The sequence below is a fragment of the Spinacia oleracea genome, chromosome 6 (assembly GCF_020520425.1).
Source record: "Spinacia oleracea cultivar Varoflay chromosome 6, BTI_SOV_V1, whole genome shotgun sequence".
Taxonomy (NCBI): Eukaryota; Viridiplantae; Streptophyta; class Magnoliopsida; order Caryophyllales; family Amaranthaceae; genus Spinacia; species Spinacia oleracea.
In genome coordinates, this window is record NC_079492.1 from 90,078,910 (window position 1) to 90,150,998 (window position 72,089).

Genomic DNA, 72,089 nt, shown 5'->3' on the forward strand with positions numbered 1-72,089 from the left:
CGTTCAAAGTTAAAGTTATAGTTATGAATGAAAAAGTTAGAGATATTCCTGTAAAAGTTATGTAAATGTGTTGGTTTGGCTGAAAAATAGGTGTTTGAAAAAGTTACAGATATCAAAGTTAAAGTTGAGGTTTTTAGAGTAAAAGTTAAGTATTGAAATGTAAAGTTTAGAATATTTGCTTAGATTTTAAACATGATTTTAATAAAAGTTATAGTTTTAATAAAAGTTATAGTATTATGCGTAAAAGTTAGGGTTTAATAATAAAAAAATTTGCTGATTTTTGGTAATTGCAATAACAGAACCGGATCAAGATATTGTTGGAACACTAATGGGATACACTGCTGAAACAGTGGAGGAACTTCTAGGTTTCTACGAAAAACATGCTAGTGAGGTTGGGTTTTCCATAAGGAAAGGAAACACGAGATTCAAAGTTGGGACAAGAATCGTGCTTGAAAAGACATATGTTTGTTCAGCAGCAGGAGTAACAAACAATGGAAAGAACAAAAAGAAAAAAGTGCAAACAGTTGTTCCTGTGGTGCCCAAAAAAGAGAGAAAACCAAGGCAAGTTTCGATCACGAGAACTCAATGTAGGGCTTGCTTGAGAGTGAAAATGAATTCTGAAGGCAGATATGAGGTTGTTAATCATGTGATAATGCACAACCATGATTTAACTAGAAGTCAATGGCACTACTTGCATAGATCTGAAAGGCAAATAACGGAAGAGAAGAGGGAGGCAATTGAAACTATGCAAAAATCTGGTAATAGTTACATTTTGATAGTTAAACTTTTATGTTCTGTGTAAAAGTTATTGTTTTGATACTCATCCTTTTGTTACTGCAATCACCTTCTAAGATGAAAAAAGTTGGAAATATAAAAGTCACACTCATCTCAGTTAAAGTTAAGCTTTTTAAAGTAAAAGTTAGGTTAGAGTAGAATGAGAACTGTCTTTAACTTTAACAACAATTTCCTTAACTTTAACCTACATAACCACAACTTTAACACAAAAATTAACTATAAGGTGTTAAAGTTAAGTTAATGAAAATTAAAGTTTTAGAAGTTAAAGTTAAGCTTTTTAAAGTAAAAGTTAGGTTAGAGTAGAATGAAGACTGTTTTTGACTTTGACAACGATTTCCTTAACTTTAACCTAAATAACAACAACTTTAACACAGAAAATTAACTATAAGGTGTTAAACTTAACTTATTGACAATTAAAGTTTTAAAAGTTAAAGTTGGCCTTTTTGTACTAAAAGTCAGGTCTGAAGAAGTAAAAGTTGAGTAAAGTTAAACATTTTGCCGAAACTATTATTTTATTTACATTCTTTTATGCTCAACTGACAGGTCTGTCATCCACGGCTTCCTTTAACTACATGGCAATTGAAGCTGGAGGTGAAGAAAATTTGGGACACTCGAAGAAAGACCATCTAAATTACTGCACGAGGTTAAAAATGAAGCAAATAGAAGGTGGTGATGCACAAGCAGTAACTGACATAATGTATTTAGAGCTTGAAGGTGACCCAAACTTCTTTTTTAGATTTAGATTGGATGAAAAAGGTAAATTGAGGAGTTTGTTTTGGAGGGACTCTATGATGATGGAAGACTATGGAATTTTTGGAGATATAGTGGTTTTTGACACAACGTATAGAACAAACAGGTATAACCTAATTTGTGCTCCAATAGTTGGAATAAACAACCACTGGAACAATTGCATGTTTGGTTGTGCATTCATAGGAGATGAAAAGATTGAGTCTTTTGTGTGGCTTCTACAAACTTTCAAAAATTCAATGGGGGGAAAAAGTCCAATATCAATCTTTACAGATCAAGATGCAGCAATGAACAATGCCATCAATCAGGTAAAAATCCAAGATTTATCCTTTTCAGAGTCCTTAACTTTAACTTCATATTCCTCAACTTTAAGTTCATAGTCCTTAACTTTAACTTCCAAATCTTTAACTTTAAGTTCAGAATCCTTAACCTTAAATTTAGAAATCTTAACTTTAATTTTAGAATCCTAAAGTTTAAATTTAGAATACTTAACCTTAACTTTAGGATCCTTAACTTTAACTTTAACTTTAAAATTCTTAACTTTAATTTCAATATTCTTAACTTTAACTTCAAAAATCTCAACTTTTAACATTGAGTTGTATATGCAGGTCTTTCCAGATTCAAGACACAGATTATGTGTATGGCATTTGCATCAGAATGCTATTACCAGATTTGGGGCATTGAAACGAGATCCAACTTTTAAGAAGACATTCAACTATTGCTTGTATAAGTGTGTCACAGTAGTTGAATTTGAAACCAATTGGAGATCAATGCTGCAACAATATGAGCTGATAGGGGAAGAGTGGTTTACAAATGTATACGATTTGAGAGAAAATTGGTGCCCTGCGCTAAGCAAAGACTTCTTTTCAGCTGGGATTTTGTCTTCACAACGAAGTGAAAGCACTAATCACGCCATCGGATTTAGAGCAAACAGAACAACCAGTTTAACTGATTTCTATAGATTGTTCAAAGGTACAATACAACGTTGGAGAAGTACAGAAAAGCAAGCTGAATTCTCTTGTAGTAAATCGGTTCCATCCTCGGCTTTACCACTATCTGGATTGCTGAAACATGCATCAGAAGTTTACACGTTGTCACTATTCAGAGACTTTGAGGAGGAATTTGGATATTCAATTGCAACAACAGCAAAATTAATTTGGAAACAAGGTAAATATCAGAATTTAAAGTTAGTCTTTTTACTGTAAAAGTTATGCCTTTTTTTAATAAAAGTTGATAAACTGAAATATAAAGTTTATTAACTTTTAATTCACCAGGGCTAACTTTTATACATATTTTCATAACTTTAAGTAAAAAGTTTAGGTTTTTTGTTTTAAAAGTTAAGATTTTGAAAAAGTTTAGGCATCTGAAGTTAAAGTTTAGAATTCTGAAGTTAAAGTTAGGTTTTTTGTTTTTAAAGTTATGTAACCTGAAAAATTAAGTTTCATAACTTTAAGTACACCAGGGCTAACTTTTATATTGATTTTCCTAACTTTAAAACATGGTACTACTAATGCAGAAAATACTGAGTTCTATGTTGTGTCCATTGATGAAGAACCTTGGTCTGCACAGAGAGTAACATACATCCACGAGAGCCAAACAGTATCATGTACGTGTGAAAACTTTGAAGCTTCAGGATGGTTGTGCTACCACTGCATTAGGATATTGCACCTTCATTCGGTTAACCGGATTCCAGAACAGTACATCAAAAAGAGGTGGACAAAATCTGCCAAGTCATCAGTTTGGAACAAATTAGAAAATGAAAAACCAGAAGAGGTGCAGTACACACCTTGGCGCCAAACCATGGCTAGGAAATACTACAACCTTATCTTGAAAAGCCAATCAAATGAGGAGACAAGAACCCTTATGGAGGATGGTTATGCCACTAGTGTGTCTCTGGTTGATGAACTTCTAGCGTCATTAAATGTTTCAAACACTGACGACGCTTCAACCACAGAAACAAGTGCAACAACAGCACCTGAAACAAGTGCAACAGCAGCACCTGAAACAAATGCAACAACAGCATATGAAACAAACTCAGCACCAGCAGGTAAAAGTTAATTGTTTTTTGGTTAAAGTTAAGCTATTCCCTGTTAAAGTTAAGTTAGAGATGATGAAAGTCTGTCTTAACTTTAGAATAAATTTCATAACTTTAACCTACAGAACTACAACTTTAAACCAAAAAAACTATAATGTGTGAAATAAAAACAGATTGGAACTCACATTTTCTTAAAAGGGAAAATATGTAAAAGTTACAATTTTATAATTAAAAGTTAGGGTTTTATATGTTAAAGTTTGGGTTTTATAAGTAAAAGTTATGATACAGTATGTTAAATGTTTGTAGGTGCTCATGTAACAACAACAAGTGATACAAGTGTACAACAAGCAACAAGTTCTGAACCTGCAACAAACACAGCAACTGAACCTCCTATGGTGTTGGATCCTGAACGTTGCACAACAAAAGGAAGGAACAAAAGACCACGAGGACCATTTGTCAAAAAGAAGAAGGGAAAAACTGCAGCGCCTCCAACAGCAGACTTTGGAACAATAACTCCAAATTTGAGATTATTTTGATTCTTTTAATGTTTTATATCAAAAATAGAATATAATTTTTTATTAAAGTTAAAGTTAAGGTTTATGAAGTTAAAGTTTAACATTCTGAAGTTAAAGTTTACTAGACTTGAGAACTTAGTAAAAGTTTCTTTACATTGAAAGTTTGAATATATACATTAAAATTTAGTGAAGTATAATATTTCTCTGAAGTGTATATATCTTTTAATCTGTCTTTTGTTCAAAAATGTAAAAGTTGGATTTATATATTAAAAGTCAGGCTAGATATAGTAAAAGTTGAGGTATATTTGCTTAACTTTTAGCATTAAATTAACAACTTCTAATATGTTACGTAACTTTTTCTAAACATCGCCAAAACCCATGTTACTTGGACTGACTTGGATACGTGTCCAAGTGTCTAAGATAAATTGTGATTTTTTTTTTTTGGATTTAAGTTGAAAATAAAGTTTCAAAGTGCATGGATACTTAACGTACAATAAAGAATTGAAGTAATATACCAAAAACCAATATTATACTTAAAGTTGAGAGTTTTGTACTTAAAGTTACCCTTTTTGTAATAAAAGTTAGATAAACTAATATTAAATTTTCTTAACTATTTCAATAACAGGGCTAACTCTAATTGTGATAATCTTAACTTTAAGCATTGAATCAACAACTTTAAATACATGTTTCAGAATCCTAAACTTTAACTTTAGAACCCTCAACTTTAACTCAATTATCCTAAACTTTAACTTTAGAACCCTCAACTTTAACTCAATTATCCAAAACTTTAACTACAGAATCCTAAACTTTAACTTTAGAACCCTCAACTTTAACTCAATTATCCTAAACTTTAAGCCTAAACTTATAACTTTAGATCCCTCGACTTTAACTCTAAAACCCTAACTTTAACTCTATAATCCTCAACTTTAACTTAATTATCCTAAACTTTAACAGCAGAATCCTAAACTTTAATTTTAGAACCTTCAACTTTAACTCTAAAACCCTAACTTTAACTCTATAATCCTCAACTTTAACTCAATTATCCTCAACTTTAACTCAGAATCCTAAATTTAACTTTGGATTCCTTAACTTTAACTTCAAATGCCTAAACTTTAACTTTAAAATCTTAAACTTTAAGTTCAGAAACCTTAATTATAACTTCAGACTCCAAAACTTCAACTTCAGATGCTTAAACTTTAACAACAGAATCCTAAACTTTAACTTAAGAACCCTCAACTTTAACTAAATTATCCTAAACTTTTACAGAAACTGAACATTACCAAAAACCAATATTATTCTTAAAGTTGATCTTAACTATAACAATAACAGGGCTAACTTTAATTATAATATTCTTAACTTTAACCATAGAATCAACAACTTTTAAAATACATGTTTCTATGTTCTACTGAACTGAAGGAAATAATGCCCTTGGTCCAAGTATGCATTCTATGATAAGTCTAATAAATGCGGTTCAGTATTAATTAACAAGTTAATAATTCAGTGAGATCAAGTGAGCTGAATGCCTAGCTAGAGGCCGCTTCAGTTCAAGTGGAATTAATGATATTAATCCACAGCTTACTCTTGACTGAACCCGTAGGGTCACACAAATAGTACGTAAACGGATCAAGTATTTAATGGCATTAAATACTCTATCTATGGATATTCGGAATCGACGGATCTTGTTTTCAGTGGGAGCTGAGATCGTCACAGGCAAGAAATGAATACTCCGGAAACGATGATATTACCGGAAACGGAAATATGGATCGTATTGGAAATATAAATATTATCCAAGTCGTAGATGTTGCCGGAAACGGAAACATGGTACGTATCGGAAAATATTATCGGAAATGGAAATATTACCAGAATCGGAAATATTGCCGGAAACGGAAATATTGTCAGAATCGGAAATATTACCGGAATCGGAAAATAATTCCGGAAACGGAAATATTAAATATTTGTTCGAAACGGAAATTAATTCCGGAATCGGAAATGTTAAATATTGTTCGTATCGGAAATGAATTCCGGAATCGGAAATATAATCGGAAGCGTATCGTACGAATAAGCATCGGACGAGGCCTGCCGGACGAGGGCCCAGCACGAAGCCAGGCCATCGCCCAGCAAGCCAAGCGCGCCACACAAACAGCCACGCCAGGCCCAGCGCAAGGCCAGGCCCAGCAGGCCGTGGCAGCGCGCACAGCGCGCGCAGCGCGCGCGGGTGCTTGCGTGGGCTTGTGGCTCGCGCAGGCCTCGCTGCGTGGGCTGCTGCTCGCACGCACGCATGGGCGGCCCATCGAGGCTGCCGTGTGTGTGTGCGTAAGTGTTTGTGTTCGTGCACGTTTCCTAAAACGTGCAGAGTTCGGTTAATGATTAAATTCCTAATTCTATTTGATAAATTAATTAAATTAGAGTTCTTGTAGGATTCTAGGTTTAATTAATTTGTATCTGAATAGGATTCCAATTCCCTTTCCATACCCCTATAAATATGTGGCCTGGGTTCACAATTTATAACGAGTTTTAAAAGTATTCAAAGTGAGTTTTTGAGAGAAAAATTCAGCCACACATCTTGCTCAAAAGTGCCGAAAATTCTAGTACCTTAAGGGCGATTCTAGTTGGTCAATCTTAAGGCGGATCCGGACGTGCTGTGGACTATCTACGGAGGGACGACACTTGGATTCCTAACGACTTGTTCTTGTTCGGTTCGGGCGCAGCTAGGGAAGGCACGCAACAAAGAGTATGCATCTAAATTATGCTATATGATTATGTGTAAATAATATGTAATCCTGGGTTAATGGTTGTTTCCGCATGATTTATGTAATATCATATGTATCATAACCTAACAGTGGTATCACGAGCCCCTTATTATTTTCATAATCTAAAATTGCATGAACATGGTTAAATATTACAAATTTGCAAGAATTAAAAGGGGTGATTAATTTTCGTAATTGTTAATTAATTGCAAATTGCGTTTATTTAATTATACGTACGCAGTTTTTCGGCAGTTTCTTCGTTACTCATCCAAATCGAGTGATTTTTGTGTCAATTTCGCATGTAAAAGGCATTCTAAAATTTTGACAAAATTAGTTTTTTCTGCCGAACCCAGAATTCTCAAATTCGAAGCCTAACTATGACTTTTCGAAGGTTTTAGTTTTTCAAATGCAAAATTTCGTAAATTTAAGATGTTAAATTAAATATTTGCGATTCTTGTTGATAAATCTTGAATTTTGATTGACCTACTGCATATGTTTAACAAGTTTGAATGCCTAGTCTTGTTAATTATGCAATCTAATTTGTAATTATGATTAATTTGTTGAAAATTAGAATAATTTAGAATTAATTTGATTTTCATAATTAATTATAATTTAATTAGAAACCTATGATTAAAAACCACCATAAAAATTGTAAATTTATGATAAATTTTAAATTTTTATGACCTAGACTTGAATCCATAACAATCGGAAATCAATTGGATAATAAATTTTCGATTTTTTCGCCCTAAAATTATGAAATTAATAATATTTATTAATTTGTCATTAATTTTATAAATTTTAAATTTTTTATGCGATTCGTTCATATAACTTGCACGCACAAAGCAATGGACGCTTCGTGTTACCCTTAAGGGGTGTTGTATAATGCGGGCATGCGACGACGAGCAAGGGAGCTCGTCGCCCGTGCGGCACGAATGCAATGAGCAAGGGCGTAGTGCACGAGCACAAGGCAGCAGCCCTGCCTTATGTCGTGGGCCACTAGCAATGGACGAATGGGCATGGGCGAAGGGCGAGCCAAGGCAGTCGCGTGTGGGCAGCAAGCGAGCTGCGCCACAACGCGCACTGCCTCGCGCAAGAGCGCGCAGCGAGCGCAAGCTCGCGTGCCACGAGCGCTGCGCCCAGCGTTGCTCGCGCGCACAGCGAGCGATGTCGCGCGCCCAGCGAGCGATGGCTCGCACGCACAGCGAGCGATGTCGCGCGCCCAGCGAGCGATGTCGCGCGCCCAGCGAGCGATGGCTCGCACGCACAGCGAGCGATGTCGCGCGCCCAGCGAGCGATGTCGCGCGCCCAGCGAGCGATGTCGCGCGCCCAGCGAGCGATGTCGCGCGCCCAGCGAGCGATGGCTCGCGCGCACTGCGAGCGATGGCTCGCGTGCGACGAGCGCTGGCGCGCGCGCAGCCTGCGATGGCTTGCGATGGAAATGCAGCAGCTATGCGACGAGCGCATGGGCTGCGCGCACATGGCCAGCGATGGCTGTGTGCGAGCGGCCCATGGACGTGCAATGCGTAGGGTGTTTGCGTTACGATTAGATCGTTTTGAATGTTTAATTTGAAAATTTCAGTTCACGTAATTTTAATTAATTTTAAAATTAATAATTTAAATTATTTTCTTGGATTTTAATTTTGAATATTGTAATTATAATAAATGTTATTTATTCTAATTATTTTACTAAAATTAAAATCATGAATTAATTTAAATAACGACTGAAATTAAATTAAACTTTTTGGATTCAATTATAAATTTATATGAGCTTTAAATTTTAATTAAATTTGTATGTTTCCGGTTAGACTAGAAATACATTTTTATGTTTAAAATTGGTAAAGCATATGAATTTATTGGTTTAAGTGGGAGCGCTTTTTAGTCATAAACTCTTGATTAGGTCTACAAACCCTTAAGGTTAAAACAACTTGATTAGAATTAATAAGGACTGAATAATTGGTAGATTATTGGTGCCCTTGATTAATTGCTGCAAATGTTTACGTGATGCATAATGTGTTTTACTAACCAGCTATGTGGCCCATTCATGATAATGAATGGGTGAATGGTATATATTGTATATGTACTGTTTTGCAGGTTATGAAGTGACTAGTATGGCCCAAATAGGATAGAAAATATGGTCTGCGTACCATTAATTTGAATGTAATTGGTCTGAAGTACCAAAGTTATTTTTCAATTCAAATATGGTCTGCGTACCATCAAATAGTTGTAATTAGTTATAGCTTATCCTATTTGAAGAAAATGGTGCCTCCCACGGAGATTTTCAAGACGGACTTTGAAGTTAAAGCTTCAAGATGAAGTCGGGCCATACTAGATCACAAATATCTTATGCATGTTTTAAGTTATTTATTGCTTTTAAATATGTCTTAAAATGCATGAGATCAAAAGCTTGATTATGTTGCATGATTAAGGATTTTAGTTCACTTAAAATCTAACCAACATAGTAAGAGCTTTAAGTTCCAAACTTAAAAATTGAGTTAAAAGGTGCCATGCCAAAATATACACTTGCTTGGATATCCTTTACATCAATCTAGTAATAGTTTTCGCTCAGCGAGGTGTTACTTATTGGTCCTAAAGGGGCAAGGTACACAAATAATTGTGAGTATATGTTAGTTTTGGTGAAACTCAACGATATAAGTAAGGAGTCCTTTTATGTCGTGGCAAAATCGATAGGTTTACCTAATAAGTTCTTAGACGTACCTATCAACCAAGAATAGTTTCTAGACTATTAGCAAAAGGCTTTTGCTTACCTAAGATGTTCTAGGATTAAGTCGACAAACTGTGCTTAGTTCTTCAATGATTTTAGGATCTTGGAATCATTTTATTCACACCTGCCGGAACACATAACTTGAATAAAATGCTTAATAAACATTGAATTATGCATGTATGCTAGAATCTAAGTTTATTAAGAGAAACTGTGAATGGTTATTTATTTGTTTATTCTTTTCAATTGTAGTTTTTAATATGGCAAACAACAATTCATTCAACATTCGATCAATTCTCGAAAAGGAGAAGTTGAACGGGAAAAACTTCCTTGACTGGCAAAGGAACTTGCAAATAGTTCTTATGCAGGAAGAAAAGGAGTATGTCCTAGATGAGGCGATGCCCGAAGCTGCAGGCGACGGGGTCACTCAGGCAGCCCTCAATCGTTGGATTGATGCCAACAAGGATGTGAAATGTCTAATGCTCGCCACCATGAGTGCGGATCTGCAGAAAACGTTCATCAACTCAGATGCTTTCACAATCATCAGTGAGTTGAAGAACATGTTCCAAGATCTGGCTCGAGTCGAAAGATTCGAAACTCATAGGCAAATTCTTGAGACCAAACTTAAGAAAGGCGAGCCCGTAAGTCCACATGTTCTCAAAATGATTGGACTCATTGAGAATATGAGTCGGCTGGATCAGCAATTTTCTCAGGAAATGGCTATAGACACCATCCTCCATTCTCTTCATAGCGGGTATGATCAGTTCAAACTGAACTACAGTATGAATAGTCTGGACAAAACGCTCACTGAGCTTCACGGTATGCTGAAGACCGCTGAAAAGACGCTCAAAAGTGATAAGCAGGATGTGCTTATGGTGCGTGGGGGCAAGTTCAAGAAATCTGGAAAGAAGAGGAATGCTAAGAAAGGTGGCAACAAGGCCAGCCCAACTAAGCAAACTGGCGCCAAATCTGCAAAGAGGAAGGTCAGTCAACCCACTTCTGAATCCGAATGCTTCTACTGCAAGAAGAAGGGGCATTGGAAGAGAGATTGCTTGAAGCTAAAGGAAGATCAGAAGAACGGAACAGTCGTTCCATCTTCAGGTATTTTCGTTATAGACTGTATACTTGCTAATTCAACTTCTTGGGTATTAGATACAGGTTGTGGCTCACACTTATGTTCCAATCCACAGGGACTAAGAAGAAGTAGAAAGTTAAGCAAGGGTGAAGTCGACCTACGAGTGGGAAATGGAGCACGGATTGCTGCATTAGCTGTAGGAACTTACTATTTGTCGTTGCCCTCCGGGCTAGTTTTGGAACTGGAAGAATGTTTCCATGTTCCAAGTCTTACTAAAAACATCATTTCAGTTTCTTGCTTAGATGCTAAGGGATTTTCCTTTTTAATAAAAGACAATAGTTGTTCGTTTTATTTTAAAGAGATGTTTTATGGATCTGCTAGATTAGTCAATGGACTTTATTTATTAGATCGCGACAAACAAGTATATAACATAAATACCAAAAAGGCCAAAAAGAATGATTCAGATCTCACCTATCTGTGGCATTGTCGATTAGGCCATATAAACTTGAAACGCTTAGAAAGACTTCAAATGGAAGGAATTCTAGAACCATTTGACTTAGAGGATTATGGTAAATGCGAATCATGTTTACTTGGCAAAATGACAAAGCAACCTTTCTCTAAAGTTGGAGAAAGAGCAAATGAACTACTGGGTTTAATCCATACAGATGTATGTGGACCAATGAGTACAAATGCTAGAGGTGGTTTCAGCTACTTTGTCACTTTCACTGATGACTTCAGTAGGTATGGTTATGTCTACCTAATGAAGCATAAGTCTGAATCCTTTGACAAATTCAAGGAATTTCAGAGTGAAGTAGAGAATCAATTAGGCAAGAAGATTAAAGCACTGCGGTCTGATAGAGGCGGTGAATATCTGAGCTATGAATTTGATGACCATCTGAAAGAATGTGGAATTCTATCAGAATTGACTCCTCCTGGAACACCACAATGGAACGGTGTGTCGGAACGGAGGAACAGAACCTTGCTAGACATGGTCAGGTCAATGATGGGTCAGGCCGAACTTCCATTAGAATTTTGGGGACATGCACTAAATACAGCTGCACTCACTATAAATAGAGCTCCGTCTAAAGCTGTCGAAAAGACTCCATACGAATTATGGTTTGGAAAGCCTCCAAATGTGTCTTTTCTTAAGATTTGGGGATGTGAAGTATACGTCAAACGATTAATTTCAGACAAACTTCATCCAAAATCTGACAAATGTATCCTTGTGGGCTATCCAAAGGAAACAAAGGGGTATTACTTCTACAATACATCTGAGAACAAAGTGTTTGTTGCTCGAGATGGTGTCTTTTTGGAGAAGGATCACATTTCCAAAATGACAAGTGGGAGAAAAGTAGACCTCGAAGAAATTCGAGTCGAACAACAAACTCTAGAGAATGCTCAAGATGACATTCAGGATGAAACTCAGAGATCTTTAGAAGAATCTGGTGAGAATCATGGTCAATCTAGAAATGTTACCCCGCGTAGATCGCAAAGATATAGATCTCAACCAGAAAGGTACTTAGGTATTTTGACGAACGAGAGCTATGACGTTCTATTACTTGAAAGTGATGAACCTGCGACTTACAAACAAGCTATGACGAGCCCTAGCTCCAAGCAGTGGCAAGAAGCCATGCAATCTGAATTAGACTCCATGTCTGAAAACCAAGTATGGGATTTGGTCGATTTGCCAGATGGCTATCAAGCCATTGGAAGCAAATGGGTTTTCAAACTGAAAAAGGACAAGGATGGGAAACTTGAAGTTTTCAAAGCTAGATTGGTTGCAAAAGGTTACAGGCAAGTCCACGGTGTGGATTACGATGAAACCTTTTCACCAGTTGCAATGCTAAAGTCTATTCGGATAATGTTAGCAATCGCTGCATATTACGATTACGAAATATGGCAGATGGATGTCAAAACTGCTTTCTTAAACGGCGTTTTAACAGAAACTGTGTTTATGACACAGCCTGAAGGTTTTGAGGATCCAAAGAATGCTAAAAAGGTATGCAAGCTAAAGAAGTCAATCTACGGATTGAAGCAGGCATCCAGGAGCTGGAATATACGTTTTGATGAAGCAGTCAGTGACTTTGGTTTCATCAAGAACGCAGACGAATCTTGTGTATACAAGAAGGTCAGTGGGAGGAAAATTGCTTTCCTAGTATTATATGTCGACGACATATTACTTATCGGAAATGACATTCCTATGTTGAACTCTGTCAAGATTTGGCTTGGGAAATGTTTTTCAATGAAGGATCTAGGAGAAGCACAGTACATATTGGGCATCAAGATTTATAGAGATAGATCTAAAAGGATGATTGGACTTAGTCAAAGCACTTATATCAATAAGGTGCTTGATAGGTTCAAGATGGCGGACTCCAAGCGAGGCTACCTACCCATGTCTCATGGAATGACTCTAAGCAAGACTCAGTGCCCAAAAACACTTGATGAGCGTAGACGAATGAATGGGATTCCATATACATCATTGATTGGTTCAATAATGTATGCTATGATATGTACACGCCCGGATGTTGCGTACGCACTCAGTGCTACCAGCAGATACCAGTCAGACCCAGGAGAGGCGCATTGGACTGCTGCCAAGAATATTCTGAAGTACCTGAAAAGGCACAAAGATGACTTCCTGGTCTATGGTGGAGATGATGAATTAATTGTTAAAGGCTATACGGACGCAAGTTTCCAAACCGACAAAGATGATTTTAGATCACAGTCTGGGTTTGTCTTCTGCCTCAACGGAGGAGCAGTAAGCTGGAAAAGTGCTAAGCAAAGCACCATTGCGGATTCTATAACTGAAGCGGAGTACATTGCTGCACATGAAGCAGCAAAGGAAGCTATATGGCTAAGGAAGTTCATAGGTGAACTCGGTGTAGTCCCCTCCATTAAAGGACCAATAGCCCTGTATTGTGATAATAACGGAGCTATTGCACAGGCAAAAGAGCCTAGACACCACCAGAGAGTCAAGCATGTACTTCGTAGATTTCACCTTCTACGAGAGTTCGTTGAAAGAAAAGAAGTCGAGATAAGCAAAATTGGAACTGATGACAACATATCAGATCCATTAACTAAACCTCTGCCGCAGGCGAAGCACAACTCGCACACTGCAGCTATGGGAATCAAGCATATTGGAGAATGGCTTTGATGTCTATGTTTAATGTTTTAAAGTTTTAGAGTTTAAATCTTTGTAAAACATTATTGGTTAATCATTCACAATAAATGAAAAGAATTCATTTTTCCATTTAATTTGTGGTTTATTAAATGATGAGTCCCTTCAATTTGACGATATATTCAAGATAGACTGTCAGGACCAGTCCTGTGACTAAGAAATGTCTATCAAGTGAACTTGAATGTCAAAGGTTGAAAATGGTCCCTAATCGAAGTTTTCTATAAAATTGGACGCATAGAAAACGTTAGACGATTAGAATGCAAGATGACTAGTAGTTCTGTTTCTTGAACTATGTGGACATGGCAATGTCATAATCATTTGCATAGATACTTACTTTGGGAAGACTAGTATCGGACAAGACCTATGAAACTTTACTGTAAGAGATGAAAGTCTGTCATAAGTAAATTTCATTAAATTATTAGACACTAAATCCTCAATACCTGAGTGATTTGAGATTACTTGTTTGAGAACTGGTTGCTTTGACGTTGACCAACCGTCGCACCGTAAAAGGAGGCTATAAAGGCAACGCTCAGGTAATCACCTATCAAACGAAGTCTAATCTCAAGATCGCAAGATTGGGATTGTCCTCCCATAAATCGGGATGAGATGCTTAAAAGTTGTACAAGGCCACTCGGAGAGCTAGAAACTGTGAAATGCATGGCCGTCCTCGAATGAATCATAGGCTATGATTATCTGTTTATTTGATCAGTTGAACTCTGAAACCGAGGAACACCTCTGGACATAATAAGGATGACAACTCTTACCTTATGTTCAAGAGCAAGCATCGAGCGACAAAGGAATTAGGAAAATGCACACTTGTCCCTAAGGACAAGTGGGAGACTGAAGGAAATAATGCCCTTGGTCCAAGTATGCATTCTATGATAAGTCTAATAAATGCGGTTCAGTATTAATTAACAAGTTAATAATTCAGTGAGATCAAGTGAGCTGAATGCCTAGCTAGAGGCCGCTTCAGTTCAAGTGGAATTAATGATATTAATCCACAGCTTACTCTTGACTGAACCCGTAGGGTCACACAAATAGTACGTAAACGGATCAAGTATTTAATGGCATTAAATACTCTATCTATGGATATTCGGAATCGACGGATCTTGTTTTCAGTGGGAGGTGAGATCGTCACAGGCAAGAAATGAATACTCTGGAAACGATGATATTACCGGAAACGGAAATATGGATCGTATCGGAAATATAAATATTATCCAAGTCGTAGATGTTGCCGGAAACGGAAACATGGTACGTATCGGAAAATATTATCGGAAATGGAAATATTACCAGAATCGGAAATATTGCCGGAAACGGAAATATTGTCAGAATCGGAAATATTACCGGAATCGGAAAATAATTCCGGAAACGGAAATATTAAATATTTGTTCGAAACGGAAATTAATTCCGGAATCGGAAATGTTAAATATTGTTCGTATCGGAAATGAATTCCGGAATCGGAAATTTAATCGGAAGCGTATCGTACGAATAAGCATCGGACGAGGCCTGCCGGACGAGGGCCCAGCACGAAGCCAGGCCATCGCCCAGCAAGCCAAGCGCGCCACACAAACAGCCACGCCAGGCCCAGCGCAAGGCCAGGCCCAGCAGGCCGTGGCAGCGCGCACAGCGCGCGCAGCGCGCGCGGGTGCTTGCGTGGGCTTGTGGCTCGCGCAGGCCTCGCTGCGTGGGCTGCTGCTCGCACGCACGCATGGGCGGCCCATCGAGGCTGCCGTGTGTGTGTGCGTAAGTGTTTGTGTTCGTGCACGTTTCCTAAAACGTGCAGAGTTCGGTTAATGATTAAATTCCTAATTCTATTTGATAAATTAATTAAATTAGAGTTCTTGTAGGATTCTAGGTTTAATTAATTTGTATCTGAATAGGATTCCAATTCCCTTTCCATACCCCTATAAATATGTGGCCTGGGTTCACAATTTATAACGAGTTTTAAAAGTATTCAAAGTGAGTTTTTGAGAGAAAAATTCAGCCACACATCTTGCTCAAAAGTGCCGAAAATTCTAGTACCTTAAGGGCGATTCTAGTTGGTCAATCTTAAGGCGGATTCGGACGTGCTGTGGACTATCTACGGAGGGACGACACTTGGAGTCCTAAAGACTTGTTCTTGTTCGGTTCGGGCGCAGCTAGGGAAGGCACGCAACAAAGAGTATGCATCTAAATTATGCTATATGATTATGTGTAAATAATATGTAATCCTGGGTTAATGGTTGTTTCCGCATGATTTATGTAATATCATATGTATCATAACCTAACATGAACATCACCAAAAACCAAAATTATATGCCATATATACACAAAAATGGCATTATACTCTAGAGAAATATTTTTGTGAAAATGTAAAAGTTAAGATTATTGTACTTAAAGTTTTGATGAACTTTAAAACTAATATTAAAATTTCATGCTGCAGGTTTCTTTGCCGTCCGTTTGGTAGGAGCTTGCTTCTTCTCTGGTGGTCCTACATTTTCGGGGGCAGATGTATCTGCTACATTCCTTTTAAGACGTTTTCTTGAAGTAAAAGTCTTCAACGGTTGTCTGTTGCCCTCTGCTGCATTATCATTCACATCTGCCACATTGTTATTCATCTCTGCCATATTACCCTCTGGTTTCTCGTTCTCATTGGCATTCTCCTGTGCAATTTTACCCTCTGGTTTCTTGTTCTCATTGGCATTCTCCTCTGCTTTCTTTTCAACTTCCTTCTCCTTTTTGGCAGCTTCTTTCTTCAACTTCCTATCGTCTGCCAATTTTTGCTTCCTCCTGGTTACCACATGTGGATAGACATCTACTCGTTTGGAATTGAAATCAGCAAGTTTATTGAGAACTTCTGCCCGTTTGTCATTCATGTCAGATAACACAAGTGTGGCATATATTTCGGCACGCAGAACAATCCTTTTACGGGGCTGTATTGTTTGAAAAAAAAAAGAATAACATTATCAACATCATTTTAAATTCCAAAATAAATAAGGCTAATAAAAGTTAAGCAAATTGCAGTAAAAGTTAGGAATTTTGACTTAAAAGTTATGATTCGAAAAAATTCTAACCTCTTTCAAATCAGGACAGCTACATTTGATTCCTTCAAATGTCAACATACTAATCATTGTATAAATTCCACAGTCAAGGTCAGAACCTTTTGCAGTCTTCCAATCAAACTCAACCTCCTCCATGGGGTACGTTCCAATATCACCTTCATGATTATTGCCTCTATCATCAAGGAAAGTACCCAGGAGATCACACTGAAAACAATATTAAACACATTTATTGGTTTGTAATAGAAAAAAGAAAGTTGAACCGGTAATTCAACATTCTTAAATTGACTAGAGGTAATTACCAGAACTGTTGAAAAATTTTCCAACTCAATGATTTGAGCTTCATCATACACAAGATTGTCCACGTGTTGCATCGTTTTGGTTTTCAAATTCAACACAAATAGGAAAAAGTGGTGTTCTCGAAAAAAAGGAACAAAAACCTACAAAAACAAAACATATTGTGATGTTAATAGATACACAAAAACTTAAACTAGTGAAAGTAAACTTTAACTTCAGAATCCTAAACTTTAACTTTGGATACCTTAACTTTAACTTCAAATGCCTAAACTTTAACTTTAAAATCTTAAACTTTAAGTTCAGATACCTTAATTATACCTTCAGACTCCAAAACTTTAATTTCAGGTCTAAACTTTAACAACAGAATGCTAAACTTTAACTTTAGAACCCTCAACTTTAACTCTAAAATCCTCAACTTTAACTCAATTATCATAAACTTTAACTTCAGAAACCTTAACTTTAAATTTAGAATCCTTAACTTTAACTTCAGAAAAATTTAATGTTAGAAGTTGAATTTTAGGATTCTAAACTTAAAGTTAAGGTTTCTGAAGTTAAAGTTAAGGATAATTCAGTTAAAGTTGAGAATTTTAGAACCCTCAACTTTAACTCTAAAATTCTCAACTTTAACTCAATTATGGTAAACTCTAACTTCAGAAACCTTAACTTTAACTTTAGATCCTAAACTTTAACTTCATAAAACTTGACTTTAAATTTAGAATCCTTAATTTAATTTTGAGGTGATGCCAAGTAATAACTGACCAGATCAACACAAGTGATGTCAAAGCCATTGTTGTGAATATCAATCCACTCTTTCCAACAAATTAGAAGCTGATCCATAGCAGCCTCGTTAGTTGAATCTTGCCAAAGAAGTTCCAAAATTTCCTACAAGGGAAAACAAACAAATTAGTACAACACAAACATTTCCTAAAAATACGTTAACTTTTACTAAACTACTACACAATTTAAGAAACTCACACTTTGGCGGACACCAAAACAGAATTTTGAAGGCGGTGAGGCATGCTGCATTTCATTTGCATTTATCATTAATGCCCAACACTCAATAATAGACAAATAGATCTCTTGATCTTCAGCAAGTGACAACATATCCTCTCTTTCAATCATATGTACGGTATCAAACCAGACCAAAGTTTCCCTAAAAAATAAAAAAAAGTTAAGATTTATTAAGTTAAAGTTAAACCTTTTGTACTTAAAGTTAGGACAATTAAAAGACTTACTCTGCCTTCACTACGACAGGATCATCCAGAAGGCAATAATCAGCAACTTCTTGATACAACTCGGGCAAACGTTTCATGTTCCTCTTGTAGAAACGCATGAAATGTCCGACAAGGAATGGTTCAGTGTTAACCTTTCCACATGGAATTCCAATTTTAGCCTTGCCATCAGTGAAAGAAGAGTGTATAATGGAATGATAACCGACAGTAGGCTCGTAAACTTTTAATTCTTTTGGAGCAGTTTCAGCACTTGCAAGAGGTTCAACACTTGGAAGAGGTTCAACAATTGGAAGAGGTACAACCAGTTGCTCAGATAAGCTTGGCTGTACATCAACCTCCAAAGTTGCGCCTGTAGTAGAATAAATGATTCCTTATCATTTAATGTGAAAAGGTTAAAGTTTTTTTAGATATTTCTAAGTTTTGAACATATAGTAAACTGAAATAGAGTAAAGTTGCACCTTGATTGGTCTGCTGAGCTGGATCAGTGGTAGCATCAACAATACGAGGTTCTTCACACTGTACAGCAGTCTTGTTAGCAGTTTCATTGACATTAATTTCATCAAGAACTCCTTGGATCTTTTTATTTGGACTATCATCTTGAGGTATAGCATTAGGTTTTCCATCACAATATATGTTCTCCAAACCTCCTGGCATAGACTGAACTGAAACTACCATCTCAGCCAATTCTTGCATCATGGCATAATACCTTGGATCCAAATCATCATCCGACAGCGATGGAGATGAACGTCGCCTCAGTGCTGGTACAGCTTCAAGTTGTTTCAAATGAAAATTTGAAACAATTTCCAAGTTCCTCTTCATTCTTAAAAACTCCGCATGCATTTCCTTCAAGATTCGGGAAAAGTTAGACTTTTTGAATTAAAAGTTAGACTTTTGAACTTAAAAGTTAGACTACTGAAACCTAAACTTTAACTTCAGAAACCATAACTTTAAATTTCGAATCCTTAACTTTAACTTTAAAATCCTAAACTTTCAAGTTCAGAATCCTTAACTTTAACTTTAATATCCTAAACTTTAAGTTCAGAATCCTTGAAACAATTTTAGAATTCTAAACTTTAAATTTAGGATCCTTAACATTAACTTCAAAATCCTCAACTTTAACATTAAAGTCCTTAACTTTAAATACATAATCCTTAACTTTAACTTTAGAATCCCTAACTTTAACTTCAAAATCCTCAACTTTAACATCAAAGTCCTTAACTTTAAATACATAATCCATAACTTTAACTTTAGAATCTTTACCTTTAACTTTAGAAACAAATCTCAAAACTACAATAAAAAATTTAATAAAAGAGAAATAACTATAAAAATGTTGAGAAGAAACTTACATCAGTTGAAATTGATTGAATTGCTGAATTTGACAATTGCCCATCAGGAATGACGAACCGTATATGGTTCTCATCATCGTTCACAGCATCATGCCTACCACAAATCTTGGCAAAACCTTCTTCAAAACCCAACTTCTGACAAACAGGGTAGGTCACTGTATTTAATAAACCACTGCCAAAGCAAGCTGAATCCTTTTCCAAAACAAGCCTTTCATGAATTTTAGTACCAGACCAATGCTTCATCAACGGAAGACTACAACTCTCTGCAATGCCTCTAAATTGAAGGCGATGAAAATAGACAACTTGTAAAACCCATAAACAACCACCAACGTTACCCTGGCAGCCTGAAGTTTTATGCTTCCTAATAGCCCGACAAAGTCTCTCATGGACATATCCACACCAATCAAGATTCTTTATTTCATCTACATCCTCAAGAACTTTAACTAAACCCAAATCAGCAGTCCTATTAGCTATAGGAGCTAAGAAAACAGAGAATGCAAACATCACAAATATTCGCTTGAACATTTCTCCACCTTCCACTAATTCACCCATCTTAATCTCCAACAGACGCAATGGAATGGTTGCATTTTTTTTAACTTTAAAGTAGTCTCTCCACTGATTTTTCAAACCTACATCCTTAGTCCTAGTGCTGCTATCTACAATAGGATTGTCAGAATGTAATGGGAGAAGAAACACATCATGCACATCACATGGACTAAATATGATTCCTTTCCAGCTTCAATTTTAAACAACCAACTAACAGGATCAAAATGATCAATCAACCAGGGAAATAATGTTGTATCTAACTTAGAAGTTTGCGTAGGTAAAGATAACAACCAACCGAATCCAATTTCTGAAACAACCTTAATTTGATTTGAATTGAATGTTTCTATGACAGCTAACAAAGCAGTTGGTCTACACTGGGTAGTCAAGTTTGAAGTACTGCAACCCCCATCCAAGCTGAAAAAAAGTTAAACAGGTAAAATTTAGACTTTTAGCAGTTAAAGTTTGGTTATTAACAGTAAAAGTTATGTTTCTGATGATGGAAGAATTTCTTAATATTTACAACAAATACCATAACTTTAACCTACATAAGTACAACTGTAATATTTAAAAGGAAAAAGTTGACTTTTAGCAGGTAAAGTTAGGAGAAAAAAGTCAAAATCCTTAACTTTATATTTAGAAATCTTGTTTGTAAGATTTGACTTTAACATCAAAATCCTCAACTTTACCTTCAAAATCCTTAACTTTAACTTCAAAATCCTCAACTTTAAGTTCAGAATCCTTAAACTTTAAATTTAGAAATCTTAACTTTAACTTTAGAATCCTAAACTTTTAATTTAGAATCCTTAACTTTAATTTCAAAATCATAAACTTTAACTTTAGGTTCCTTAACTTTAACTTTAAAATTTTTAAGTTTAACTTCAAAATTCTCAACTTTGAACTTCAAAAATCTTAACATTAACTACAAAATCCTTAACTTTAACGTCAAAATCCTCAACTTGAAGTCTAGAGTCCTTAAAACTTTAATTTCAAAATCATAAACTTTAACTTTAGGATTCTTAACTTTAACTTTAACTACAAAATTCTTAACTTTAACTACAAAAATCTCAACTTTAACTTCAGAGTCCTTAACTTTATAAAACAACTTTAACACAGAAAAGTTCAAATTGAGAAATAAAACAAATTGTAAAACTCACATCTGGACATCATTTTCAGCATCAACAGGAACATTAGCATCAACCTCAACCTTAATCGTTGCCTTCTTCCCTTTGGTTTTTATTTCAACCAACTCACTCTTAACCATTACTTTCTTCTCCATGACTCCCGGCTTCTTCTTCCCTTTGCCTGTCGGTTTAACCAAGCCAGCATTAACATCCTCGTCCTCGTCCTCGTCCCCGTTCTCATCCTGTTCCCAGTTCTCATCCTGGTCCTCATCAGTATTAACATCCTCATCATCTTCATAAACAACATCGTCATCATCGTCATCATATTCAATATTTTCTGAATCTGGATATTGAATGTCATCATCTTCTTGTAAAATCTCCTTCACATTAACAGTTTTACTTCTCGGCATGATTCAATGATGTCAAAAATCACTGCAAAAGTTAAACTCCCATTAGATGAAAAATTTGTAAATATAAAAGTAATAGATTTAACTGTTAAAGTTAAGATATTAATAGAAAAGTTAAGTCTTAAATGATTGAAAACTGTCTTAACTTTTATGCCAATTTCCATAACTTTATTATATAAAACTATAACTTTAACACAACAAAGTACAACAGTGAAATAAAACAGACTGAAAGACTCAATTTAGTTGTAGAAAGGTAAAAACGTGAAAGTTAGACTACTACCAATTAAAGTTAAGTTATTCACAGTTAAAGTTAACTCAATTATCCTAAACTTTAAGTCAATTATCCTAAACTTTAACTACAGAATCCTCAACTTTAACATTAGAACCCTCAACTTTAACATTAGAACCCTCAACTTTAACTCTAAACCCACTCAACTTTAACTACAGAATCCTAAACTTTAACTTTAGAACACTCAACTTTAACTCTAAAATCCTAACTTTAACTCTATAATCCTCAACTTTAACTCAATTATCCTTGCAACTTTGATACAGATTCAATGATTCACGTGCTTGCAACTTTGAATACAAATGTTCTTCACTATTAGGTGAATAACCTTAACTTATTAACAGATTTATAAACTTTAACATTTATATAACAGAAATTAAAGCACAAAATTGAAATCGCAGCAAAGGAACAAAATCGCAGCAAAAACAAACGATCGTTGAAGAAAAACCTTAATCAATACACACAAATACAAATTCGAAGCAACACAAACAAAACGTGACATAATTGGAAGAATAATTCAAGTAGAACAACTAAAATAATTAAACCTAGTTATCAAAATACGAAAAATCAAAGAAAATAGGTAGAAAACTAACCTGGATGAACTGTCGAGGTAAATGTAGCAAAATCGCGAAGAAATTGCAGAAGAAATCGCAAGAAGTTGCGGTTGAGATGCAGAAGAGAGAAATTGCAGTTGAAATCGCGAAGAAATCGCACCTGAAATCGCAGCAGAAATCGCAGAAGAAGGAAAGAGGAGAGAGAAAAGAGAGAATTGGGAAGATGATTGAAGATCAACTGACTTTCCCTAATTCGCGTTTCACTTGTTTCACTTCACACGTGCCAATTATTTTGAGTTGCCTAATATGGGCTTGGTGTACAATAATTTATTGTACACCCATTTTAAACAAGATTTTGTGTTTATATATCAAGTGCGGCTCATTTTTAATTATGCTTGTGCTGCCCATTTCTATATCAAGTGCGGGCTTATTTTCCTATTTGGCAGCACCAAATATGTCAAGTGCGGGCTCATTTTCAAAATTGGCAGCACCAAGTTTGTCAAGTGCGGGCTCATATTCTAAAATTGACAGCACCACATTAGTCAAGTGCGAGCTCATATTCCAAATTGGCAGCACTTGAGAAACATCAAGTGCGGGCACGCCATGTGCTGCACATGTAAAAGCCCGCACTAAACCCCTTAAAATGAGCCCGCACGTACTTGAGCTTTTTTCCTCTAGTGTTTGATCAAGGAAGGCCTGGATATGCATAAACTGTTTGTTAACAAGAGCGGTACTTCATTGCAGTTTCTTCATCCACCAGAAGAGGACCCTCACATTCTGCCGGGTTTTTTCAAAGTAATTTTGTCCACCATGTGTATCGAGGGTTCTTCAGCAAATATTCAGGTGGATGGTTCTTGGCATAAGAACAATCACAATGCAGGTATGGGATGGGTCTAGGAGAATAGCGTAAGGACTGATGATTTGGTTATGGGTGAGGCTTCCTCAGGAACTACAGAAACACCCTTACAAGCCGAAGCTTTGGCCTGCCTCTATGGTATGAGATAGGCGTGCCAGGCTAATATGAAAAATGTCACAATTCTGTTAATTGGACCTTGGATGAAATCAAGATTTTTGGGAAGACTTTTTCCTGGTGCAGCGTTCTCAAGGTGGAAAAGGTGCATGTGAATCGAGCTCACGATCAGTTAATTTGCTTTTCTAATTTCCCATAGTACGTTTTATTTAGCTAGCCCATGTAAAAAAAAAAAAAATAAAAAAAAAAAAATAAAAAAATGAAAATTTAGTTTCTGTCATCCGTTTCAGTTTCAACTCTCAACTCTTCCACACTTCCACTTGTCCTCTCGTCGTTGAAATTTTACCAATATTAACCAAAAAAATCTGCAATTCGAGTTTTTTAGTTTTGGAACAGTAATCATAAGTGTCTGCGAACAATTACGACGTCCATGGCTGCGGCGACGGCGATAGTGGTGTCGGCAGGACCAAAAACAATACTCATAACAGGAGTAAGCCGAGGTTTAGGCAGAGCCCTAGCTCTCGAAATGGCCAAGCGAGGTCATTGCGTCGTCGGATGCGGCCGTTCTCAAGATAAAATTAATTCTCTTCAAGCCGAGCTTCACAATTCTCCGTCCTCATCATCCTCAGAAGAATCCTCTCATCTTCTTCTCAATGTCGATGTGGTAATTATAGTTCATTGGATTTATGTATCTTTTGAGGGAATTAAGAATTTATAAGTTGGAAAGTTATGGTTTGAATTTTGGTATTGTAGAGGTCGAACAATAGTGTTCAGGAACTTGCGAAATTGCTTGTTGAGAAGAAGCGGATTCCTGATATTATAGGTATGTTATTGTCTTCTTAATTCAGTTTCAAAATTTCTTGTTGATTTGGGTATGAATTATATTAGGAGGGCAATTGTTTTTACAGTGTGGCTTAAAACCAGGTTGATTTAATTGTAAAGGGTATTGGAATTCTTCATCTAAATCACCATACATTTGCAAGAGTTTGTCTCACCAACGATTTTTTGGATTCGGGTTACGGTTGGTTATGTCAAATGTGAATCGTGCTACCGTAGCTTTTTTTTGTGTGTGTGTGTGGAATATAAGTCACTCGATGTTTATATGATTAAGGGTGTTATAGAAATAACTTTTCAACAGTTTGAGTGTACATTTGTGTAAATTTGGAGACCTCTTATCCTGCAACAGATTGGATTTTGTGAGAGGTGCTGGGGTAGTGGTACGGTAGGTTAATTAGTGTCTCTGTTGGGATCGGATTTAATTGTTGCATTACTAGTTCAAGTTATGCTGTCAATGTGGCAATTAATTACAGATGGAAGGAGTATGTTGTAGAAGGGTTTTTGTTGTTTATGTTAACTAGCTTTTGAGCCCGTTCCATATGTCTTTTGAAGTTTTAATTAGTGAGTACTTGTGATTTTTGGTAATATATGAATTAAATAGAGGTGTAATTTGAAGGTTGGAAAAATATAAAAATTATATGTTGAATAAATATTGGATGTTAAAGGGGTGGAGTGGAAGAGACTAATGAGTATATTAGACTATTAATAACTTGATGTTGAATAAGGAAAATGAAGTGGAAGAGGCATTATAAGTTGTAAATCATAGAAACAATAAAGAAAAGTTGAAAAAAAAAATAAAAACAAAATGATGGATGAAAAATATGAGATGCCACATGGTTTCTAATAATCTATGGTGTTCCTAGGTATAGATGAGTTAGATGTCACTAATGAAAATTAGAGGTGCAATTTTTATTATACAATACGAAACCAAGGGTCTTTTTATTTGGTTGTACCATGAATGAGCTGAATTTAGAGTGATTTATCTTTTGAAGCAATAGAGTGATTTATCTTTATGTGGGTTTAAGTTGCATTTTTGTCTTACCAAAAAAAGTGTTGCATATTGGAAAGATTTTAAAATACAGAGCAACTAGTTATGGTGCTATTAGCCTCTTTTCCCGAAGCACCAAAAGGTTATTTAGAGACCAGAACTTATCATTTTATGTTAAGTAAACATAAGATTTTGAGTTTAATGAGTAACATAAAATACGAGTATGATAGGCAACTAACCTTTTTACCCAATGAGTGTTTTTTATCATGGATTCTTGAGTATTGAAGGCTTACTTAAACTTGGGTATGATACGAAAAGGACTTTATTTTCTAAAGCGCTCTTATCAGAGAGGAAGTGGAAGATTTTGTGAAAGTACTACGAAGTATTCACCTTATAAAAGCTAATAACATGAGCTCTGGAATTAGTTTTGAAGCAATTATGGTTCATGTATTTTCTTGAGAATAATATTTTTCAAAAACTGTGAGAATTTGTCAAAAAATTATTTTCTCATGCAGTTAAGGAGGATAGGAGACAAAGGGTATGTGTCAAATGCTTTCTTTTCATGCTTGCATCTATCATTCGAATAGTCATACTATATATTTTCTTGCAGTAAACAATGCAGGTACCATTAACAAAAACAATAATTTGTGGGAAGTTCCAGCAGAAGAGTTTGATACTGTGATTGATACTAATGTAAAGGGGGTTGCTAACATGCTCCGTCACTTCATCCCTGTTATGATAGAGAGGAAGCATGGGATCATCGTCAATATGTCATCTGGATGGGGGCGATCCGCTGCTGCTCAGGTAAATAGTTGTGTTGTTATATTCTGCTCTAAGTTGTACGTGCAGTGTTAGTATTGGGCAAATAATAAAGCTCATGTGCTATCATTTTCTAGAATGCTGATGTATGTTGAGGGCATTAGAGTGCTTATAGGCAAATGTTAGAAGAGCATATTCCAAAAGTAAAAAAGGAGATAGAATAATACAATTTTATTACCATCAGATTATAACAGAACATCAATAGCCAATTGGTCCAATAGTGAATATGAAGTGAAGGTTTGACCTTTTAGGAGCAAGTGCATGGAATAGGAAGATGTCAGCTCTCTATAGAAATAAGGAGAACTAGCTTGAGAAGCCAAAAACTGCATTCTTTTAGGATAAAGGGATAATATTTGAGCTTCACTGATGTAATGTTGGTAAAACTATTTATTCCTATGCATGAAAGATGAGAATGAATGAGATGTTATAATGGGGATTTCCCTGACAGTTCAGGGAAGTTGTTGAGTACTTGAAGTTTTACTAGTCCATGAGCAGATATGTATATTGTAAACTATGTTACTTGGGCTCTTCGTTAAAAGGATTTATTGCCAATTAGTATATGTAAATAATGTGGCGACCAACTTTTCTTTTCTCAATTTAGAATCTTTTAAGTGTCATGGAAACATTTTATGAAGACAAGGTTGAAATGTGAGATACTGTTAAATTTTGGGAAAATGTTAATGAAGACAAAATCTCTTCAACTCTGGTAGGTTACCATGGAACTGTTTTAGATGCCTTCAAAAAAATAATCTTAGTACTTGGCGAGTTTGCTTGAAGTTAATGATGGTTTTGCTGTTTTCTAAAGATTGGTCATTGGTGAGCTGGTGAAGTAGGCTATATGGGGCAAAGTCATGATTTTCCGTATGATAATTGCATTGAGAACATATGTAATGGGTGGCCTCTGAAAGAAAAGGAAGATATCTGCGAATCTGCGATGGGTTATGGTCTAGTTGCAAGTTGCAGCAACCCAAGAAAGAACATTAGTGTTAGTGACGTGAATTGATTATTGATTAATATTGCTAGGTTTTCTTCATTTAGGTAAACTCCTGCATGGTTAGTTGAATCGGCTTGCCTCATAGAGTCGTAATTTCCTGCTTGGGACCTATGGATATGAAATACGTGCCAAACCTTATAAACAACCAAGATGAGAAAGAGCACCTAAAAATAATAGATTATCGTGCAAATATTTTGTCAGATTAACTTTAGATGGTTCACGAAGTTGCTTGATTTTCTTTTTTGCTTGTTTACCTGGATAAATATATCTTTTTCTGTCCCGAAACAGTTTCCTAGATACTGTGTTACTCTCAGCTGCCTGTGACATATACAAGTAACGACAAGAAATTTTTCAGAATCTTTTGAGTAGAGTTTCTTTCATACTGCTGCTACACAATGTAAACCCAGAGTCCCGCTTGTAACGACAGACATTTACTCAATAAAGGGACATCTATGAAGTCAAATTATGACATTTTGTCATTAGCTGTGTTATTAGGTGCATGCTCCAACGAACAATAATTGAAGATGGCGGTGAACATATTATTTGCATCAAATAGGTCTTGTTCTTGGAAGGTGTTGGTGCAGTTGAAGAAAAAATAATTACATTATGTGCTTGGCAAAGATGAGGATATTTTCATGGATATGTTTTGTTTATCTGGGAAGCAATTAAGGTGTTGCTTAGAAAAAAAATTGATCAAATTATATTTGGAGATAAATAAAAACAGGAGCACTTAAGAAGATTCTGAATTAGGATGTCGAACCTTTTCATGGCTTTGCACTGTGAAGAAGTTGGTGTTGATAGTTGAGTGCATTGGAGAACATGTTTTCATCACTTTACAAATTGTTCTCACGCATGAAAGAAACATAAATTTTTTGCCTCCTTTTTCTTTTTGATCTCTAGGCAAAACATGCTTCCTTTGTCCCTAAATTAATGTTATACGAAGTACCACTTTTGATTGATGGCCATTTTAAGGATTTGACTTAATTTTGGGGATGACCTAAAACAGAACTGTGGCTTATGTTTTAGGGGCGTTGGAGGGAGCATTACATATTATTGAGATACCTGAAAATTGTATACTTGAATCTTGAATTTCTAAATATCTTCCTTATATTCGTAGAATTCTGAGGAATCCAGATTATTTTGTTATAGGAGGCTAGCTGACTTCTCCTGTTTAATATTCATATCTTGGATTGTCTCTTAAGCCAACATAAATCCTTACGTGTTCTATTCTGCTAGGTTGCCCCTTATTGTGCTTCAAAATGGGCAGTTGAGGGTCTGACTAGAGCAGTTGCGAAGGAGCTGAGCAGTGGTATGGCAATTGTTGCTCTTAGTCCTGGAGTGATACACACTGAGATGCTCGAGTCGTGCTTTGGCAGTACAGCCCATGTTTATCCAAAGCCTGATAATTGGTATTAATTTTTTCTCGTCTCTATGCAATAAGTTATGAGCCAGTAATATTTTTCTCTCAAAAATGTCGCATGCCTTCCATCGTGGAGATTGATTTTGACATTCTCATGAAATTTGATTGCATTTGTTTCTGATTGGCTTATACCCCGTATTATGTATCAAACCTAAATCTAGTACATCCTGCCATCCCTATAGCCAGATAGGAAGCAGCTTCTTGGTGGCTATGGTGGTGCTTATTTTTTGTGGCATTTACGCCCGGCCATCCCTACTGAAGGTTTGAGGCATTTAGCTGTTGGCTTCCTCCACTTATAGTGTACATACATAAGACCTAACTATTTAGTCGTCAACAAAAGATAAAACAGAATGAGGGGTAGGATGTACATTGGTGAGAGCCTCCAACTAGCTCTCCACTCTCTCCCTACCACTGTTTTTCTACAAGATACTCTCTAAGAACCTCCTCCAAAAAAAAACCAACATTGGTAAGTGTCTCTCCATGTACATACACCTAATTGTGGTCCCATAAAAAATAAAGAATCATGGACACATGTCATGTGATGGTAGATAGAGCTAGTTCTCCAAAGAAATAAAGGGGCTCTTGGCCAACAACTAACTTGAAATAGCTCTTCATGAAGAGCTACCCAAGAGCCCCAATGTTGGCAAAGAGCTAGTTCCTATTTAAGAGCTAACTACTTGGGGAGCCACTCCAAGAGCTAGCCCTAATGTACATGCTGGACCTTTAAGTTCCAGTCCTGTAAGTTCAGATAAGTTCCAATAAGGTCATATAAGTTGAATAAGGCCCTATAAAGTCTTATAAATTCCAATAAGCTTCAATGAGGTCCTATACATTTCAATAAGGTCCTATAATTTCCAATGAATAAAAAATGTAATATTATGATTATTATATGACTATTATTTGTGTTGGTATATTAAATAAATCATATTTATATTTTTATATAAAAAAAAATCCTTGGTTACTAATTTACGGTTAATAAAGTATCAATGGCTACATCGTATTTTTAGGTCGGATGCGAACTTGGATTTTAAAATTAAAATATTATTAGTACGGAGTAATAATTTATAGGAAAAATTGACAGCAATAATCCCAACTATGGTCAAATAATCCTAACTATGGATTGTTACAGAATAATCTCAACTATGTTAGGTTCATTTCATTCCCAAAATGATCCCATGACCTGAATAAACATGTTAAAGTATTGACATGTCAAGCTCTTATTGGTCATTGATACTTTTACTATATTTTTATTAATGTCATTACTATTAATACTATTATTAGATAATATTAAAATTATGATTAATATTAATATTATTATTGGCATTATTAATATTATCATTAATAATACTACTCCATATATTCATTATATTAATATTATTAATAATATAATTTTCTATGCATATTGTTATTACTCTTATTAATAATATAATATGATTAATATTATAATTATTATTAATATTAGTATTATTATTGTTGTTAATGGTACTTGTTTCGACCAGAATCCCGTGATTCGCGACCCATATGGATGATGGCGGAGTCCGTTTTGGCAAAAAAAAGGTCGTTTTCAAGGTTAAAACACTTTTTTTTCTAGCTTAGGATGCTTACCGTAAAAGTTAGCATATTTAACAGTTTTACTTTTCATCATTATGTAAAAAAAAAAAAAACACTTTTCATTTACATTTTTTTACCATGGAGAAAAAAGGAAAATTATTATTTTAAAAAATTACCTGCTAAACCGTTTCCAAGTCAATTGGGATTATTTTGGAAGGAACATAACATAGTTGAGATTATTTTGAAATAGTCCACGGTTTGGATTATTTTGAGCAGGACGACCATAGTTCTGTCAATTTTTCCAAATTTATATTATTAATAAAAACATCGAAGTGCAAGACATAATTATTAACATAAGAAGTGAATAATAATTACTTTATTACTTTGTATTTATTAATATTGCAATTCACTATTATAAATATTCCAATGGTTAAAAGTTTACAAATAATTTAATATTCCTCCTTCCCGATATACTTGCACCACTTTCCTTAAGACTTCCCAAATTATTTGACCATTTTTATAAAAGGCATAAACCAACTATTTATTTATTATTTCGCTCACTTATTTTGTGTCCACTTTACTTACTACTCCCTGTAAAAACATTGAAAAAAATAAAACCTCCCTCTCACATCTTCAAAAACCAATGACCCACTTTCACTGACTATACTAAAAAAAATACTCTACTATTAACTACCACATAATAGAATACAAAGTCTTATTTGAATAAATTTTTGTGCCAGTCAAAGTGGGGCGAGTAAATTGGAGTAAATTGGAACAGAGGGAGTAAATTTTAAATAAGGTCTCATAAGGTTTTATGAGTTAAATAAGATCTAAGTTAAACAAGTACCTGTAAGTTCAAATAAGTCCAGTTCAGATAATTTACGATTCTAAAAGTTGACGGGAAAACACCATGAAAGGAAAATATGATATTTCGCCTATGTGACAAAGTATACTTGACACCATATGCTAGTGTTTTTTTTTTTTTTGATAAGCTTGTGGTTCATTTTATTAATGCCCCATAATCAGGGGGTATTTGGTAGCATTATGCCCATGGCATTACAAGTAATGAACCAGCAGTAATGGACCAGCAATAATGAACTCTATACTAGACCCATGCAAGGAACTCATCATTCCTGGTTAACCCTTGTTTGGCTAAGGTGTCTGCCACAAAGTTCGATCTTCTGCTTTTGTATTTTACCTCCACCTCACCCTTCAATGTCAGACCTCGAATAGCATTTAGGATGAAGTTGAGGTTCCAAGGCCCCCCGTTACTCTCATTGCACCATTTCACTGCGTTTAGAGAATCTGATTCCACGCAAAATTTCAGACTCATTGTGCGGTTGCTGCTCAAGTGTATTTTAATGGCCCGGTGTATTGCAAACACCTCCGCCCAATTAATTTCCATTGGGGGAATTGGCGATGAGAATAGGCAAATGAAAGCCCCGGAGTGATGGCGTAGTACCCCTCCTATGGCTGATTTTGTGTTCAAGGGATCCATTGATGCATCGACATTCCATTTCACCATGCCATGTGGCGGTGGACACCATTCAATCAGACTGATGGGTACTCGTGGGCTAGGGGGAGTCGACCAATTGAGGCATAGTGGGTCTCTGAGTATGTCCTCTGAGGTGTATGGGAAGGGATCACCCCACCCTTTGATCCACCACCCAATTCTTAGGAGGATTAGGTTTTGTACCTGGTTGGAGGTGCATGGATGACCTTTCAAATATTCTTGCATTCCTTTCCTTCCACACTGTCCAGAGTATGATGTAAAAAGTAGAGGCCCATACTTTTTTGAGGAATTTCCCTTTGAGTGGGCAAAGCCATTGTTCAAAGGCCTGCCTTAGTGTGAGGGGGGAGATCCAGCAAATACCCCATATATTGCACCACCATGTCCACAGGTTCCATGAGAAAGTACAGTGGATGAATAGATGGCTGTGGTCCTCTTGGCAGTGCCCGCATAAAACGCATTTTGATTCCTCTTCCGCAATAATTCCCAGATTGACAAGCTTCGATCTCGTGTTTAGTCCTTCCAGAATTGCAAACCATGTGAAGACCTCAATTCTGTGAGGCACAAGACCTCGCCACATTCCTTTAACTGCCGCAAGATGAGAGACAGGTTGTGATTTTGCAATCTCATGGGTGCACGAAGTGCTAGTGTTCCTACCAATACTTGGAACCTTGATTTTATCCTGCATGAAATACTTTATGAGAACATATAGTGTTTTCGTTGTTAATATTTTATGAGAAAAGAAGAGTGTTTTCGTTGTTTAAAACGGAAATATCCAAGGACAATACTGTACCTGTAATAATGGTCTCAAGGCAAGTTCTTGAGCAAATCATAACCGCTTTTCACACAAAGTGATATTTCCCATGCTGGGATGTTTATCTCCATTGGCTTGGTTGATTCATGCACCACGGCTCTGGTACTTATGGTACGAGTCCACATCATGATTTCAGTGTTTTCTTTTTGTTACAGAATGCGTTTCATGGTGAATGTTACAAAATGTCCCTGCACTGCTACAATTTGTTCAGCTATTCTTTTTCTTTTACATTTAGTCGAATTTATTGGTATGACAAGTTAACAAAAGATTTTTCCGGTCTTGTTATTGAATTAGTTTTATTCATACTTTTCCAACAGGGCTCCGAGGGCAGCAACCATGATACTTAATCTGACTACTGCTGACAATGGTGCATCTCTAACTGTGTAAAGACGAAAGATAACAGCTAACTTAAAGAATGTTTTTTCCGTTTGCACATTGTTTTTTTTTGTAATACGCTGTAGTTTGATAGACTATTATGCGCGAGACTCATGGAATGTGTATTAGCAAGCTATTTTTTATACAAGTATTCGAAGTTGTTCGATTACTTTGGCTGTCACATTGTTTTCCTGTCCCGTTGACATTGATATTGTCAAATTGACTCAATGTCTCAATCTTCTCATTAATCTATACATACTATTCCCTCCGTCCCTAAAAGATTGACCCATTGCAAGTTTTTAGGTCAGACTTTATAAACTTTGATCATGACTTGTCATTAATCTATAAGAAATAATATATTCAGGTGTTGGATCCATATATATACTTTTGAAATATAAACTTTTTATAATTTTTACTCGTGTAGAATTAGAGATAATTACGTTTTAAGTCGTGTCTTGGAAACCGTGAAAAGCCAAATGGGTCAATCTTTTAGGGATGGAAGGAATAATTACCTAAACCTATTCAACAACCTATTTAGGAAACATAACATAATATGGACTTTTACTCTTGACTTCCTAATAGATTTAGTGTCTAATTTTAACGCAACATCCCCTCAAGATGGAGCATGAAGATCTCGAAAGTCCTTGTTTAAAAAAAAAAATCTAAATGTTCCTTTCCCGACGCTTTGGTGAAAATATCTGCAAGTTGCACATTCGTAGACACATACGAAGAGCAACTAATTCATTCTTTACTCGCAACTCAGATAAAATTACAGTCTTCTTCAATATGCTTTATTCTTTCATGAATTTAGTGCAATATGAAGAGCATACTGACCATCATGCTTATGCTCCGCACCCAAATCTTGTTGTAGTTGTTTTAACCACTTCTTTTTTTGCTAAGCAAGTAAGGATAATATTAATTTCCACAAAACAGAATACAACCTAGGCTAACTCAAGGGGAACAAACCAACTAGGTTGGACCATTCCTCATAAGAGCAAGCACAACACAACTAAGTTTCAGAGATTCTGAAACCACAAACTATCCTTCCTACTTACATTCTTTGGCATTACAGCCATCACTCTACTCTTAACTGTCTGCTTTAAAACAGTCATTACATTCAAAACAGTAGGGAAAACTTTATCCCAGAAACTACTATTTCTACTCCTCCAGATCAGATAGATCAAAGCAACCATGCTAGCATACATAACACTTTTCCTAAATTTGGAACTGCTGCTGTTAGACAGTTGTCTAACTCCTCTCTGTAAGGTAGTAAGGGAGCTGTGTTTTAACCACTTCAACTCATATGTCAATGACGCCATCTAAAGTGAGAGACTGTATATTGCTTCTTAATCTTCGAGAAATCGGGGAAAGACCAAGCAACACGAAGCATCCATTCATAACGAACAACTTGCTCAATATGAGTCACACTGTCCTTCTAGTCGTAATGCACTTTATGTCCGTAACAGAATCCCTTGACCCTGACACTGTTTCAAGTACCTTACTATTCTCAATGATGCTTCCAATGGTCCTCCTTTGGTGCCTGCATTAATTGAGACAAAACGTGCATTGAATATGTCAAGTCTGGCCGAGTTACTAACAAGTATTAAACGACCAATTAGGCGCCTATATTTCTCTCTATAAACGAGCTCCTTTCCTTCTGCCAGTGCTAGTTTGTGGTTCTGCTCCATCGGGAAATCTGCAGACTCTACACCTAATAGACCTGTCTCTAAAATAATATCTAGACCATATTTCCTGTATGATACGTAAAATCCATTGTTACTACGTGCAACCTCCAAGCCTAGAATGTATTTCAGATAACCCAGATCCTTCATTTTAAAACATTGGCTCAAGTATGCTTTAACACTATTCAAGGAAAAAAACTGAAGGAAATAATGCCCTTGGTCTAAGTTTGCATTTAATGCATTTAATGCTAAGTCTAATAAATGCGGTTCAGTATTAATTAACAAGTTAATAATTCAGTGAGATCAAGTGATCTGAATGTCTGGCTAGAGGTCGTTTCATTCAAGTGGAATTAATAATATTAATCCACAGCTTACTCTTGACTGAACCCGTAGGGTCAAACAAATAGTGCTTAAACGGATCAAGTATTTAAATGAATATAATATTCATTAAGTACTCTAATTATGGTCATTCGGAAATGATAGATCTTGGTTCCAATGGGAGCTAAAATCATCAAAAGGCAAAGAAAGAATAATTGTCGGAAATGAAGATATTACCGGAAAAGAAAATATGGTTCATAACGAAATATAAATATTATCCAAGACGAAGATATTGCCGAAAACGGAAATATGGTTCGTACCGGAAAATATTACCGGAAATAGAAATATTTCCGAAATCAGAAATATTGCCGGAAACGAAAATATTACCGAAATCAGAAATATTGTCGGAATCAAAAATATTCTCGGAATCGGAAATATTATCGGAAACGTAAATATTGTTCAAATCGGAAATAAATTCCGGAATCGGAAAACGAATCGGAAGCACGACGAGTGACCGCTCGACAAGCATGCCCGCGAGACGCAAGGCCCAGCGCAAGCGCCAGGCCCATCGCCTAGCAGGCCTGCACGGAGCAACACTGGGCTAGCAAGGCGCAGCAGCAATGGGCCGCAGCCACATGCGTGGCCTGCTAGCATTGTGCGCGCACAGCAGCGCCCAGCGATGGGCCGCGTGTCGTAGCGCTGGCCAACACATGGTGGTGGCTTTCTTGCAAAGAAAGCTTAGGCGCCAAGTCTACTTCCGCGACAAGTATCTTGGGCCTCAAGCCTTTGTTTCCTAATCCTACAATTGTTGGAGTTCTAGTATAATTAGAGTTTAATTATTTCCAGATTTTCTAAAGAGTTTGCGTTTAACTAAAAGCATAAAAACTTTAGTTATTCGATTCCTAGTAGGATTACAATTCCCTATTTTTCACCCTATAAATATGTGGTTCATGATCACAATTTATAACAGACATACAAACATTGAATTAAGCACATAATTCATAATCTTTGCCTATCACATTTGTGAGTGTCCCGAGTGCACAAAACCTTAAAGAATATTCTAGTTGGTTGAATCTAAGGCGGATCCGGACGTATTGTGTACTTTCTACGGAGGGGAGACACACGGAGTCCTTTAATTGTTCTTGTTCGGTTCGGGAGCAGCTAGGGAAGACACGCATCACATTGTATGTATATTAAATTATGTTAATTGACTATGTGGCAATTAATTTGGATTCCTGGCATTATGGTTTTTCCGCATGAATATATTGTTCATAACCTTACAGTGGTATCACGAGCCTCTAATTAATTCCATAATCAATTATAGTTAACATGGATTAAATTTTATAAATTTGCAAAGAATTAAAGGGGTGAATTAATTTGATGTAATTAATTGCAAATTCATGCGATTATTTAATTATATGTTCGCAGGATTTTCGGCAATTATGTCAATAATTGTCGGAATATTATGTTTTTATAGTGAATTCTGCAAGTAAACGACGTTTTAAAATTTTGATACAAATCATAGATTTTTGGTCGGATCCAGAATTCCCAAATTCGAAGCCTAACTATGACTTTTCGGAGGTTTTAGTTTTTCGAATGGAAAATTTGTAATTTTTATAATGTTAAATTAAATATTTGCGAATCTTGTATGTAAATATTGAATTTATAATTGACCTACTGAATATGTTAACAATTTTAAGGTCTAAATTTGTTAATTATACAACCTAATTTGTAACTATAATTAATTTGTTGAATTACGAATAAATTAGATTTCGTTTCGTTTTTCATAATTAATTGATAATTTAATTGGGATCCCATGATTAAAAACCACCATAAAATTTGTTAAAGTTATGAAATTTTAAAATTTTATGACCTATATTTTAATCCCTTTAAATCATGTAATCGGAAATTGTTTTAATTAATAAATTTTTGATTTTTTCGCCTAAATTTATGAAATTAATATGGATTATTAATTTTTCATTAAATTTAAATTATACAGGTTTCGTTTTTATATATAAAACGTTCACGAACTTGCACATACAAAGCAACGGAACGCCAAGTGTTACCCTTAAGGGGTGTTGCAATGGTGCAGGCATGCGACAACGAGCAAGCTAGGGAGCTCGTCGCCCATGCGGTGCTATGGCAACGAGCAACACAAAGAGCGCACGCGAGGGCTATGGGCCTGAGCAGTGTGTGTTGTGTACGTGTGAGCGAGCAAGGCGAAGGGGCAAGTGCGCGCACAAGTCCAGAGAGTGATGGCGACGAGGCATCGAGCATTGCCCTCGCGCTATGCGCGTCTGTCTGCACTGTGTCGCGCCCAGCGAGCGATGGCGACGAGGCATCGAGCGATGCCCTCGTGCCATGCGAGCATGCCAAGCAGTGTTTGCGCCCAAACGAGCGTTGGTGCGAACCAACGAGCGCTGGCCTAGGCGAGGCTGTGCGATGGCTTTGGGCCTAGCCGACACTGCTGCCTTGGCGAGGGATGGGCCTTGTGCCCACGTGCCTTGCCTTGGCCCAAATGGTTCATTGTAATTTTTCGTTGAGCGACGAATTAAATTGATTTTAATTTTGGTGCTTATAATTTTTCTCGAAATTTAATTTTGTTAGTTTAATTCTTATACTTAATCTTATACTTCCTCCGATTTTTAATACTCGCAACGTTTGTGTATTTTACACTATTCACATATTCAATTTTGACTATTGTTTGTGCTTTATACGTAAGATAAAACATAATCATGTAGGACCTTGTTAGATTCGTCTCAATTTGTATTTTCAAAATATTAATTTTTATAATTTTTGCTTAAAGAGAATCAAAGGTATAAATGATCAAAGTTTTGCATAGGCATGCGTGAAAGTTACCAACGTTGCAATATTAAAAATCGGAGGAAGTACTAATTATTTAATAAAATTAAAACCTTGATAAAATTATAATTAATTAATTTTAATCAACTGAAAAATAATCAAGGGATTTAAAATTGTTTTATTAGTTTTCGGTTGGACTAGAAAATACATTTTATGTTTAAAATTAGTAAAGAATGTAAATTCTTGGTTTAAGTGAGAGCCTTTATTCATAATTTCTAAACTCTTGATTAGGTCCTTATTCCTTTTGTAACACCCCGACCTTTAAATCACTTATTAAAGCATAATTAGCAGCGGAATTAACCTAATTTGGTCGGGACGTTACCTGCCGTAATTCCCTCTTGGAAATTACAAGGCAACATCATACATAAGCCATAAAAACCTCCAAATTAATATAATAATCATTTATATTCCCAAAATACCAGTACATAAATTACTAAAAGTCTTTAATTAAACTATTATAAACATCAAGCATAAACTAGGTGAATAATATAAAAGTGAAATTCCTCGCAACTACGCGTTCCCATCGATTCCCGCAGTACCTAAAACGGAAAACAAAACGGTGAGCCGAAGACTCAGTAACGACTACCCTAGCAACGTAAATTCATTTCAATTCATTTTATTTAATAACACAGCGAGAATAGAATAGGTAAAACATTTAATAAAACATCATATTCAATTCATTCATAAACTTTTAATGAAAACGTCATTCATAAACTCTTAATTAACATGCTAGTTTTCGGCAAGTACGAACCGTGAAGGAATTCTCCACTGGGCCTGGGCCCATAAGAGCCTGGGCTCATCGTAACATGGGGCCTGGGCCCTGAGCCTGGGCTCATAAACCATGGGAGCCTGGGCTCGTAATCCATGGGTGGACAGGTGTCCGTGGTGCATGCGTGACCGGTAGATAGGAAGATGGTAGTTTATATACCGCCAGACAAACCAGGTCTTTCACTTTCATTTTATCATGTTTTACGTATTTTTACTAAGCCCTGGCTTGTATTTCAGTTCGAAATAACATAACTCATTTAGCTCATAAAACATCATTTTGATCCTGGGATCAATAAACATATTATTTCTTTCAAAGCATTGCATAAACATAATTTTATGAGAAAACTCAATCAAATCATATTATAATAAACAATTCAAACAAATCATATTTCATCCCACAATCCATAAAACACATCAAAACATTTAATTCATAAATTCAATCATAACGTCATAATTTCATAATTCATATTTATAAGGGGATGGCGGGTACTAGCAATAGCCGTTACCTCAACCGTAGTTTTATACTTCCCGTCTGATGGATCGTTCTTCCTGAGCTCCAAGTCCGATTTCTTTCAGAATATTAAATTATTAAATTAGCACTACAATGGTAAATAATCTAAAATCAATATTTTATAATTAATAAATGTTATAAGTAATGAATTTATGATTAACGGATTTTAATAAAAAGTATAATTTTCAAATTTAAGGAAAACGTTATTATTAAATGAAATTTTAATCGAAATATACTTATATATTTCATAAATCGATTTACATGGAAATATTACATAATTTCTATTTTTGGTAAATCAAGCTAGTAATTTATTTTATTAAAATCGATAATAAAACCTGAAAATATTAAACAATTTATTAGTTAATAATTATATCATAAAAGTTCATTAAAACATGAAAATTAATAGATTACAAAATCAGAAATAGCAATTAGTTTCTTACCAAAAAGCCCACTTTAGAAGGGCCCAATTAGTGGTGGGTTTTGAGAAGAGTAAAACCAAGAACCAAATATTGGTTTTGGTTTTCTGGAAAGAAATGCACGAACAAGGGGGATGCAAAGCAGAGGAGCACGAAGGGCGGAAGGGGAGGAGGAGAGGAGAGGAGGGAGGGCGGCTGAGCTGGGCGGCGCAGCAACGCGAACCCGCGCTGGAGGCGATGGTGGTTGTGGTTTGCGGCGGCAGGGCACGGGGAAGGGGGATAGGGGTTGCGAACCGAGGAAGCAGGGGAGGTTGAGGGGAGAGGAGGGTGGCGCTGGGCTCGGGTCTTGGGCGGTGTTGCAGCACCAGAACCGCACCGGGAGGCGACGAGGGTGGTGCTTCACGGCGGCAGAACATGAGGAAGGGCGGTGAGTGTGCGAAACAAAAGGGAAAACAGGGGAATTTGTGGTGGTAACTTGAGGCAGTTCTGGGCGGAGGGAGGGAAGCTCGCCGGGGTTTTTGAGGCGGAGGTTGGCTGATAGAGTGATGGGGTGGCTGGAGGTGGTGGTGCGAGACGGTGGTGGTGCTGGCGGGGCCGAGAAAGGGAGAGAGTCAGGGGAGAGAGGCAGGGGAGCGACGAGGAGAAGGAGAGGGAGGACAACGGGGGTACAATGGTGGTGCTGAGTGGGTGAGGTGTTGTCGAACGGTGTGGGACGGTGGTGGTCAGTGGTGGATGCAGTGGTGGCCTACGGTGGTTGCTGGTGGTTCGAACGAAGGAGCAAGGGAGTGAGAGTTTCAGTTTTTGGTAATTGATTTTTGATGTTGAATGTCTGAAATTGAAAGGGAATTTGTATACAGTAAGAGTGAAGAACAAGATGAGGTGCTTGGGGTCCAAGTATCTGAATTTGGACTGATTTGAGGGAAGGAGGGAAGGAAATTTCCTTCCTGGTTTATACGTGGAGAGCAAGGGAAGAGGGGAAAGGGAATTTTTGGTTCCTTGAGGGCATTTTTGTAATTTCACATGGTTGGACTAAAATTCAAAAATTTTGTTGCTATTTTAGGAAACTACTAAAAATGGAAATGTTTAGCTACATTAATTCTTTATAAAAATAAAAATAATAATAAATATCGTTAACGAAAAATAAATTTAGTTTTCCGAATAAAAATAAGAACGTTAAATAATTAATTTAGTTTCTGAATAAAATAAATTTAGAAATCCGAAAATAACTAAAATTTAAAAAGTTCGTTAAGCTTGTAGATATGAAAATTAAATTATAAATTGAAAAATAAATCGTGTAGCAATATTAAAAATTCAAGCGAAATAAAACTTCGTTAATTAAAATAAAGTTCGAATTTAGGATTTAAAACGATTTAAGCTAAATAAAAATAATTAAGCATAATTAATCGAGTTTTTAAAAACTCGGGGTATTACATTCTTACCCCATTAGAAAAAGTTTCGTCCTTGCAACTTGAAAATTAGATTTATAAAATGTTTGTTGAAAATTGAACACGTTCGAATAAAAGTATGATGTTGTATTTTAAAACCAAGATCTCAAAATTTATTTCAATCTCGACAATGTCTAGCCTTCATTCCGCCATCATCTTTTAGGACTCCGCTTCAACTCGAGACCTAGAATCGAAGAGTAAAGAATGCAAAAGGGGCAAAATTATATATTGATCCTTAATCGTCATTAAGGTCAATTACATTTCGCCATCGTCCTTCGTATCTCCACTTGATTTCATATAATAGGATCGAGGAGCAAAGAACAAAAAAAAGGGGCAAACTTGTTAGCATAGACTAGGCTCCTATTTTACTTTGCGAGATCCTGTTTGAAAATATTTTCCAACAAAAATAGTAGTTTTTAATGCAAAAATTAAAATTCTGAAAATATATGTACATATAATGAAAATAAATATTTATCTATCAATTGCAAGACTCAAATAGTTGTAAAAGTTATTTATTATAATAATAATCTCGTACTCTGAGCTCAGGAGAACTTCCATCGAAGACGGCATCCGTGTATAACCATTAGATTACCAGTACAATCATGTCAGCATAAACATAATCCATATCGTAGAGACATAATTCATAAATTGAAAATTTCATATTCAACATAAGCTTAACATTCATAATCATTTGATCTAACACACAAGCATGGTTGACCATAATCATTCATAGAAAACATAGTCATTCATACATCATATCGTTCATGGGCGAATAATTAGAGACATTTCACTTTCATTTGCTATTGGCTCCTTGTTGCAGAAATCTTTGTCGTTGACTTTCATTATTCGATTCGTTTTGATTTCGATCTCTGATCTTTCTTCTATGTTGAGTGACTTCGTTAACTGCGTTCGTTGCAGGGGTTCGAATTCAATCACGTGACTAGAAATGTATCGTTAGACATACGACTTCGTTACTTATCCTTAGGTCGAAAAATCTCGAATTTTGCGGATAATGCTAAGCCATCAAGTGTGCCTTTAACAGAAACAATCTAGCTCCTAGAAAACTCAGTTCAGACTACCTGGTTCTATAGACATGTCATTTTGCCGATTTTCTATCCTCAACTCCATTGCATTCCTCAATCATTCACAATTCACTTCGCGTTTCATAACATTCATTGACATCATCAACCTGATAGACAGAATTCTCGATAACTTTTTTTTTCTTAATGCTTTATACGCAAACTTAATTTCATGTCCTCACTATAAATCATACTTTTCCTCACAACATTTTTGCAAAATCTTACATTCTCTAGATCAGCTTTTCTTTTATGGAGATAATCAAGCGTCCTTTCAGATAACTACACAAAAACAATCCTTATAAATGATGCGGAAAGGTAAACCAACAATACCATCAACCTTACTGAAAGACTAATTTTTGATAACTTCTTTTATAATTCTCAGAACTTCATGTGTAACCTTAATCATGTTTGGTTTCGCATAATATTCTTACATAACTTAAAAATTCTAGCTTAGCTTCCTTAACATATCTGAAATTATACTTAGGTACTTACAACCATAGAACAATCATTATAAAGGGTGTGGAGTAGTAACTCAAAAATCAATTATACTCGTACGCTTTAAACCTTGTATAACCTTGATTTAACCGGTGATTCGCCACTTAAAATACAAACTTATGTTCTTTTGGTACCCTATCATTAAAATTTATCGACAGACTAATTCTTGATAGCTTATTTTGGTAAAATTCCTCAAGATCTCATTCATGGGTCAACTCAACTGGGTCTCTTATCTTAACTCCTGTTGGGTTCATAACTTTTCTGTGCAACTTCTTAGCTTCCTTACTTAATCATATTCTGGATAATAGACTTTAGTACTTATAAACATCAAAATATTCATCGGAAAGGTAACCCAAGAATCACTTTTGTTCATAACTTTAACACCTTAAAATTCGAATAATCTTAACTTAATTAGTGATTAACCACAACCTTATGCTCGCTTGGTACTCATAACGTTTATACTATCCTTAAAGATTTCACAGCCATCAAAATTCCTCAAAACCATCCATATCCACAAAACCTTTGAGTTCGCACCGTGCTTAACTTAACTTCTTCCAAGGAAATGCTTAAACTTTGCCTAGTCTATCTAGGGTAGAAAACTCATAACATGACATGTGACGATAAACATAAAATCAAGGGAAGTTCGATTCTAAAGCGAGAGAGAGCTAAATCAAAATAATATCAGCGTTGGCGTCATCTTTGTCCTTTATCATGTAATCTCTTACGTATGTTAACGGGCGTAATGGATTTAGCATTGTTGTTGTTTCGTTCATGATTGGTCGAGGTTAATGTTCCGGTATTCGTTGGAGGTGATTTAGGACAATCTTTAATGAAATGATGTTTTCCTCGACATAAATAACAAGTATTCGTTTTTCCCACGATATTCGCTTCCATTCGTTAGAGCATGTCGAAAGTTTCGAGTAGTTGATCCATATGATTGATCTAGTCTTTTAAATTCCATCGAATTGGATTGTGATCAAAGATTGGTGGATTCGAGGGTGAAAACTTTAAATAGTGACGCATTTTCGTTCGCATTAGTGACTTTCGTTTTTCGAGAATCTTTGACCACTTCAGTTGACAACGCACTTGCAGTTCTTAATCGTTCCATCATCTCCTTGGGGTCTACTATAGATTGCTCGTCATAGAAATCATCATAGGGAACATCATTGTGAGCGACGTTATCGTGAATGTTGCGCTTTGTTGTGAGCTTCGTTCGTGGCATCGTTGGTAAGTTCGATAATCGATATTTCGCATAACATATTCAATCAAGAAAACATCAATAACATAAGAAATGAATCCCTTTTATCCCGTGCGTTCCTACGCTCACACTCATTTCATTTTAACTTGACTTGATTTTAACATATTCTTTTTAACTTATTTCTTAAAACTCTTTGCTTAAAGCCTATTGAATTCTACTATTCTCAAAACCCGTAAGGTTTAGCACTTATGGTCCAGAACCTTTGCTCTGATACCAAACTGTAACACCCCGACCTTTAAATCACTTATTAAAGCATAATTAGCAGCGGAATTAACCTAATTTGGTCGGGACGTTACCTGCCGTAATTCCCTCTTGGAAATTACAAGGCAACATCATACATAAGCCATAAAAACCTCCAAATTAATATAATAATCATTTATATTCCCAAAATACCAGTACATAAATTACTAAAAGTCTTTAATTAAACTATTATAAACATCAAGCATAAACTAGGTGAATAATATAAAAGTGAAATTCCTCGCAACTACGCGTTCCCATCGATTCCCGCAGTACCTAAAACGGAAAACAAAACGGTGAGCCGAAGACTCATTAACGACTACCCTAGCAACGTAAATTCATTTCAATTCATTTTATTTAATAACACAGGGAGAATAGAATAGGTAAAACATTTAATAAAACATCATATTCAATTCATTCATAAACTTTTAATGAAAACGTCATTCATAAACTCTTAATTAACATGCTAGTTGTCGGCAAGTACGAACCGTGAAGGAATTCTCCACTAGGCCTGGGCCCATAAGAGCCTGGGCTCATCGTAACATGGGGCCTGGGCCCTGAGCCTGGGCTCATAAACCATGGGAGCCTGGGCTCGTAATCCATGGGAGGACAGGTGTCCGTGGTGCATGCATGACCGGTAGATAGGAAGATGGTAGTTTATATACCGCCAGACAAACCAGGTCTTTCACTTTCATTTTATCATGTTTATGTATTTTTACTAAGCCTTGGCTTGTATTTCAGTTCGAAATAACATAACTCATTTAGCTCATAAAACATCATTTTGATCCTGGGATCAATAAACATATTATTTCTTTCAAAGCATTGCATAAACATAATTTTATGAGAAAACTCAATCAAATCATATTATAATAAACAATTCAAACAAATCATTTTCATCCCACAATCCATAAAACACATCAAAACATTTAATTCATAAATTCAATCATAACGTCATAATTTCATAATTCATATTTATAAGGGGATTGCGGGTTCTAGCAATAGCCGTTACCTCAACCGTAGTTTTATACTTCCCGTCTGATGGATCGTTCTTCCTGAGCTCCAAGTCCGATTTCTTTCAGAATATTAAATTATTAAATTAGCACTACAATGGTAAATAATCTAAAATCAATATTTTATAATTAATAAATGTTATAAGTAATGAATTTATGATTAACGGATTTTAATAAAAAGTATAATTTTGAAATTTAAGGAAAACGTTATTATTAAATGAAATTTTAATCGAAATATACTTATATATTTCATAAATCGATTTACATGGAAATATTACATAATTTCGATTTTTGGTGAATCAAGCTAGTAATTTATTTTATTAAAATTGATAATAAAACCTGAAAATATTAAACAATTTATTAGTTAATAATTATATCATAAAGGTTCATTAAAACATGAAAATTAATAGATTACAAAATCAGAAATAACAATTAGTTTCTTACCAAAAGCCCACTTTAAAAGGGCCCAATTAGTGGTGGGTTTTGAGAAGAGTAAAACCAAGAACCAAATATTGGTTTTGGTTTTCTGGAAAGAAATGCACGAACAAGGGGGATGCAAAGCAGAGGAGCACGAAGGGCGGAAGGGGAGGAGGAGAGGAGAGGAGGGAGGGCGGCTGAGCTGGGCGGCGCAGCCACGCGAACCCGCGCTGGAGGCGATGGTGGTTGTGGTTTGCGGCGGCAGGGCACGGGGAAGGGGGATAGGGGTTGCCACTAGTGGAAAAAATACCTGTTGAGGGGGGCATTTTGGGTTTATTGAGGCGAACAAGGCTCGCTGCGACAGACGTAGCTTCAACAACTCAGTGATCTGTTGAGGCGGGCTTTGTTCGCCTCAACAGGTGATCTGTTGTGGGGGGCTTTTGAAAGCCCCCCTCAACAACCTCTACAGATAAGCGAAAAATAAGGACCTGTTGTGGGGGGCTTTACAGAAGCCCGCCTCAACAGCCTCCTCTGTTAAGGCTCACTTCTTAAATGCCCCCCTCAACAGACCTGTATGAGGGCCCTATTGAGACGTTGCATAACCTTTGCCCGCCTCAATAGATGGCTAGAAAATTGCATTTTTGTATGATTTACTTTTTATTTCTTATGATTTGGGTCTTGATTAGTGCGAACAAAATATTTTTGGGGGGCAAAAAACTAGAAATACTAAACACGTCTCGTTATTATTATTCAAATAAGGAGTACAAGAGATATGAGTTTGTATACTATTACATTATACAAAATACTATCTTACAAAGTGAAATAAATCAAAGTACTGTAAGCAAATCTAAACTAAACAAATTGACGACATATGCTTTCCTGTCTTCCAACTAATTAATCTACCATCCATTACACACCTGCAAAAAAAAAAAGCAAGACATCATCTAGTGAACAATAACAATAAAACGCAAAGCTTTGCCAGGTGGTCTGAAAGAGTTAAAATGATGCCATTACATGCTGATCCACTAGAAACAGATAATTTCTCATACCCGTACAATGTACAATATTGTAACGAGTACGATTGATTATATTCATAGTTGTGCCTTCTAGCAGGCTTCTACGTGAGAGTTGATTCATCTAACGAGGACAATGGCATTGAGGATTGTTCTAATCTAGTCACCTTCTGACACAGAGCAGGTACAAAAGCACCAATCTGCTTTATGGGTGACAGTTGAAAGCAGCAAATACAAATCATAACCAACATATCTACAGCTACATGTAGTGCACACAACATTACCAATAAGAATAGCATCCAGTAAAAGTAACAAGTAAGTGTCAATCAAATTCAACTACTTTAGTAAGGCTTATAAAGAATTCAACCAGTTCATTAACGTTATACAGGAAATAAAGAGGATAAAAGGACTGTCAATTCGACATATATGAGCTCAACAGCCAAAAACATTGAATGGACTCTAGTACATAACAACAGTATTAGCTAGATAGACTTGTCAGGTAAGGTAAGGTATGTTCTTTAGATAGACTTGTCACACCCCCAACATATGAACATATTAGTGCGTGAATGTTCCTAAATTTAATTTTATAACCTGGTGAGATTAAGAAGCTCCCTCTAGTGCAAGCTCTACTCTTGTTTTGAAGAGTATTTGCAAGATAAATTATGGATGGAACTAAATTGAGACAAGGGGGTAGAAAGAGCCAGACCTGCAAAGACCAAACTTCCTAGACTATCGTATGATCGGAACCATTTGAAGAACATTGCTGCACATCCGAAGGCATTTCATTGATCTTCTCTAAATTCATCTTATAGTCATCTCTTAAATCCTTCGATGCAAGAAAATTGTTTTGCTGCAAGAATGAAATGTGTAAATAAGATAGAAAAACTTTACATGAATGGTTCAATATACTTAGTCTTTTAATGGACAATCAACATAATGCCACTATTTATTTAGAAAAAAACAGTGATACTAGAGAACCTAAAACAGAAAAACTGTGATACAGAAAAAACCGACACTTTTTTTTGGACATCCTAGAGAACCTAAAACAGAATCATTCACAACTATTTAATTTGGGAAAAAATTGCCACAATGAAGTTTAACAAGAAACCCCAAAATAATTTAGTAGCCAATTCATTTATTTCTGAACACAAAGATAACAGAAAAACTAAAACAGGTTGTAGCCATCAAATTCAGAAACCTTACAGAACTCTATTATATTGTATTAATTTTCATTTGTATGGGCTGAATAGTTTGTGCTTCACTTATGGCATTTCACTTAATATCCCCTATTTACAATTAGAGGATGTCGTGGTTGTGATACAGATTAACCTAATTAGAGCTTCTTCTGTAACCAATCATAGTTAAACTTACACATTTATACCTACTACTTAGTAAGTGGAATCTGGTTGTTAAAAGTGTATATCCGGGTTTCTAAGATTATGTTCATGATTTCACGATTTATCAACACCTAAGATTATGTCGTACTGTCCAATAGAACAAGGGGATGATTTCCACATAACCCGCCCGCGGTCAATGGAACAATTATCAGAGAAGCTACTGTAATTTGTTAGTAGTTAAACCTGATAGACAGAAGCCGGCATGCTACAAGTGGTATAGCCTAAGATTTTCATGAGTGTTTTATCTAGAACACAAATATTATTTTGAAGGCTGAAGCACGGAATAGATTTATTGTGAAAAGAAGTGTTCTTGTGAACAGGTGTTCTACATTGATTGCACATCTCTAGCCAGTAACTAGTATTCTCCGAAGAAAGGGGAACAGTTAGTTTGTATTGTTTTACTATATATCAGAAGAAGATTCTGTTCCTAACCATTAGCAACCATACAAAAAGTAAAATAAAAAAAAGAAGCAAGAATGAATCAACTATAAGCATGCATCAAGATGAAAGACTATCAGACAAATGGAGAAAGAGCGCTCCCGTTGGATTATCACTGTCATTTCTTGCCAATGTTTCTTCTAGTTTTACATTGTAGTATTGTACTATCTACTTATGCCAGTCTGTTTCTTCCAAATTTTTAACAGTACAAAAGGCTAAAACTCTAAATAGGGTATAAGTGTTTCCTGTTGAGTTAACAACTAGATTTGTGAAAAAGAGTGATGAACTTAAGTAATTCCTACTTATCAGAATAAAGTTCCTTTGTAAACAATACACTGCACTTAACATATACTTTTAGTTTTCAGGTCCTGCAGAAATTTTACTTGTGAAGATTTGTCTGATAGAAAAAATGGGGGGATGGGAGTAGTACATACTTCAAGTTCCGAGTATGATGTGGCATCATTACTCTGGCCAATCCCCAGTATGTGGATCTGAATTTCAAACAAACAAACATTCAAGAAAACCATTCCATGTCACATTCTGTCTAAAATTCCCGAGTCAGGTAGAACTTACTAGTTGGCTGCCTTCACTACCGAACGTATCCTCCATGTGAAGAAATAGGGATCTCCAATGACTTGTGAGATCAGTTTCTAATTGGGCGACATTATTGAAGCTCTCTTGGGTATGGCTTCCAATTTCATTTTCCACAGAGTATTTTTGGACCAAATTGTTAGCTTCCTTTTGACTCTTTGCCATTACTAAAAATGATTGAACCATAAATGTTAAGTGATAGCATAAAACTTGGATCAAACCATAACATGTTGGCATAAAGAAATAGTTTTTTAGTTGATATTCGGCTTTTCACATCCTGATAATGTAGAACAGACCATATATAACCAACTATTCTACAAAAGAACAGAAAATAACAAAATCACTAATTGATTAAAACCATCTTCATCAAATATAGGTCAATTCAACGGGGGAAAAGATTGCACATACCTTTGCTGCAAAATGAGCATGAGCAATTCTTCAGTGAGTCAATACCACCATCCAAACTAGAGTCATCACCCCCTTTTAATGACGTGCATCTCTCTAATCAAAATCCTTTCAACTCCTGGGACTCTTTCAATTTCGAACTCACAACTGATTCAGATTGACTAGTCGTCAAGCACTCAACAACTCGGGTTTCAAAACCTTCATTGGTGCTACCATTGGCATAACATCATTGATCTACACTATATACCGAAATGCGGCATCAAAATTTAAAATTGAACGAATTCAACACCCATAACATCAATGTTTCGCAATATCAGCATAAAATTAAGAAAAATGAAAGCAGAAACGATAGATCTAGAGAGAAGAAGAGAGGTTGTACCTGAATACCATGCTCGAGGCAGTAAAGCTACCATCAAAAATGTTGAAAGAGGATAGAGAAAGAGAACAAAATTGAGGGGGTTTATGAAGACACCTTCTTTGAAATTGCAGAGAATGAGGGAGAGGGAGAGGAAAGGGGCGAATGGTTTGAGGAGTTTTGAACCGGGAGAGAGGAGAGGGGAGAGAAGAGAGAGAAATGAATCTTTCAGGCTAACAGAAGAAATGAGGAGGAGAGAGAATTAAAATTTAGGGTATATGCGAGATTATTTGTTGAAGCGAACATTTAATGCCCCCTTCAATAATTGCTATTGAAGCGAACAACAAAAATGTTCGCTTCAACAACCATTTACAATGTTTGACCCGCGTTGACCGATTGGTTGTTGAAGCGTATTTCTCTATGCCCCCTTCAACAAGGGGGCTGTAACAAAGGTTTTTTCTACTAGTGTGCGAACCGAGGAAGCAGGGGAGGTTGAGGGGAGAGGAGGGTGGCGCTGGGCTCGGGTCTTGGGCGGTGTTGCAGCACCAGAACCGCACCGGGAGGCGACGAGGGTGGTGCTTCACGGCGGCAGAACATGAGGAAGGGCGGTGAGTGTGCGAAACAAAAGGGAAAACAGGGGAATTTGTGGTGGTAACTTGAGGCAGTTCTGGGCGGAGGGAGGGAAGCTCGCCGGGGTTTTTGAGGCGGAGGTTGATTGATATAGTGATGGGGTGGCTGGAGGTGGTGGTGCGAGACGGTGGTGGTGCTGGCGGGGCCGAGAAAGGGAGAGAGTCAGGGGAGAGAGGCAGGGGAGCGACGAGGAGAAGGAGAGGGAGGACAATGGGGGTACAATGGTGGTGCTGAGTGGGTGAGGTGTTGTCGAACGGTGTGGGACGGTGGTGGTCAGTGGTGGATGCAGTGGTGGCCTACGGTGGTTGCTGGTGGTTCGAACGAAGGAGCAAGGGAGTGAGAGTTTCAGTTTTTGGTAATTGATTTTTGATGTTGAATGTCTGAAATTGAAAGGGAATTTGTATACAGGAAGAGTGAAGAACAAGATGAGGTGCTTGGGGTCCAAGTATCTGAATTTGGACTGATTTGAGGGAAGGAAATTTCCTTCCTGGTTTATACGTGGAGAGCAAGGGAAGAGGGGAAAGGGAATTTTTGGTTCCTTGAGGGCATTTTAGTAATTTTACATGGTTGGACTAAAATTCAGAAATTTTGTTGCTATTTTAGGAAACTACTAAAAATGGAAATGTTTAGCTACATTTATTCTTTATAAAAATAAAAATAATAATAAATATCGTTAACGAAAAATAAATTTAGTTTTCCGAATAAAAATAAAAACGTTAAATAATTAATTTAGTTTCTGAATAAAATAAATTTAGAAATCCGAAAATAATTAAAATTTAAAAAGTTCGTTAAGCTCGTAAGTATGAAAATTAAATTATAAATTGGAAAATAAATCGTGTAGCAATATTAAACATTCAAGCGAAATAAAACTTCGTTAATTAAAATAAAGTTCGAAATTAGGATTTAAAACGATTTAAGCTAAATAAAAATAATTAAGCATAATTAATCGAGTTTTTAAATACTCGGGGTATGACACCTTTAAGATTAACAACTCGATTATAACTAATAATGTTGAATAATTTGTAGATTGTTGAAACCTTGATTAGTGTTTGTAAATGTTTATGTGATGCATATTTTTCTACTAACTTGCTAAGTGGGCCATTCATATTGATAGGTGAATGGATGAATGGCATATTGCAAATGTGCTGTTTTGAAGGTTGCGGAAAGTTACTAGTATGACCCAAATAGGATAGTAAATATGGTATGCGTACCATTAATTTGAATGTAAATATGGTCTAATGCACCATAGTTTTTATTTAAATATGGTCTGCGTACCATCAATTTGTTGTAATTAGTTTAATTATTGCAAGTCCTATTTGAAGAAAATGACGCCTCCCATGGTGAAATTAATGACGGAGTTTCCAATCCATTTTCAAGACGGAGTTTGAAGTTGAAGCTTCAAGACGAAGTCGGGCCATACTAGATCACATTTAAATCTTATGCATGTTTTAAGGTATTAATTTGTTTAAATATGTCTTGATATTATGCTTGAGATTGTGGCTTGATTATGTTGCATGATTAAGGATTTTAGTTCCCTTAAAATCTAACCAACATAGTAAGGGCCTTAAGTTCCAAATTTTAAAATTGAGTTAAAAAGTATCATTCCAAAATAACACTTACTTCTCACCTTTATGTCAATTTAGTAATAGGTTTCCGCCAAAGCGAGGTGTTACTTATTGATTTCATTGGGGTAAGGTACACATTAGTTGTGAGTACATGTTGATTTTGGTTGAACTCAAAGATATAAGTAAGGAGTCCTTTTATGTCTTGGCAAATAGGATAGGTTTACCTAATAAGTTCTTAGATGTACCTATCAACCAAAAGTAGTTTCTAGACTATTAGCAAAGGATTTCCTTACCTAAAATTTTTTAGAATTAAGACAAGCCAAGGCATGCTTAGTTCTTTAACGATTTTGAGGGTCTTGGATTCATTTTATTCACACCTATCGGAACACAAAAAATCGAATAAAATGCTTAATGAATATTGAATTATGCATGTTTGCTAGAATAAAAGTTTATTAAAAGCAAGTATGAATGGTTATTTATTTGTTTATTCTTTTCAATTGTAGCTTTAACTATGGCAAAAAACATCTCATTCAACATTCGGTCAATTAGGAGAAGTTGAACGGGAAAAACTTCCTTGACTGGAAAAGGAACTTGTAAATAGTTCTTATGCAGGAAGAAAAGGAGTATGTCCTAAAGGAGGCGATGTCCGAAGCCGCTGGCGACGGGGTCACTCAGGCAACTCTCAATAGTTGGATTGATGCCAACAAGGATGTAAAATGTCTAATGCTTGCAACCATGAGTGCGGATCTACAGAAAACGTTCATCAACTCAGATGCTTTCACAATCATCAATGAGTTGAAGAACATGTTCCAAGACCTGGCTCGAGTCAAAAGATTCGAGACTCATAGGCAAATTCCTGACACCAAGCTCAAGAAGGGCCAGCCTGTAAGTCCACATGTTCTCAAGATGATTTGATTAATTGAGAATATAAGTTGGCTGGATCAGCAGTTCTCTCAAGAAATGGCTGTAGATACCATCCTCCACTCTCTTCAAAGCGGGAATGATCAGTTTAAACTGAATTACATCATGAATAGTCTGGACAAAACGCTCATTGAGCTTCACGGTATGCTGAAGACCGCTGAAAAGACGCTCAAAAGTGATAAGCAAGATGTGCTTATGGTGCTTGGGGTCAAGTTCAAGAAATCTGGTAAGAAGAGGAATGCTAAGAAAGGTGGCAAGAAAGTCAGCCCATCTAAGAAAACTGGCAACGCTAGTTCTGAAAAGAAGAAGGTAAGCCAACCTAATTCTGAATCTTAATGCTTCTACTGTAAGAAGAAGGGGCATTGGAAAAGATTGCTTGAAGCTTAAGGAAGACCAGAAGAACGGGACTCTCATTCCATCTTCAGGTATTTTCGTTATAGATTGTAGACTTGCTAATTCAACTTCTTGGGTATTAGATACAGGTTGTGGCTGACACTTATGTTCCAATCCACAGGGACTAAGAAGAGGTAGAATATTAAGCAAGGATGAAGTCGACCTACGAGTGGGAAATGGAGCAAGGGTTGTTGCATTAGCTGTAGGGACTTATTATTTGTCGTAGCCCCGTCTGGGCTACTTTTGGAACTGGAAGAGTGTTTCCATGTTCCAAGTATTACTAAAAACATCATTTATGTTTCTTGCTTATATGCCAAGGGATTTAACTTTGAAGTACAAGACAATAGTTGCTCGTTTTATGTTAGAGAGATGTTTTATGGATTTGCCAAATTAGTCAATGGACTTTATGTGCTAGATCGTGACCAAAAGAAATGATTCATATCTTACTTATCTGTGGCATTGTCGATTAGGCCGTATTAACATGAAACGCATGGAAAAGCTTCGGAAAGAAGGAATTCTAGAACCATTTGACTTAGATGATTTTGGTAAATGCGAATCATGCTTACATGGAAAAATGACAAAGAAACCTTTCTCTAAAGTTGGAGAAAGAGCAAATGATCTATTCGGATTAATCCTTACAGATGTATGTGGACCAATGAGTTCAAATGCTAGAGGGGGTTTCAGCTACTTTATCAATTTCACTGATGACTTCAGTAGATATGGTTATGTCTACCTAATGAAGCATAAGTCTGAATCCTTTGACAAATCCAAGGAATTTCAGAGTGAAGTAGAGAATCAACTACGCAAGAAGATTAAAACACTGCGGTCTGATAGAGGCGGTGAGTATCTGAGCTACAAATTTGATGACCATCTGAAAGATTGTGGAATCTTGTCAGAATTTACTCCTCCTGGAACACCTCAATGGAACGATGTATCGGAACGGAGAAACAAAACCTTGCTATAGATCGTTCCATCAATGATGGGTCAGGCCGAACTTCCAATAGAATTTTGGGGACATGCACTAAACACAGCTGCACTCACACTAAAAAGAGCTCCGTCAAAAGCTGTTGAAAAGACTCCATATGTGGCTATGGAGTGGAATGCCTCCAAAAGTTTCTTTTCCAAACATTTAGGGTTGTGAAGTATACGTCAAACGATTAATTTCAGACAAACTTAAACCGAAATCTGAAAAATGTATCCTTGTGGGCTACGCAAAGGAAACAAAGGGGTATTACTTATACAGTACATCTGAGAACAAGGTGTTTGTTGCTCGAGATGGTATCTTTTAGAAAGAAATCACATTTCCAAAATGACAAGTGGGAGAAAAGTAGACCTCGAAGAAATTCGAGTCGAACAACAAACTCTAGAGAATGATCAAGATACCATTCAAGTTGAAACTCAGAGATCTTTACAAGTATTTGGTGAGAATCAAGAACCAACTAGAAATGTAACTCCGCGTAGATTACAAAGGATATGTCTTAACCAGAAAGATACTTAATTATTTTGATGAATGAGAACCATGAAATTCTATTGCTGGAAAGCGATGAGCCTGCGACTTACAAACAAGCTATAATGAGCCCTAGCTCCAAGCAATGGCAGGAAGCTATGTAATCTGAATTAGACTCCATGTCTGAAAACCTAGGTTGGGATTTGGTCGATTTGCTAGATGGTTACCAAGCCATAGTAAGCAAATGAGATTTCAAGTTGAAAAAGGACAAGGACGGGAAACTAGAAGTTTTCAAATCTAGGTTGGTTGCGAAAGGATACATGCAAGTCCACGGTGTGGACTACGATGAAACATTTTCACTAGTTGCAGTGCTAAAGTCTATCCGGATAATGTTAGCAATCGCTCCAGATTACGATTACGAAATATGGCAAATGGATGTCAAAACCGCTTTCTTAAACAACGTTTTAACGTAAACTGTGGTTATGACAAAGCCTAAGGGTTTTGAGGATCCAAAGAATGCTAAAAAGGTATGCAAGCTTAAGAAACCCATTTATGGATTGAAGCAAGCATCAAGGAGCTAGAATATATGTTTTGATGAAGCAGTAAGTGACTTTGGCTTCGTCAAGAACGAAAACGAATCTTGTGTATACAAGAAGGTCAGTGGGAGCATAATTTCTTTCCTAGTATTGTATGTCCATGACATATTAGTTATCGGAAATGAGATTCTTATGTTGACCTCTGTAAAGATTTGGCTAAGGAAGTTCATATGTTAGCTTGGTGTATTCCCCTCCATTAAAGAACCAGTAGCTCTATATTGTGACAATAACGGAGCTATTGCACATGCAAAGGAGCCTAGACACCACTAGAGAGTCAAACATGTACTTCGTAGATTTCACCTTCTACGAGAATTCCTTGAGAGAAAAGAAGTCGAGATAAGAAAGATCGGAATTGGCGACAACATCTCAGATCCATTAACTAAACCTCTGCCGCAAGCGAAGCACAACTCGCACACTGCAGCTATGGGAATCAAGCATGTTGGAGAATGGTTTTGATGTCCTTATTTAATGTTTTATTTTAGAGTTTAATACTTTGTAAAAAATTTTTGGTTAACCATTAATAGAAATGAATAAAATTAAATTTTACATTTAATTTTGTGGTTTATTAAATGATGTGTCCTTTCAATTTGACAAATATTCAAGATAGACTGTTAGGACCAGTCCCCTGACTAAGAAATGTCTATCAAGTGAGCTTGAATGTCAAAAGTTGAAAATGGTCCTTGGTCGGAAGTTTTCTATAAAGGTGGACGCATAAAAAACGCTAGACGACTAGAAAGAAAGATGACTAGTAGTTCTGTTTCTTGAACTATGTGGATATGGCAATGTCACACTCATTTTCATAGATACTTACTTGATAAGATTAGTACCGGAAAGACCTATGAAACTTTACTGTAAGAGATGAAAATCTGTCAATAGTAAATTTCATTATTAGACAATAATCCTCTATACCCGAGTGTTTTGAGATTACTTGTTTGAGAACTGGTTACTTTGACGCTGTCAAACGTCGCACCATAAAAGGGGACTATAATGGCAACGCTCAGGTAATTACCTATCAAACGAAGTCTAACCTCAAGATCACAAGATTGGGATTGTCCTCCCATAAATCGAGATGAGATGCCAAAAGTTGTACAAGGCCACTCGGAGAGCTAGAAACTGTAAAATGCATGACCGTGCTCAGATGAATCATAGGCTATTATTATTTGTTCATTTGATCAGTTGAACTCTGACACCGAGAAATACTTCTGGGCATAATAAGGATGACTACTCTTACCTTATGTTCATGAGCAGGTGTAGGGGGTGATTTTCTTTCCCTCCCTTTTTCCGACGAGGTGTATTTGGACTTTTGAATATCCCCTACGGGTTTTGGAAGATTTTTGAATTTCGAAGGAGTTTCCACCAAACATTGTTTAAGGGTCCGATTTGGGAGGACCTTAGTTGACTCTCATGGATAAGGCATTGAATCTTAGAAACGGATGGGTGAGATCCGGGAAAGGGAACGAAGTGCTTATTTTGCGAGCTTTTAAAATTGTATTCGAATACACGACAAGAATCATTTTTGGATAACCCTAGTCATGACACTATGTTGGTTTGAACATGCATTTAGGACATGAAAATTGCTACTTGTATGTGATCACTTCTCTTTAAAGTTAATTAAAGGAACCTAAGGCCGGTTTGTCCAAGGATTATCTTCGTTAAGCGTGATGTGACCTTTTGTATATTGTTGGATTTAGCATGTGAGGTGATGAAAGCAATAAACAAGTAAAGCATCATCACAATAAGTAAAGGAATTATTGAAAGTGCGTACAAAACCACATCACCTTAAGATAAGGTGAGTAAAGAGTGCGGAATTGAAATTGCAAGAATAAAGGTGCAATATTGAAATGCGATATTGAAATGTGCGTTATTGAAATGCGGTATTGAAAGGTGCGATATTGAAATGCGTTATTAATGCGATATTGAAATTGTATTATTGTATTTGAGATCCGAACGCCAAACGACTACTTAATAATAAGTGCGTCCGACATGGATTTAATTCTAAAAAATCTCAACTTTAGGATGAGTTGCTCATCACAAAGTGTCATAGATTTTGGTTGTTGAAATTGAACTTTGAACATTGAACTTTGAATAATGAATCTTGAATATCTTGAACCTAGGAGGCTAAATGCTTAAAGTCCAAATCTTTTAATGTGAAAAGATCTCAACTTTAATGTGCTCCACAACTTGACATTGATTCTAGTTTAAGGAAGTGATTACAAACAACCTTAAACATCATAGAATTTATAACTTGTATTTGAATCATAAAAGGGTTTTGATTTTGTAAAAATGTATGATTGTTGTAACACTTTTATGAGTAAAAGTGTCAACTTTACTAATCATTTTTGGAACAAAGATTGAATCTTGTATGACATAATGGAAATGGTGTTTTGGACAATCATTTGGAGAGGGTTTCAAGAGTGAAACCTCCCAAAGATGACACATTTGGCATAGTTTTTCCTAGTTAATCAAGGGTATGAACCCTAATGATAACATCATTGGATTTTGCATTTAGAAAGGTAGAACACTACAAGAAATTGATTAATTTCCGACCGCCAAAAGTAGTTGGTAAACACGAAAAACAGTTGGTAAATATTTTAGCGACCGCCAACGGTCGCAAAAGGGCGGTCAGTGTTCACCTGGACGGTAATTAAGGAAACTCCGACTGAAAAGCGGTCTCTAATATTTACCGTCAGAAATAGCGAATACCTGTGCAGTCACGAATTTAGTGACCGCCTAAACAGTTGCTAATTTAGTGACCGCCGTAGCAGTCGCTAATTTAGTGACCGTCTAGGCAGTCGCTAAATTAGCGACCGTTTAGGCGGTCATTAAATTACTGACCGCTATAGCGGTCGCTAAAATACCGTCCGCTTAAACGGTCGCTAATTTAGCGACTACATAGGCGGTCACTAAATTAGCGACTGCCAAGGCGGTCACTAAATTAGTGACTGCACTTGTAGTCGGTAATTTAGCGACCGATTGGACAGTGTTTGGACTCGATTTTACGGGTCGGGGCCCGGCACACTCGGTTTTGTGGGTCGGCTCCCGAATTTGGATGGCTTAATGTCATTTTGACTGGAAAAAGGCCTTGTAAAGCCAATGGAGAGGTCCATTGGGTGAGATTGTGTTTGGATTTTGAAATTGGCACGTAGTGATTGCACCGATCGGTCAGATATCCCATAGGCAAAGTTGAAGATGTGCCATTGGGGGTAGGCAAGTTCATCATCCCCGTGGACTTTGTGGTGCTCGATATTGCTGAGGACGCTCATGTCCCAATCATTCTCGGGAGACCACTTCAGGCCTCGGCGGGGGCTATCACTGATGTTAAGCAAGGAGTAATCACCCTTAAGGTGGGAAAGGATAGTCTTACTTTTGATTTGACTAACACTATGCACTTTCCTAGCTCACCTAGTGAGAATTGCTTCTTTGTTGACCCCCTTGATCCCCTTGTACATGATATGCATGAGCACTTGCTCATTTCTAATGATCCTCTTGAGCTTGCTATCTTGAATAGGGAAGGTTTAGGAAATGTAGGTGTGGAAGCGGCACAATACAAGGAGAAATTGAATATCAGCCCTCTTGGTGAGGAATATTACCGTTTGCTTGACCGGGAGGACGTTGTTGATCTTAAGCAACGTGATGGTAAGGAAGCTCTCATGGTTGAGCTCAAAGCTCTACCTTCGAGCTTGAGGTATGCTTTCCTTGGTCCTAACTCCTCCTACCCCGTCATTGTTAATGCTAGTTTAGATGATGAGCAAGTCCTCAAGCTCGTTCAATTTTTTTGAGGAGGCATCAAAGTGCTTTGGGGTATACCATAGATGATTTGAAAGGCATAAGCCCGACACTTTTTATGCACCACATTAAACTTGAGGACAATGCCATCCCCCATCGAGAAAGACAACGCAAGCTTAACCCACCAATGGGTGAGGTGGTTAAGAAAGAAATTGTCAAGCTCTTGGCGGCCAGGATCATCTACCATATTTCCAATAGTAGGTGGGTATCCCCGGTCCATGTTGTTCCCAAGAAAGGTGGGATGACGGTGGTAAAAAATGCACAAGGTGAGCTAATTTCTACCCGGACGGTGACCGGGTGGCGAATGTGCATTGATTACCGTCAACTCAACCTTTCTACCAAGAAAGATCATTTCCCTTTGCCCTTCATAGATCAAATGCTTGAGAGACTAACAAAGCACAAGTACTTTAGTTTTCTCGATGGCTATTCCGGGTTATTTCAAATCCCCATAAACCCGGAAGACCAAGAGAAAACTACTTTCACTTGTCCATATGGAACATTTGCTTATAGGAGGATGCCATTTGGGCTTTGCAATGCCCCCGGGACTTTCCAAAGATGCATGATGAGCATTTTCGGTGACATGCTTGAGGAGGAAATGGAGGTTTTCATGGATGATTTTTTGGTGGGTGGTGCCACCTATGATGAGTGCCTCCTCAACCTTGAAAAGTGTCTTGAATGGTGTGAAAAAGTTGAATTAGTGGTTAATTGGGAAAAGTGTCACTTTATGGTGCAAGAGGGGATCGTCCTTGGGAATAAGGTATCACACCTTGGTATTGAAGTGGATAGGGCAAAAATTGAGGTTATTGAAAATCTCCTTGCTCCCGTCAATGTTAAGGGAATCCGCTCCTTTCTTGGGCACGCCGGTTTTTATAGGAGATTCATCAAGGATTTCTCGTTGATTGCTAGTCCCCTTACTAATCTCCTTCAAAAGGAGTGTGATTTCCAATTCGATGCCGCATGCCTCAATGCCTTCAACACACTCAAGCTCGCCCTAGTTTCCACTCATATTGTGCAAGCCCCAAATGGTCCCTCCCTTTTGAACTAATGTCTGATACAAGCGACTATTCGGTTAGGGGTGTCTTAGGTCAAAGGAAGGATAAGAAGCTCCATGTGATTTATTACATGTCCAAAACACTCAACCAAGCCTAATCCAACTACACTACCACCGAAAAAGTGTTCCTTGCTATAGTTCATGCCTTCGAGAAATTCCTGACCTATTTGGTGGGTTCGAAAACCATTGTATACACCGACCATGCGGCAATCTGGTATCTCATGGAAAAAAGGAGGCAAATCCTAGGCTCATTCGATGGGTTCTCCTCCTCCAAGAATTCGACATTGAGATTCGTGATAAGAAGGGAGCCGAAAATGTGGTAGCCGATCATCTCTCTAGGCTTGAGCTTGGGTATGGGGTCAAGGATGAATTTCCAATTGAAGATACCTTGTGTGATGATACTTTGTATATGGTAGAAAGTTCCACCCTCCCTTGGTTCATTGACATTGTGAACTACCTCGCTTGTGGAGCGATCCCCGAGGATCTCTCTACTCAACAACGGCGAAAGTTGAAATATGATGCTCGGCGATATGTGTGGGAAAAGCCTATCTTGTTGAGAAGGTGCCCGGATGGGCTATTACGTAGATGTGTACCGAATGATGAGTTTGCTAATGTTCTCCGTATGTGTCACTTCTCTCCTTGTGGTGGGCATATGGGAGGTGATAAACCGCCTCCAAGGTCCTTCAAAGTATGTTATGGTGGCCCACCCTTATCCGGGATGCTTGCGACTTTGTCAAATCTTGTGTATCTAAAAGGCAAGAGATGCCCCAATCTTCCATTCATGAGCTAGAAGTGTTTGGTGTTTGGGGGCATTGACTTCATGGGCCCCTTTCCTTCTTTCTACGACAATTTGTACATCTTAGTGGTCGTTGACTATGTGTCTAAATGGGCGGAAGCAATCGCCTCACCCACCAATGATCATAAGGTGGTGATATCGCTTTTCAAGAAGATTGTTTTCCCCCGTTTCGGTGTCCCTAGAGCGGTTATAAGTGATGGAGGATGCCACTTTGCTCATGGGAAGTTCAAGGCACTTTTGAAGAAATATGGGGTAAATCACAATGTAGGTTTGGGGTATCACCCCCAAACAAGTGGCCAAGTTGAGGTGACCAATCGAAAAATTAAGTCCATCCTTTAGAAGACGGTTGCTAAGAACGGGAAGGATTGGGCTCTCAAGCTCGATGATGCTCTATAGGCTTATAGGACGGCTTTCAAGACCCCAATTGGGATGACCCCGTACAAGCTCGTGTATGGAAAGAATTTCCATTTGCCGGTTGAGTTGGAGCATCGGGCCGTGTAGGACATTAAGACATTAAATTTCGAGCTTTCTTGTGCGGGTGAGCGATGTTTACTTGACTTACATGAACTTGAAGAGCTCCGCATGAATGCATATGATTCGGCAAGTATCTACAAAGCTCGTTCCAAGCAATATCACGACGTCCGTATTGAGAAGAGAGAGTTCAAAGAGGGAGAAATTAAAGGTTCTCCTCTATAATTCTCGCTTGAAGTTATTCCCGGGAAAGCTCAAGTCTCGGTGGAGCGGCCCATTTGATGTAGTGCGAGTGTTCCCACATGGTGCAATTGAGATTCGGTGACAAGATTTCGGCAACTTCAAAGTTAATGGTCATAGGCTCAAGCACTATTATATGGGTGACTCTCTTGGCTCGTTTTCTATCATGGACCTCAAGGACCCCCCATGAATTGGGGGGGCACCGTCAAGCTAGTGACGTTAAAGAAGCGCTCCCGGGAGGCACCTCGTAAGTTTTGTGCATGTTTTTGTGTGTTTTCGTGGTGTGATTTCATGTCATCCACCATTGCCATGTCCGATGTTCTTTTGGTGAGTTTGTTCGACTTTTCTGGTTCTTTGCGGGGCTTTCTCCCACGGCATCTCCGGTAATATCTTTCTACGTTATACTCACATGAATTCTTTTGGGATCGGGCATTATCATGTGGGACATTGGTTGGATGGGTAGCTGTGCCCCTCCTTGTTTCGTTTTAGGCCTTGAGGACATGGACTAATTCGAGCTTGGGGGGAGATTTTATTGTGTGGTTGCCTTTGTGATATTCATGCCATTGATTACATGCATTTGTGTGCTTTTGTATATACTTTCTTGCTTAGTTTCTTTGATTTTAGGTTTTTTTTATTTCCTTTTCTTTTCCTTTTCCTTTCTTTATTTTCTTTTCTTTCCTTTTTCTTTCCTTTTTCTTTCATTTTTCATTCTTTTCTTTCCTTTTCCGTCTCCTTTTTTTTCTTTCCTTTTTTATTTCTTTTTGACAAGGCAAGTTTTTGTAGTTTTTAGGATTTATTCTTGATTCGGGCATAATAAAATTGGAACTTGTAGGTTAGAATGCTTTTATTCCTAATTGGTAGATGTGTGCACGGTTTTGAATGTCTTGGTTAGAGTCTAGGATTTGGGTGTAAAGGTAGTCGGTTAGAACTTTGGATAGCATGAGTCTTGAACCCTTGGTTTGTGGTAAGATGGTGTCGTTCTCTCTAGTGACTTGAAGTCGGAGAGGATAGTATTTGCTCCCATTTGTGAGGATCATGTTCATTTTAGCCCAAACACAAATATACAAATATTGAGTGGCATGGATCCTTGGCATTGACTTTACTATTTCCCGAATTTGACTTTTTCCTTCCCGAGACCGTGACTGAACTACTTTAGGGGGCGATATACGCATTTCTTTCGGCGACTATTTTTCTTTTTAGATTAGGACATTATTTTTTTTATTCTTCTCATATATTTTTGTTTGCATTTGCCCACTTGCTAGCCATTTGAGCCTTTTCCCTTCATTTCTTATAAGCTCATTACAAGCCGATTAGCCTTTGTTTTATTTTCACCCTTAGAAGTGATAATGAAGCTTGAATAATTGTGCTTTGTGGTTTTGAATGTTTATGCAATGATGAGAAATGATCGTTGTTGGTTAGAATGGAAAGTTTGGGAAATATGTTGTATATAATGAATAAAGAGGCAAAAGAAAAAGCAACAAAAAATGGAAAAGTTTTGAAAAATCCAAAAGTAGAGAAAAACAAGGCAATGAGAAAAGTTTCATTTGAAACACAAAAAAAAGAGAAAATCAAATCAAGAAAAGTTCAAAAAGAGTATAATTTAGTTTTGTTGTTGAATAAGCTTGGGGGTACCCCAAATAAGTGATGTGAATTTGTTTTGGTTCTATTTGCTTGAGTGAAGTTCATTTTGCGCTTCACTTTAGGATTGAGCACCACTTTCCAAATTTATTCCACGCCCTTACCCCTAGCCTATACGTTACACCATAAAGGCCCTCTTGACCCTTTTGAGTTGAGTCATTGTTGGTGGAGGGAGGAATTGATCAAATTTATGGAGCGGGATTGTCATGCCGAGATGTCGAGTATCCTACTTTCCTCTCTTGGAATTCTTGTCTTTTCCGGCGCCTTCGCGGCGTCACGAGAAGCTATCTTTGAGGGTGAATAGGATCTAGAGAGTTGACGCGGTAAGACCGGTTGAAGGGGAATAGATTAGTGCAAATTCTTAGTTCTATATGCTTCACACATTGAATCTTTCACTCGACTTAGGACATTGGTTAGCGTGCATTCATTTATTGATTTAGTAATATTTGCATTCTTTTGTGCTCATTCCATAATAAAAGCCCGGTTCTTGAATTTTGTAGTTTTACTTTGTTTTATTTTCTTTTCTTTTCTTTTCTTTTCTTTTCCTTTCTTTTTCTTGGTTTATTTTCCTTTTAGATCTTGCCTTGATTCAATTTTTGGATGAGTTATGGGTGGAACTCTTTGGAAACCCTTGCGAGATCTCACTCGCCCTCACGAGCGATTGTGGGGTTCAAAGAGCTTGTTGTATGTGCTTAAATGCAACCGTGGTTCCTACGAAAGTGAGTTAGGTTGTATATTCTTGTAGTTCTTGTTTTCGTAATTTGTAGAATCTGAATAATGCGCTCATTCTTCCCTATTTTCATTCTTAGTTTGCTAGAGACTAGCAAACGCTTAGCTTGGGGGAGTTTGATGAGCGGCATTTATGTCGCTCTAAGCTTAGGTTTTCTTATTATTTTATTATTATTTTTGGTGATGTTAGGTAGTTTTATGACATTTATGTGTTCTTATTCCACTTTTGTGCCTTATAGGAAAATATTGAAGAAAGGTGGAAAATCGAGTAGAAATGGACATGAAGCAGCCATGTGCGACCGCACAGGTTTTGTGTGCGCTCGCACCGTGTAGAAGTGGAAACATTGAAGGCAAAGCAGGCCGTGCGACCAAGATGCTGGGTGCGTTCGCACAAAAACACAAAAACGTTACAGGAACTCCCCAGTTTTTCATGCGATCGCACAGGATTTGAGTGCGCTCGCACCAAATTCTTGTGCGCACACACAGAAAAGCCATGTGACCACACGAGGAAAATTGAAGAATTTGGCTAATTCAGGTATGTGCTATCGCACAGATTATTTGTGCGTTCGCACGGCACGAAGGAGGTGATTCGTCTCTCTATTCGTTCGCACAAGATTTTTGTGCGCCCACACCGGTTCGTTCGCTCCTGGGTCTGTGCGTTCGCACACCGACGCGAGCTGGGCTCTTTTCGAGATTTAAAATTCTATTTCGGGAAACATATAAATACATTTTATCTTATTTTATTTTGGGGGAGTGATGAGTCATATTTGTATAGGGTAATTTAGGCACATTTAGGTTGCATTATTTGGCATTTATATCATTTTAGTTGCATTTAGGATCACATTTGCATAAGTTATCGTTGTCGTACTCTATTACGCCCCGTTTGTGTTTTCTTAATGTTTTAGGTGATTTTACGGTCATTTGGATCCTTTCAGAGTGTTATGAGTTGATTTGGATGATGAATGGATGGAATGTTGACTCGAGGATCATTGCATGTCTCTAGGGATAATTTTGAGTCAACAATGAAGCTAAACGCTACTTTTCTAAGCATCAAAACGGACAAGCGTTCACTCTTTTGATGATATCTCAAGTTATACATGTTGGAATGAGACGATTTTGATTGGGCTAGAAAGTAGTCTTCAAGAGCTTTCCAATGACAGGTCACCCGTCCTTATAGGCATTGTAGAACAAGAGTTATGACATAAACAAGATGGCTCGACTATCTGATTCGCCCACGACCCACAACGCAGGCCCAACTCTTCTCCTTGGGCGCGAATACCAGCGACCAACCAGCGGGGCCGCTGGTTTCTCCGCCCACCTGACTTCCGCGCGGGTTCGTTGCGTCGCTTCTCGTGATCGTTCAGTTAAATGATAACTTATGTAATTATTATTATTTCCTATTTTGTTTAGAATTTAGGAAACATATAAATACTTCAAGGGAATTAATTATTTTCCCTTATGCTTTATTTTTCCTTAATGTTTTAATTCCCTTAGAATTCTATTTCACGTTCCTTTTCTCTCTTCTCTTTTTCATGAACCCTAGTTTTTCTACATACTCCATCAATGTACGTAATTCTTTAAGGTATTATCGATTTTTCTCTTTATTTTAATTATTGCTTTTAATTATGATTTCATTCTTAGATTTGATTTTCATTGTTTATTTCATGATTGAGTAGATTGTTTCTAGGGATTGGGAATCCATGTTTATATTATGAATCTTTATTATTATTATTGTTGATGGTTTGATTATTCATTGATATTTCTAGTTGATTAGTTTTATATTGTTAATCTTTGCAATCTGATCAATTGTTTGATTAAATCTTGCTAATAGGATTTAGAATCGAAAGATCGAATTTTAGAGGCTTACCTACAACTAGCAATTCTGATTATGTTAGCGATCGTACTGCATATGTTGAATTGAGAGTGTTAAGACCCGACCGTAAGATTAACTTGTGCTCTAGATAATTTGAATATTTGAATTGTTAATGATGTTTTGATTGATTCTGAACTATGAACATGGTGAACCGTTGCCCTAGATCTTTTAGTTTATTTTTCTATTTATTTTAGTTTAAACATTCAATCATAATTTTCGTGACATTGTTAGTTTCACCATACCTTGAAAGCTAGAATTAAATAGCCATCTCTCTGTGGATTCGACCCTGCTTACCCTACTGCATTGTTAGGAGGTTTCGCTAGGATTTTATTTTTGACGGGTGTACGACAGCCTATCAAATTTTGACGCCGTTGCCGGGGAGACGGTTTTATTTTTCTTTTTATCTTTTATTTTTGGTGAGACTACATTGTATATATTTTTTCGTTTGTGTATAAAATTTCCCCCCTTTTTTTTTAATATAAAATGGCTTCTATTTGTTTTCCTCAATTTGAGAATGAAGTGTTTTGGAAATATTATTATAGGCTTGGAGATTTTCTTGGTCCAAATCATATTTTTGAACAATAGGAACTATGTATGTGATTTATGAGGGATTGAATGAAGAGACAAGATTGGTGTTGGATTCCATGAGTAGTTATGTATTTGTGGAGAAGACTCCAGAAGAGTGTTGGGATTTGATCGAGCAATTATCTAGAGATACATATGAGTGGGAGATGACAATGTTTGTTGAACCTACTCTGCAAATTTTTTCTTTTCCTATTCCTCAAACTCATACCCCTCCCCCGTATTATTGTTCTTGTTGTCATTGTCATGACCATGATACTTCTCTTTGTCCCTATAACGAGTCATATATTAGTACTGTCAACCCTTTCCTTCGATTTGATATGCAAAATTTCCAACTCGAACCATCTTATTGTGACATGAAAATCCTTTATAATGATGATGATGATGATGGCGGATTTTTTGAGAATGTTAGTTCATTAGAGGAAGGTTATCATTTGACTTTTGGTACTGATGTGGAAAAGTTGGATATAACGGAGACTTTGGAGGATAAAGAATCACTAATGGTTGTAGAATCGATGGTTGTGAAACCGTTGGTTGCAAAACTTTTGGTTGACGATTTTAGTGACGAGTTTGTTCACGAGGGTGGAATTATAGGTAAAAGCATTAATGTTGAGCCTATATCTCCTCCCGCCTATGTCTCATTCTCGCGGAGGCTTGATCTTTTTCCTACATCCCCCATGTTAAGTCTTTCGCACTTTATCAATAGGTCTCCATTCCATGATACATTTGACCTTGCCGACCTTGATGCTCATTCTAAAACGTTTACATTGCCCGAGGACCAATTAGAGGGAAGTTGTAAATATTCTCCTTTTTCTTTTGAATTTTCCTCTACTTCTGATTCTTTTTCTTTTGGTTTTATTTTTTCTGCTTATTTATCTTATACCCTATTTGCGAGGATGAATTTGGTTTTACTCAAGCCATACGTAGTGCTCAATGACATGTTTGCAGGCGCATTTGATAAATTACTCAAGGCGTTGGATTCTTCTGATTAACAATTTGAGTGGAGTCAAGCTAATGACTTAAAACGAGCGCTTATCGGGAGGCAACCCGATTCCTAACTTTCCCTCATTTCAATTTTCTTCATCTATTTCCATTTTAATTTAGTATTTTATTTTTATTTGGTTAATTTATTGGAAAAAAAAGAAACAACAAAACCACAAAAATATTTTATTTTCGAGTTCACTTGAATTCATTTTTTATTTTTATTTTTAGATTAGTTTTTCGTTAATCGTATTTATTTTTTATTTTTTATTTATTTTGTGTGTTTACACTAACGATTCTAACTTTTGAGTTTAGTGGTGCTTGATTTATTATTTTTTTCAGAATTATAGGTGCAAGAGCAAGTTCATTCCGAAAATCCGATGCATCGACAAGTTTTGCAAGCCACAATAATGCATCGAGCGAGCACTTGCGCGCAGCGAGGGAGCTCGTTGTGCGCGCATTTCCCTGCGCTGGCCCAGCGAGCCTGCTGACCTATTTTGCCCAAATTTCTTTAACCTTCTGCCTTGCGCGCTGGCGAACCAGCGGTCTCGCTGGATTTCCCGCCCAAGCCCATTCAAATAAAATTAAAAAAAAAAATTATAACAACAACACCACCCCTCCCCCGACGACCCAGCCTCCACCCCCCGCGCCACAGCAGTCGAACCTCAACCACAACTCCTGCCGTCCACCAGAAACAACCGGCAGCACCACCTTCAAACCGGTGTTACGCCGGCGAACCAACTACCAGCAGCCCCTCATCGCCCATCCTCCGCACCACCAGTAACCAACCCAGTTCCCTCTCCCTCTAGCCACCATCACCCGTCGAACCTATTCCGGCAGCCAACCACCGCTGTCGCACCACCAACGCCGCCCTACCTCCCTCCCTCGTGTTCGGTCCTCTCTCACCCATGCAACAACCATCGCACCCCCCCCTCCGCACACCAGTTCACCCCAGCAACCGCCTTCGCCGTCCGCCACCTTCACACCATCAGTCGCCGGCCGCCTGTACTACGGTGGTCGGCGCACCACCAGCCCTCCTCTTCACCTCTCCAATGTCCCACCTTCACCATTATTTTGTAATTTTGTTTATGAATTTAAAACCCTAACTTTTGAAATCAATTTGGGGGTTTTTTATTCTATATGGGCATTGGAAAATTGTGTAGTATTGGCGCTCGTTTGCGGCATTCATGTGCGTTCACAACCAAATTCTGGTCTTTGTGGTGTAATGGTGTCAAAATTTCAAAATTTCCTAAACTTTATTCCCTTGAATCAATTTTTGAAAAGAAAATGGGAATTTTGATATCAATTTTGGTTGTTGAATTTGAATGGTTGTCGTTGTTGGCGAATATTATATGAATTGCTTGTTGAGATTGGTTAACGTTTGTTGATTGTTAAGTTCAAATTTTTAGCATTGGGAGATTATTGATTATTGCTTGAACTATTCGTTGGGATTCATCGTTTATGTTTTCATTCTTAGATTTGATTTTCATTGTTTATTTCATGATTGAGTAGATTGTTTCTAGGGTTTGGGAATCCATGTTTATATTATGAATCTTTATTATTATTGTTGATGGTTTGATTATTCATTGATATTTCTAGTTGATTAGGTTTATATTGTTAATCTTTGCAATCTGATCAATTGCTTGATTAAATCTTGCTAATAGGATTTAGAATCGAAAGATCGAATTTTAGAGGCTTACCTACAACTAGCAATTCTGATTATGTTAGCGATCGTACTGCATATGTTGAATTCAGAGTGTTAAGACCCGACTGTAGGATTAGCTTGTGCTCTACATAATTTGAATATTTGAATTGTTAATGATGTTTTGATTGATTCTGAACTATGAACATGGTGAACCGTTTCCCTAGATCTTTTAGTTTATTTTTCTATTTATTTTAGTTTAAACATTCAATCATAATTTTCGTGACATTGTTAGTTTCGCCATACCTTGAAAGCTAGATTTAAATAGCCATCTCTCTGTGGATTCGACCCTGCTTACCCTGCTGCATTGTGTGAGGGGGTCGAAAAAGCACGAGGCTAATGCGTGACCTCGTCCCTCGTGGGCGTGACGTTGTCAGATCAAGTGTAATTGGATTTTCTGTGAGTTTACACCCAATCGACTAGTAATATAGGAGTCGCCATTTAGTTTTTAACGACAATGAGAAAAACTGACAAAACCCGGTTATCGTGACATAAAGGGAGTGCAATTATGTTCGACCACGATGGCCATAGGTTTCCTTGTGATCCCTGGTATGGGGATCGCTCAACGTACACCCGCAGGGCAGAGATTGAGAGTTCGGGGGACTGTAGCTACCGAGAGGAGTGCTCATCGATAATACTCCAGAGGCAGGTTATCCTTACTAGCTCAGCATAAATAATTGAAGGGACATGCGTTAAACTATTAAACTATTCTGAATTGATTTTAGCAATATGCAACACATAATACTAAATCGATCGTGATCATCTTATTTAGATTGATTTAAGGTACCTACCATGATAATTCAATTGTCCAAGGTATTATCTTATTAGGCGTGATAGATCAATCAAGTTAAAAGTTTGACAATTTTATAAAAGGGTGATGAAAGCGATTAAATCATACGAGGGACACATTACAACGCACCCTTGAGAGGTGCGTTGTGGTTCTCAGAAAACTAACCACTTGGCTTTGCTATTTCTCCTTTTATTTAACGAATCTCGGGTTTCTAAGCAATGTTCCAGTATTTAGGCTTAATTCATCAAGCTACAAGGGGCAGGATGCGTTCTGTTCGACTTTTGGGTCGATTGCGACAGAACGCCGAATCAATTTCGCAGCGTGAGGCTTAGGCTTAAGGCTAGAGTCAATACTCAGGTTTATGCAATTGTGTGTTCTTTTTCACGTCGGTTTTGAGGCTGTATTTATAGGAAAAGGGTGTGTGGAAAGATAGATTTTAAGATACGAATCCAAAAAGAATCCGTAAATAAAACGGCCCCAAGCATTTTCAGCGCCCAGGGCTGGGCGCCGAAGATTTCGGCGCCCAGATCCAGGCGTTTAAAATGGGACCTGGGCCGAGTTCTTTGTCAGATTTAGACTCTTAGAATACGGAGCTTTTGAGATTTATCCGAGTCCTTTAGTGCGTATTAACTTATGACGGAATACGTCTGGGCCCGTTACGAACTCTAGGTTCGTTAGGAATTTAATTAATACGTAACTCTTATTTTCGAATTATACCAGGAATGCAAATTCTATCTCTTTTAGGATTTATGTTGGAGTGCAACACCTAATTCTGACAGGTTTCTATCTTTTATGACTTTGCCACTTTTAACAACTACCTTATACGGCGGTTACCATTCTTAACAGGTTTCTATAAATAGCAGTTTTGGCTGAAATGAAAGGGTGATTGAGATTCGTTATTTTATAGGAGATGCGTTGCCAAGTGGAGATTTATGTTCTCATCATCGAACCTTCCCTTTCGGGAATGGGGACAAAAGTAGGTGTCTACAGTTAGCCCCCACTTTGACTGAGTCTCGAGATGAGACGATTGTCAAAGTACTAGACGGAGTGCGTCATACAAGCCATGGTGTATGTGACCTTTTTTGCGAGGGTCTCACGAGCCCCCGAGTGATAACATTTAACTTAAGGGTCATTACTTGAAGTGTTAACACATTCCTCACGTGTCATTGGAATTTGTTAACTGATAGTATAGAAACTCCCTCACTTTGTCATTGGAAGTATCTAAGATGTTTTCGAAATCAAAGCTATAAAATGTAACTAGGCCTGGCCAAGCCCAATCACGAGGTAAAACATTTTAAAGATTCTCATTTTCAGGGTTAGCTAAACGAGAAAACCCCCTTGTTTTTTATAGGACGTAAAACGAAGGAAAATCCAGCACATCGCTCTTTTTTTGGAAAAACGGAAAACCATCCTTGATTTTTGGAAAAGGGAAACCATCCTTTGATTTTTGGAAAAGGCAAACCATCTTTTGATTTTTGGAAAAAGATAAACCATCTTTTGATTTTTGGAAAAAGATAAACCAGGAAAAGTTATCGCTGCAGCGACTAAGGACCTGCGCGGTTAGTGGCGCAGACCCTGCCCGCTGAAGGTGGGCGAGCCTGTCCGCTGAGGGTGGACGCCCCGTCCGATAGAAGTGGACGAATCTGTTTTGATGTTTTGAAAATAAGGACCTACGCGGTTTGTGACGTAGACCCCGCCGGCTGAAGATGGCGAGCCTGTTTTTGTTTTGAAGATTTTATTTTCTTTTCATTTTCGAAAACTGAGGACCTGCGCGGTTAGTGACGCAGACCCCGCCCGCTGAAGGTGGGCGAGCCCTGTCCGCTAAGGGTGGACGCCCCGCCCGCTGGAGGTGAGCGAACCTGAATTTGTCTTTTCGATTTGGGACTCGCGTGGTACGTGTCGCGATCTTGCCCGATTGAGGTGGGCAAGTCCCTATTTCATTTGCTCTTGTGATTTCGTTTGAGAATTTCTTTTTATTCATTCTTGTAAGAGCGAATTCTTTCGAGGGATGCTCGGATTTAGTTGCAACCTGAATGTGGGTTGACAACGTGCTTGGACGGACCATTGTCTCGTGGTCATCATCTTTCATGGTTTTGAGCTAGTCTTTACGGCTCAATTTTGCCACTACCCGGGTCCTTGATTAGGGGACTATGTATAAGTATCAACGACGACCTTTGTCTTGAGGTCGTAATCCGGTTTTATCTTTTTATCCAAACACGGGACTTCGTACAACGTAGTCTGGGAATATTGTTTTAACCTTGCATACTCTCTTTTGAAATATATATTTT

General features: G+C 37.1%; 2 protein-coding genes and 1 long non-coding RNA gene across 4 annotated transcripts in view; 2 read left to right on the plus strand and 1 right to left on the minus strand.

Moving 5' to 3' along the window:
• LOC130463354 (protein FAR1-RELATED SEQUENCE 5-like) overlaps window positions 1-4,113 on the plus strand; it is a 4,583-nt gene extending 470 nt beyond the window's left edge. The window contains exons 2-6 of the mRNA XM_056832459.1: window positions 300-758; window positions 1,339-1,850; window positions 2,151-2,709; window positions 3,059-3,589; window positions 3,884-4,113. Coding sequence (XP_056688437.1) covers window positions 300-758; window positions 1,339-1,850; window positions 2,151-2,709; window positions 3,059-3,589; window positions 3,884-4,113 — 2,291 coding nt within the window. The remainder of the gene's footprint in view (window positions 1-299; window positions 759-1,338; window positions 1,851-2,150; window positions 2,710-3,058; window positions 3,590-3,883) is intronic.
• Window positions 4,114-23,885: 19,772 nt separating this feature from the next.
• On the plus strand, window positions 23,886-33,082 carry LOC110805434 (NADPH-dependent pterin aldehyde reductase). Its single transcript, XM_022011037.2, has 5 exons — window positions 23,886-24,269; window positions 24,359-24,428; window positions 26,041-26,234; window positions 28,480-28,652; window positions 32,856-33,082. Exons 1-5 carry the CDS (start codon window positions 24,036-24,038, stop codon window positions 32,923-32,925), a joined length of 741 nt encoding a protein of 246 aa, XP_021866729.1. The 5' UTR covers window positions 23,886-24,035; the 3' UTR covers window positions 32,926-33,082.
• A 13,053-nt stretch (window positions 33,083-46,135) lies between these two features.
• Window positions 46,136-49,857, minus strand: LOC130464278 (uncharacterized). 2 transcript variants are annotated; one of them, XR_008924651.1, is made up of 5 exons: window positions 49,635-49,857; window positions 48,833-49,489; window positions 48,694-48,750; window positions 47,131-47,274; window positions 46,136-46,328 (listed from the first exon to the last, which is right to left on the minus strand). It is a non-coding gene; the product is annotated as an uncharacterized lncRNA (long non-coding RNA). The 2 variants fall into 2 exon arrangements; XR_008924650.1 differs by having other exon boundaries at window positions 48,833-49,494.
• Window positions 49,858-72,089: the final 22,232 nt, after the last annotated feature.

What these genes read in the sequence shown, in the direction of transcription:
- LOC110805434 (XM_022011037.2), top strand. Translation starts at nt 24,036, where the DNA reads ATGGCTGCGGCGACGGCGATAGTGGTGTCGGCAGGACCAAAAACAATA. An exon ending in GCGGATTCCTGATATTATAG is followed by an intron (nt 24,429 to 26,040) that starts GTATGTTATTGT and finishes ATTTTCTTGCAG; the next exon opens with TAAACAATGCAGGTACCATT. An exon ending in TATCCAAAGCCTGATAATTG is followed by an intron (nt 28,653 to 32,855) that starts GTATTAATTTTT and finishes CTTTTCCAACAG; the next exon opens with GGCTCCGAGGGCAGCAACCA.